Source organism: Dipodomys merriami, unplaced genomic scaffold (assembly GCF_024711535.1).
Source record: "Dipodomys merriami isolate MVZ:Mamm:240054 unplaced genomic scaffold, mDipMer1.0.p SCAF_606, whole genome shotgun sequence".
NCBI classification, from domain to species: domain Eukaryota; kingdom Metazoa; phylum Chordata; class Mammalia; order Rodentia; family Heteromyidae; genus Dipodomys; species Dipodomys merriami.
The window spans coordinates 363496-435584 of record NW_027206187.1 but is presented as its reverse complement, the minus strand read 5'-3'; the positions used below and the strand labels follow the sequence as shown (position 1 = coordinate 435584).

Here is a 72089-nt window from a genome sequence, read left to right as displayed (position 1 = left end):
AATACTCAGGAAACTGATGCAGGAGAATAAGGATTTGAGTTAAGCCTGATCTACACTGTAGGCCTTCTTCTCCAAAGGAAAAAAAATTGTATAAATATTAATCTACTGTGAAACATACAATATGTTAAATTTATATAATGGAACAAATGGATCACTGTAAGGGAAATAAAATCTTGGCAGAAAAGTTAAATACATACGTGTGTGTGTGTGTGTGTGTGTGTGTGTGTGTGTGTATAAATTTAGAGAAGAAAATTTTCAAGTGGTGTTATATGCATCTGTCAGTCTACCTGTCACCCACCTACTTACTGACACATTGATTTCTACTTAGTGTTCACAAAGTGTTGTTTTCTTACATAAGTACAAAAAAAACTGCAAAACAAAATGTACAAAAATTGCAATATAATATGTACAAAAATTGCAGTATAATATGTACAAAATTAGTTTAATCCATACCATAATGATTTGGAGAAAATATGCATTAAGTTAATGGTGTGGAATACTGCTCAAGAATGGAAGTCTAAGAGAATGTAGATTTTGTGTGTGTGTGTGTGTGTGTGTGTGTGTGTGTGTGTGTGTGTGTGTGTGTTACATAAATAATGGAGTCTGAAGTATACCTATTACACTTGCTTAGTCTTTTTGCTCAAAGCTGCCACTCTACTAGTTGAACCACATCTCCACTTCTGGATTTTGGTTTCTTTGTTTTTTGTTATTTTTCTTTTTTGTGGGTCGTGGGGCTTGAACTCGGCTTGGGTGCTATTCCTCAGCTCTTCAGCTCAAGGTGAGCACTCTACCGCATGAGCCACAGTGCTACTTCCAGTTTTCTAGTCGTTTATTAGAGATAAGAGTCCCACAGATTTTCTTGCCCATGCTAGCTTTGAATCGTGATCCTTAGATCTCAGCCTCCTTAGTAGCTAAGATTACAGAAGTGAGCCACCGGCACCCACCTTGGATTTTGGTTTCTTCTTCTTTTTTTTTTTTACATACAATTGAATTTTATTAGACCTTACAGAGAGAAGTTTTGATACATGTTACATTGATGAAGCTTGAAGACATGCTAGTACCAGAAAGACAAAAACTATTTCGTATGAGGACTATGTAGTTGGAGAAATATCTCAGATTATTCTTCATAGGCTGCTTTAAACCAGGATCCTCCGTTTTTGGCCTCTACAGTAGCTAGGAGGTAAAACATGAGCCACTGGTGGACAGCAACTATGTTAACATTTTTGACGTTTGAATGAATTTTATTTTATTTTTTATTTTTTTATTTTTTTGCCTGTCATGGTGCCTGAACTCTGGGCCTGGGCACTGTCCCTCAGCTCTTCAGCTCAAGGCTAGTGTTCTACCACTTGAGCCACAGCACCACTTCCGGCTTTTTCTGCTTATGTGGTGCTGAGGAATCGAACCCAGGGCCTCATGAATGCAAGGCAAGCACTCTACCACTGAGCCACCTTCCCAGCCCCTGAATGAATTTTAAAGTAAGACATATGTTACTTTTGAAAATGGCAAGAAATAGTAATTAATTGTTAACAGAATTTAAAACAATCAAAGCTCAGAATGAGAAGTAGCTGAGAAGAGGATGGAATAAATCAAAATTACCTATGACACTTTTCAGACTGTGCACATAAATGATTGCATTGTTGGAGCCCAAGAACACCAGATAGCTGAGCGCCAGCTTGCTGTCATACTCATGATTCTAGCTACTGCTATTCACAAGATTGTGATGTTGCTGGGTGACACAGTTCAGTTTCAAGTTGGGAGCCTGAAATATTTCTGTTGATCTAGAAGAAGAAACACACCAGGACAAGAAATGTGATTAGCAGTGCCAAATGCAAAAAGTCATCCAGTCCAAGGAAGACAGAATAACTCTGTTTCTGAAAAGACTATTCTTTCATGAAGAATCTTGAGCTGAATATTGTGATCCATGTTTGTAATCTCTGAACTTCAGAGGCTGATTTAGAAGTTAGCTTGAGACCAGCCTGTTTTAGGCCAACAGAAGGACACATAGAAAACCCCTATTTTAATACAACAACAACAAAAGACCAAACGATTGGGAATGTGGTTAGGTTTAGAATGCTTGCCCAGCATGCATGAAGTACTTGATTTGATTCCTCAATATGACATAAGCAGAAAAACTGGAAATGGTGCTGTGGTTCAATTGGTAGAATGATAGCTTTGAGCAAAAGAAGCTCAGAGAAATTGTTCAGGCCCTGATTTCAAGCCCTAGGATTGGCAAAGTTAAAATAAACTGCAAAATGCTGTTTGTTTGAATAAATATGTTGAAGATTTCGTTATACTCACTAGAAAACTGTGCTGTTGGACATTCATAATGAACTTTGTTAGAGAAAAGTAAAATAAATTAAAAAATAATATCTGGCATTGGACAGGATGTAGTGAGATCTCCAATTGATTGCTGCCTATGGGCACTTGATACAACCAATGTTACAAATACACTTGCCAGATTGTGTTCTTTTAAAGGTACAATCATGGGTTTTTTTCTTTTTCAAAATGATTTTACTGCCGGGCGGTAGTGGCTCACACCTATAATCCTAGATACAAAGAGGCTGAGAACTGAGGGTCTGTGAGACTCTTTTCTCCAACTAAAGGTTCAGAAATGGGAAGTGTCACTGTTGCTCAAGTGGTAGAGCACTAGTCTTGAGCTGAAGAGGGACAGTGCCCAGGCCCACAGTTCAAGCCCCAAAACTGACAAAAACTACTACTACTACTACTACTACTACTACTACTACTACTACTACTACTATTACTACTACATATTATTTTATGGTTACTATTAAGGTGTTATATATAAAGGTCATAATTTTTTTTTAATAAAAGAAAAACAAATCCATCTTCATTGCCAAGAGTCAAGATTTGGTCATCTGCTTTCCAGCTGATCTCTGGGTGTAGAAGCAATCTGTAATACAAAGGAAACCAAACCAATTTTGACTATAAATACTTTTTTTCTCTGCATATCATACAAAAAACAATGCTGACAACATGAAATAAAAAATCCCAAAGTTTAAAAAATTCTTCTAGACAAGTTAAAGAATTACTGAGAACCAGTATTTTAATAATAATTTCAGAGAGTTTGAACTCAGGGCTTGGGTTCTATCTCTAAGATTTATTATACAAGGCTAGTGCTGGCACATTGAGCCAGAGCGCCACTTCTAATTTTCTCATGGTTAATTGAAGAGAAGATTCTCACTGACTTTCCTGTCAAGCCTGGCTTTGAACTAGGATCTGGAGATCTCAGCCCTCTGAAAAGCTAGAATTATGGGCATGAGCTATTGGCACCTGGCTAGACTAATTGCTTAACTCAAAGAGAGTCCGGTTAAAATTAAAAGTTAATCATGTTTAACTTTGTAAAATAAAGTTAACTGAAATGCCTTGTACTAGAAATAAGGAATCAAATGTGCCCACTGTGTAGGTGGATTACAAAGTTCTTACCAAATGCTACATATTTTCTTGTTTTCTATTCTTCCAAAATTGTTTTCTTTCCAGAATCATGCCTTATCTTTCCTTGCTGGTTTCTTTAGCATATTTTATACATGCTCACAACTTCTTCAACTATCATTTACTTATGTGAAGAGCTTGCAAATATCATTGCTCAATCCAAACTCCTTATATGCACCTCTCATCCAGGTACTCAACTGCCATAAGTACTTGTGAAACAGTAATTCTGTCTTTCCATTAATGGATATTAATATGTCAGTAAAATTTAGGCAAATAAAGGAATAATATTAATAAATATAATTGATGGTTGTAATACTAATGCTACATATTACTACAATGCTGATTATTTTCTGAGCAATTTAATATAAAGCTCAAGGAAAACAACGACTTTTAGTGCTGATATTGGGGTTTAAACTCAGGTTCTTACCTTCTCACTTACGCGTTTTCCCTCAATGGCAGTGTTTTACCCTTGAACCACAGGTTCCTTTCCAAATTTATTTGAGGGATTAGAGATAAGGAACTCATTGTCTTTCCTCCCTGGCTGGATTAAAACCTGAATTCTCAGATATCAGCTCTTGAGTATCTAGAATTACCAGTGTGTGATAACAATGTCTAGTTTCAAGGAGAGGGCAAGGTACTGATTTAAAGCTCCAGGAACAGCACAAAAACAAAAACAAAAGTTATGACATGTAAATATACTGATAAACTAGAAACCCAAACGAACCAAATGTGGGTATCTAGATGGGCGAAGGACTTAGTAGCATTATTATCACTATTATCTTTTCTGGCATTTTAAATAACCTGAAATTATGGGTTAAAGGCATAGCTTAGTTGGTAGAGTACTAGCTAAAGAGCAACAGCATCAAACACGAAGTACAAGTCCCAGTCTCAGACTTTAAATAAATCTGAAATGTTTTTTTCTTAAATGAAAAATGACACCTAAATGTACGGTTCAAAGAAGAAAACGTTCAGGAAGACAAAATTTTACATCACAGTGATTACTGTACAGAAAGTAGATCAGATCATGTGTAACTTTATACTACATGCAGTGTGCTACATTCAGGGCTTAAAAATTGTACACATTTACACTCCTCAAAAATCACAACTTATCAGGACACTGGGAATTCACATCTAGCCTAGTGCTTTGCTACTTGAGCCATAAACTCCATTTCCAGCATTTTGGGGTGCTTAATTGGAGATAAGAGTCTCACAGATTTTCCTCTGCTGGCTAGCTTTGAAACAAAATCCTCAGCTCTTTGCTTACTGAGTAGCTAGAATTTCAAGCTTGAACTGATACTCTTTTATTCCTCTATTCTCTTCTATACTCCTCTATGGATATTTAAGAATCACTTTATTAAGTGGTTTAAAAACCCTACTTTTGAACACAGCTGAGAAAATCAATGAAAATAAGACCTGTGTCTGAATAGATCGATAAATGGATATATATTTTAAAAATTGATCAAAATACATAATAAAGCAGAGAAGAAACCAGTGGCCAATAACTAGAACAAATGAGTATTTTATCAGAAATCCTACAGTTGTAAAATTAAAAACTGCAGTAAAAAACAACTTCAGATTATTTATTCCAAGGTGAAACCTATCAAACCTACTTAAGGAAGAAAGAGACAAACAAATGGAATTGACAAATATTTTGTTAATTTACATTTAAATGCATTCCAATCAAGAAAACTCTAGGCACAGATGAATTTATTATTGACTTTTCCTAAAACTTTGAAGAGATCATTTGGATTCTACAAAAATACTTCCTTAAAATTGAAGAAATATTAGCTGCCCTCTTGAAAGGTTCTTTAAAAAATACCTGGCTGAATTTTGTCTGGAATTACATCCATGTACTGAGCAATTAAGAATTGTTTCAGGACATTGAGTCTTCTAACCATTAAGTACTTGATTCTTCATTTACTTAGTCCTTATTTTTTGTACAAATATTGAAAGTTTTTATAAAATTCGTTTAGAGGTACTTTTCTCAAAGCAGAATGACATATTGTAAGCATCTCAGGAAATAGAGCAGTGAGTATGAAAGCCATGAACAATTTAGCATGTCTTTAAACAAGTTTGTAATACATAGAACATAAGTAAGAAAGAAAATTTTAGGTGATAGACAAACTATGGGAGGCCAAGAGGTGGGTGAGTGCCTCCATAGGAAGGCAAAAGCTTGGTTTGAACCCTGAGGGAGAACTGTCTTATACTGTTCTGTCCTGTCGAGGTACTTGTCATGTATCAGGTGCCTGCCCAGGGAGGCTTGCACAGCACCATGAATGTGGTCAGCTTGCCACCATCCATGGTCAGCAGCAAAAACCAGATGAAGTGGAGGAGGGATTGGACAGAGGGCAGCCGTGCTTGATGGATGGTGCTTCCTTGCACACATGATGAAGACCACAACCTGATTTTGTTTTTCCAATAGAGAAAGTGCAGCACTGCCTGTGCCAAGAGCATGTCCACTTGCCTTATAAGGTGTGGGCCGTGGAGTCCTCCACCAGCATGTTGGCACAGCCCACCGCTGTCTCTGGAGTTTAAGAAGTAATATCAAGATTCTCAGTAGTTCTCTCATTCCACAGGGCCAGTGCCCAAAATGGATGGAGCCAGGGGTGGCCTTGTTTCCAGGAAACCCAACTGGAACATTTCAGGGCTCTGAATTCCATCAAACTTAAAATCCTAGCCAGACACTACATCCACTTATGCCTTCTTCGGGGACTCCAACACCATCATACTCAGTGCCTCTGTGCTGTTTTGCTGGCCATGAAGGAAGAACAGCAGTATGCTACTGAGCACATGAGCTCCTGGGCCTCAGAGGGCTTGCTCTGGGATATGTACCTGAAGAAGACGGTCCAGTACTTCTGGTGTGCCCCATACTGGCTGCATTTTTCCATGCAGCTTTCCTTGCAGGTGATTGTGGGCTTCATTTTAGGAACCTGCCTGCTCCACCATCGCTGCTGCCAATGTGGCCCAAATACTATAACCTTTAGAAAGACTAGGTCAAAGCCTGAGAATATTAATACCAGGAATTGGTACATCAAAGAGGAGGGTAGGGAAAGGATAGACAAATGAAAGGAGGAATGGCAGAATGTAGTCGAGCTTATTGAGAGAGAGTGAGGATACAGAAGATACTGTATGAAAGGCAATGTACTCTTCTGACTCATGCAATTGAAATCCCTCTACAAAACCTCTTTATAATCATTATAAACTCAATTTTCTTAAAAGGAATTCATTGCATATACTACAAAACTAAGAAAAATAAGGGAACTGGTGTGTCAGAGGGGGGTGTGAATGCTGTAGGGGTGGGATGGATCAATATGAACTGTATTCATAAACTGCTTTGTTACATGGCACCTCCTTTGTACAATTACTTGAAGATAATTGACAAATAAAAATAATAAAGGAAAGAAGTAAGATAAGGTGAGTACAGGAGAATGAAATGGTTGCTATATACTTCTGATATAGAACAGGGCTTCCTATTAGCTTGGACCCTGTAGAAGAAATCTACTGTTATTTGTAATATTTCAGAATAAGATGAGATTCATAAAGCATGGTTCATTATATTTTGTCAAAAATAATTTAAAAAGTTTTTAATAAACCCAACAAAAGTAAATTCCTATATTATCTACATGAATAAATTTAATTTATGATCATGGTTTGACAGAAAACTCTATGGAAATGTTTTATTTATTTATTTTTGGTCGGATATGGGGCTTGAACTCTGAGCCTGGGCACTACCCATCAGCTCTTCAGCTCAAGGCAAGCACTCTACCACTTGAGCCACAATGCCATTGCGTCTCATGGACTTGTCTTCCTGTGCTGGTTTTGAAACCAGATCCTCAGATCTCAGCAAATTGAGTGTCTAGTATTCCAGGGGAGGGCTACCGATGCCTGGCTAAAAATTTTAATTCCAATTAACCAGCAGAAAGCCAGAACTTGAAGCTTTGCTTAAAAGGTGGAATGCAGGCAGAAAGTGAAAAGCAAATACTAGCAGAGAGGCAGGCAGAGAATGAGAGAGAAAGAGAGGGAGGGAGACAAAAATAAAGGAGGGTAAGAGTAAGGGAGGGAGAGGGAAAAATGTAAAAACAGGGTGGAACAAAACAATGAGAAGAGACAGGCAAAAGAGGGTAATGAATGTGAATAATATTAAAATATGTAGTATGAGAATATGAAAATATAATGGAGCCCATTATTTTATGAAATAATAAGACAACATGTCTAATAAAAATTTAAGTTTGAAAGCAAATGTAAGTTTTATTTAGATAGTGATGAGGATGGAGATTAGCTGCTGGGGAAGGTATTACTTACATTCTATTCAAAGGCCCCAACCACAATCCCTGAAGAATCTCCTATCCTAGCCAGGCCAATGAAGTGGCCACTGCCAGTTTTTGAAGCAGAAAAAGAAGTGCTATTCTGAGAACCAGAGGATTATATTGGTCTGACATCTGTGGCTCAAGCTTGTGATCCTAATTACTCAGGAGACTGAGATGTGAAGATCCAAGTCAGGACAAGCAGCAAAATCCCTGAGACACTAATCTCAAGTTAAACACCACAAATAGGAAATGGAGCTGTGCTTCAAGTACAAAGGCTCCACAACAGCACTCAGGCTCTGAATTCACCCTCAGGTGCAGAATACACACACACACACACACACACACACAGCTAACTATATATTAGAAAATAGTCATATATCAACATTTAATGCTCACAAATGTTAACTTCCACTGAATTTCACATTCTCTTAAAAGGGACTATCTTCTTGGCAGAATGTCCTTCATTTTTAAAAAGAATTTATTGCCAAGGAGTTCCGGAAAGATGGTGGAGGAGAAGGTGGAGGCAAAACAAGCTCTCGCATAGAAAGCAGTTTTAGTGTTCCAGTGAACAGTCCTAAGCCAGAGAATCACACCAAGTGTGCCATCACAGTACAGAGAGTTAGGCCAGAGAGGGAAAATCCAGGCAAGCAGACAGATCTGAGCACTTGCCAGCAGTCACTGCTGCGGCTGCAGCAGCAACAGCCATAGCCACCATTCCTGCAACACAGAGAGTTCAGGACAAAGGAGCCAGACACGGCATGCGGGCAGATTCTACTCAACACCAGCAAGAACCGACAAGGAGCAGACATCTTCATCTTGCAGGTCGTAGACCAGAGGCAACCCAGGAACCAAGACTGGGCATGAGTAGAAGCCTGATATCCTCACTCTTTCTCAGGGAGCAGAGGAGGGAAGGCCACCCCTTCCCCCCCCCCCCACTACCAGAGATCTCCATCTTTGATGCTGACAAACACCCAGCTGAGCTGCCAGCTCCAACTAAGGCCTTGGAAGAAAACTAGAGACATTTAGCAGGTCACAGAAACAAACCTGACCTGCCAGACTCAGCTACACCCAGGGAAAAGTCACCCAGCTCAGGACCATCAGCCCCAGGAGTGGCTTTCTTCACTGGGTAAACAGAGCCAGAGGCTGCCCCTCCCTTTAGCAGCCCTGACAATCAATTGAAATTCAGTAAACATAAACTCTGAGAATGACTCCAGGCTAGGCTCTGTGAGTTTATCACAAGCTAGCCCACCAGGGAAAAGCTATTGTTCTCTGAAAGGCCTCAACTCTACCCAGAATCTAGCCTCATCACAGCATCTCCAAACTTGAGGAAACAGACATCTCCCTCTTTTGTTACTTAAAGCAGATCTCCCCCCCCCCATTGAACTAACCTGGGAAGAGGATCACAAAATCCTGGGTAAAGTAGAAAATTTTTCTGCCTGCTCAAACAAACTGACTTAAGAAACCAACCAACCCACAGGAAAATCAACCACAAGCAGACCAGAGACTCCAACAAGAGGCTGGTTACAGACACAAGGGAGATACATGATCTTCCCACCCCTCCCAAAAAAAATCAAAGAACTTTTTTTTGTACATTTAATGAAAAGATATTTTTTTAAAAATTTTTACCTTTTGAAAAATGTTTCCTATTAACTTTTTTTCTTCCTCTTATAATTTTTTTAGGGGTATATGTGTGTGTGTGTGTGCCTTTTTCTTTCTTATTTTTTCTTTTAAAAAAAATTATTTTGGGGGACTGGGAAGGTGGCTCAATAGTAGAGCGCTTGCCTTTCATGCCCGAGGCCCTGGGTTCGATTCCTCAGCACCACATAAACAAAAAGGAAAGAGCCAGAAGTGGCGCTATGTCTCAAGTGGTAGAGCACTATCCTGCAGCTGAAGAGCTGAGGGACAGCGTTCAGGCCCCATGACTGAATACACCCCCAAAAATATTTTTTTGTTTAGCTCTACTGAACTTTTGATTTTGTTTTCTTTCTTTCTCATTCTTTGCACATTTTCTTCTCTTTGGTTCTTCTTTGTGTGACATAATTGCTGTTCTGCACATCCTCAAATGTACACATAATCGATTATTAGACCTTATCCCCCATTGTGTGCACACTTAATCCAGATATTTATTACTCAATTCAAAACCTCTTAGACTTAATTTCTTTAATAGCAGTACTACCTCTTTATACCTATATAATATTTTAAATATTTTTAAGTTTTTAATGTCTCCTTTATATCCCCTTCTCTCATTATATCTACTTTCTTCTCTGAGTATTACATTTTCAATTTGCATACTTTTTTTTTCGGTCGTGGGGCTTGAACTCTGGGTCTGGGCGCTGTCCCTCAGCTCTTCTCAAGGCGAGCACTCTACCACTTGAGCTACAGTGCCACTTCCGGTTTTCTGGTGGTTTACTGGAGATAGGAGTCCCAGGGTCTCTCTTGCCCGGGCTGGCTTTGAACTGTGATGCTTAGATCTGCCTCTGGAGTAGCTAGCATTACAGGCATGAGCCACCACTGCCCGGCTGTTTTTTTTGCATAATATTGCACAATTTTGCATAATTTTTGCACAATTTTGGATTATTTTGCATGTTTTTGCATAATTTTGCAAAATTTTTGCACAATTTTTTGCACAATTTTGCATAATTTTTGCACAATTTTGCATAAATTTTAAGCATTGCACTTTCTATTTTTTTATTTTTGCTTTTCTATTTTTTCTTGTCTTTTTTCTCTTTCTCGTTCTACTTTTTTCTCTCTCTCTACTATCATCCTAACCAACCTATTTCCCGCTTTGAGATTAAAACTTAGTTACATTAACTCTCCCTGTGTGTTCCCAAATCCCTCTATTCCTATTTTTACCCACATCTCTCCCTAAATCTAATAATTTCTAGTTTGCCAAATTCGTCTTTGCGGTTCATAGCCCATTAATATATAGTTGTTTGATATTGAAAATATATATCTGTTGAATTAGATTGTATCTGCAGACTTTTGACTGCAACTACAGACTTTGGTTGATACTTGCCTTAAGATAGTGTTCTAGCACAAAACCGGTGTTATTTTCATCCCAAAAAGGCAGAGTAAGCAGGAAAAACACAAGAAAAATGGCAAGTCAAGGAATCTCAACTCCCACTCATGATAATCAGAGGACAGAACAGATAATGAATAATCCAGAGGAGAGTTCCCAAATCGCTCTACAAACACTGCTGGCAAACATGGTAAATGAAAAGATTGAAAACCTAAAAAAGGACTCTGTATGAGCATGATAGGGAGAGAGAGAAGGCAAACAAACGGTCAATGCAGTAAAAGATTGAAAACCTCCAAAGGAATTTGTATGAGTGTGAGAGGGAGTGAGAGGAGGCAATCCAAAAGTTTATACAGGAATAATATAAGCATGAAGAAGCAACTCAGAACCTGATACAGGATTTGCGTGAGCAGCTCGAGAATACTCAAAGAGAAAGGCAGGAATGGCGTGACCAGGATGAGAACACTCAAAGAGAACTACAGAAATGGCATGAATGGGAGGAAGCTAAGCAAAGAGTAATACAGGAATTGAGAGGACAGGATGAGAACACACAAAGATCACTAAAGGCCTTCATGGGATCCATTAACAAAGAGCTGAAGGAAGTCAGGGAGACCACAAAGGGAATGCTGAATGGAATCCAACAGAAGGAATTGGAGCCCAGGTAACCATAACCAATCAACTAAGTGATTTGAGAATAAACACTGAACATCAAATTAAGGAAATAAAGAAGTTCATACAAGATCTAAAACAAAGCTTCAACAAAGAATTTGAAGCCATCAAAGCAGACCAATTAGAAAAAAAAGAAATTAAAAAAAAAAAACAAAGTAGAAAGTCTTGACAGCAGGTTAGAACATGCAGAGGATCGAATCTTGAGGATTGAAGACAGCCTAGATATTATAGAGAAAGAACATACAACCATCCAAGACAAGTCCAAGAAATATGATAGATCTATTCAACACTTGGAAGACACCATCAGAGAGCCTAAACTAAGGATAATAGGTGTAGAGGAGCACCTAGAAACAGAAGTTAATGGTCTAGGAAATTTGTTTAACAGGATCCTAGCAGAGAACTTCCCAAACATGCAAAAATATAGGCCTATTCAAATACAAGAAGCTTTTACAACTTCAAATAGACCAGACCAGAATAGGACATCCCATGGTCACATTATAATCCACACAGAATCAACTCAGATCAAGAAAAAGATCCTTAAAGCTGTCAAGGAGAAAAGATCAATCACGTATAAGGTGAAACCAATTAGAATCACCTCAGATTGCTCAGCAGAGACAAAACAAGAAGAGCCTGGAATGATGTATGCCATGCCCTAAAGACAAACAACTATCAACCAAGAATACTATATCCAGCTAAACTCTCCTTCATAACTGAAGGCCAAATAAAAACTTTCCATAGAAAAGAAAAATTGAAACAATATATCTCCACCAATCCAGCCCTACAAAAGATTTTTAAAGATGTCCTACACATAGAAAACCAACAAGACCACAATAAATGCCAGGAAACCATACCCAAATTGAGAATCCAAGAACCATAGGAAGAACACAGTAGCTGCAGCCCCAAGAAGGTGGATTAAATGGCAGGAATACCCAAATAGTTCTCAGTCTTATCTCTCAATATTAACGGGCTTAACTCTCCAATTAAGCGTCCTAGAATGTCTAGTTGGATTAAAAAGCTAGATCCTTCTATATGCTGCCTTCAGGAGTCACAACTTGCCCATAAAATTAAAAATATTTTCAATGTTAAAGGCTGAAACAAAATCTACCAAGGGGATGGTCCCCATAAACTAGCAGGAGTTGCAATACTAATATCAGATAAAATAGACTTCAAATTAAAATTCATGAGAAGAGACAAAGAAGGTTGCTACATACTAATTAATGGACCCCTCATTCAGGAGGATATTACAATTCTAAATATCTATTCGCTAAACAATGGAGAACTCAGATTTATCCAAGAAATAGTAATTTCCCGCAAATCCCACATAGATCCAAAGACATTAATTGTTGGGGATATTAACATACCAATTTCCCCACCAGATATTTCAACTCGCAAAAACTCAACAGAGAAAACGCAGATCTAAACAATTGCATAGATCAATTAGATTTAACAGAATTCTACCAAATATTTCACCCAGCAGCATCAGAATACATGTTTTTCTCAACAGCACATGGAACATATTCTAAAGTAGACCCCATTTTAGGTCACAAAGCAAACTTCTCCAAATTCAGAAACATTGAACTTTTATCCTGCATTCTCTCAGACCACAAGGGAATAAAATTAGAAGTCAACACCAAAAGCCACCAAAGAAATTCCGGTAACACATGGAGTGTGAACAACACACTGCTGAATCACGAGTGGGTCATGGAAGAGATTAGAAAGGAAATTCAAATGTTCATTATATTCAACAAAAATGAACACACAAATTACCAGCTCCCCTGGAACACAGCAAAGACAGTACTCAGGGGCAAGTTTATAGCTCTGAGTTCCTACATCAACAAATTGAAGAGATCTGAAACCAACAATTTAATGAGACATCTGAACCTCCTTGAAAAAGAGCAGCAAGATAAACCCCAATCCAGTAGATGGAAAGAAATACTTAAAATTAAATCAGAATTAAATGAATTAGAATCCAAAAAAAAAAAAAAACTATAGAAAGAATCAACAAAACAAAGAATTGGTTTTTCGAAAAAATCAACAAAATTGACAGACCCTTAGCAAATCTTATCAGAAAAAGAAGAGAACACACCCAAATAAATAAACTCAGAGATGAGAATGGAATCATCATCACAGAAACAACCAAGATTCTGAACATTATAAGAAATAATTCTCAAAACCTTATGCTAATAATTTTGAGAAGTTGGCATAAATGGACTGTTTCCTAACAAATATTGACATGCCAAAACTAAACCAAGATGAGTTAAACCATCTTAACAAGCCCATGTAAAGCATTGAAATAGAAACAGCAATAAGAGACCTCCCATCTAAGAACAGCCCAGGATCAGATGGTTTTACAGCAGAATTCTACAAGGCCTTCAAAGCAGAGCTCATACCAATACTCCTCCAACTCTTCAATGAAATTAAAAGAGAAAGTTCACTGAACACATTCTATGAAGCCATCATAACCCTCATTCCAACACCAGGCAGGGACCCATCAAAGAAATAGAACAACAGATGCATTTCTTTGATGAACATTGATGCAAATTTATTCATCCAAAAAAAATCAAACACTACTGTGATGACTCAGGGTCTATGTTGTGGGGGCAGAGTGATGCAGGCTCCAGCCTCACGACTGTGTTTGGTATAAGGAAAGCTCTTGGCATGAAGGGCAAGAGAGGGAAAATCTTCTCTCTCCCTGTCTCAAAACACATGTCACAGACTCCTGGGAGCTGAGGATGTAGCTCTTCTGCTTGCTTAAGCAAGGATGAACAGCTGGTCAAGCATTCGCCTGAGATTGGCGTAGTGGTTTGAGCTTGCTCTAAGATATTTTAGATAATAATATACCAAGACATTGTCTCATAGGTCAAGTAAAAATATATCTGTTGAAATTTTTTGTTTGAATGTCTTCTGATCAAATCTTGGCAAAGATCATGCTTGCTTGTCTTTAAATACCCACTAACAATCAAGCACAGCCTGCAGGGGCAATTGCTGTTTGCACTCTGCATCCCTAATCAGAATCTTGTACTAATTTGGCATAGAAGATTTTTTAAGTGCTACAATCAATTAATTTCATTTTTAGAAAAAAATGGCAGAAAGGAATGTACCTGAAGATATAGTTTAAGTTTTCTCTTTTGATTAATTAAGAACTTTATGTTTAATTTCAACTAAGTTATTGTGAGAAATACCAAGATATGAGATCCAGTTTCTGCCAATAATTAGATTAAATTAAAAGGAAAGTCCTCTGTTTGCAGTAACAATTGCAATATGACATATAAAAATGCGGTCAACAAACAAATTTGTGTTGTGGTGTAGTTAGCTATATTTATGTAGTGTTATAGAATTGTAATAAATTTCTTCAAGCACAAGGAAAAGTTTAATACATGTTAATGTTTTATACACAGCAAAGAAAATACCAGTTTTTAGTCAACAAATGTCCTCATTTTTCAATTTGTGTGTGTGTGTGTGTGTGTGTGTGTGTGTGTGTGTGTGTGTGTGTGTGTGTGTGTGTGTGTGTGCTAATACTTGGGCTTCAACATGGTGTATTGTGCCATACCACAATTTCGGTGTTTTTTTTTTTTGTTGTTTTTTTTTATTGCTGCTTGAGATCCTTTTGAATCTAGATCCTCAGATCTCAGATTCTTATGTAGCTGCCATCACAGGTGTGAGCCACCAGCATTCTGAATGATGCTTTTGTCATGTTGTGTTTGCTTAGCATGAATGAAGCATGAAAGGGTTCATTTACTCAGTACCACATAAAGAGACAAACCTGGAAATGCTGTTGTGGCTCAAGTGGGATGGTGATAGCCTTGAGCAAAACAGAAGCTCAAAGACAGTGCCCAGGCCCTTAGTTCATACCCCAGGACTGCCAAAAATAAAAAGAGAGAATTTGTCAATAATGGATGAGGGAGGGATCCAGAGTCCAAATTCATCACTGAATTTTTCCTCCTCTATTTCAAAATTAAGACATCATTCTCAGAGTAACAATGGGGCAAAAAGATGATCCAGAAAGAACATATCTTATGAAGTAATACTAGAATTTCTTAGTGTAACAGTCTTGTAGAGATAATCCATTAAGTATAATTGTGTCTTGCAGTACAACAAGAGCTCATTTAATAGCACAAGTGATATCTGGAGATTTTGTGTGGGTGCTGTTCCTGAAACTTGATCATTGCCTAATTGCTATTCCTATTTTTTCCCTCAAGGCTAGTACCATATTACTTAAGCCACAGCTCCACTTGTGGTTTTTTTGGTGTTTAAATGAAGATAAGAGTGTCATTGACTTTTCCTGGTTCACCTGGCTTCAAAATATGATCCTCAAATCTCAGCATTCTGAAGAGGTAGGATTACAGCTGTGACTCACTAACACCCAGAGAAGCAATTTTTGGAGTGAAAGGAATTAAGAATACAGATCATCCAGGAAGATTCACCCGAAGTACTAAATATATCATCATGACCAATTTCGAGCATACACACACATGCATCTCGGTGTTCTGCATCATCTTTCCCAAAAGAATAGTGCCTTCTAAGTGGCAAATTGTGGTGTCACAGGTCTGTAATCCCAGCTACTGAGAGGCAGAGGTATAGGAGGATTGGGTTCTGAGGTTAGCTTGAGTGAAGTTAGCACAAGACCCTATATGAAAAGCAAACTGTAAAAGATAAAAGGGTTGGAGCCCTGCAGGGCTCAAGTGGTAAAATATCGACCTAGTAAGTGAAAGGCCCTCAGTTCTATGGAAAGAAAAACTATAGCATCTCAGTCCATTTTGTCATGTTTTAACAAAAACATTGAAGCTGTATAATTCATAAGGAATAAGAGGTCTATTTCACTCACAATAGTGGTGGCTGGAAACTCTAAATAGCATGGTAGTTCATAGGACAAGGCCCCTAGTTGTATCACACCATGTAGGATCTCAGAAATCCTTCTTCATTTCTCCTTCCCTGTGATGGGCCTAGGGTCTGAAATCAGAGGTTGGGTGCTGTCCCTGAGCTTGTTCAACTCAAGGCTAGCACTCTATCACTTGAAACACAGTTCCACTTCCTGTCTTTTCTGAGTAGTTTGTTGGAGATGAGTGTCAGAAAGTTTCCTGCTTGGGGCTTGCTTCACATCTCAGCCTAATGAAGCAGCTAGTATTATAGATGTGAGCTACCCATGTCTAGCTTACATGCCACAGTTTTGAAAACAAAATTCAATTAGGCACTGCTGGCTAAGGCCTATAATCCTAGTGACATAGAAGGCTGAGATCTGGAGAATGGTGGTTCAAAGCCAGCCCAGGCAGAAATGTTTACAACTTCATCTTCTACAAAGCACCGCAGGGCTTGAGCTGAGATTAAGGTCGTAGAGTGCCAGCTAAGCAAGCAAGTTGAGACCCTGATTTCAAACCAATTATGTGCAAATACAAAACAAAATAAAGCAACCCTCCAGCCTATAAAAATTAAAATAGTGGGCTGAGAATGTAGTTCAGTGGTAAAGTTCTTGGCTTGCAGGCATGAGGCCCTGTGTTTGATTGCTCAGCACCACATAAGCAGAAAAGGCCAGAAGTAGAACTGTGACTCAAGTGGTAGAGCATTAGCGTTGAGCTAAAGAGCTCAGGGATAAGTCCCATGCCCAGTGTTCAGGCCCCATGACTGAAAAAAAACATTAAAATAGTACAGTAGTCCAATAGTTAAATAATGGTCATTAAGTAATGGCTTGAAAATAAAAAAAAAAATAAAAACAAATACTCTCCATAAATCAAAACCTTCTACAAAATAATTTAAATGTCCTTTATTTTTTATTTTTTGGGTCCGGTCATGGGGCCTGAACTCTGGGTGTGGGTGCGGTCTCTCAGCTCTTCAGCTCAAGGCTAGCGCTTTACCACTTAAGCCACAACACCACTTCCGGCTTTTTTCTTTTTGATTATGTGGTACTGAGGAATCGAACCCAGGGCCTCAGGCATGCAAGGCAAGTTCTATACCATTGAGCCACCTTCCCAGCCCCTTAAATGTCCTTTTAGACATGTTTTCTTTTTTTCCAGCATGTCATGGGATTTGAATTCTGGGTCTGGGAACTGTCTATGAGCACATCAGCTCAACACTAATACTCTGCCACTTGAACCACAGAACCACTTCCAGTTTTCTGGCAGTTATTTGGATAAGATGGTCTCACTGCATTATAGGCATGCATAAGGTAGGCTTTTCTTGTTTGCTTTAAGTTCAGAGAGCCATGTTTTTATTATGTAATTCAATACATTTTTTCCTACAACAAAATCACAAGAAAAAGTCATCTAATAGAGGCATTCTTGGTTAAAGGCATCCTAGATGGTAATCTCCAAACTCTGATGACATATTTCACTCTTGGTTTTGACATCCTTTTGCCTTCTTCTCCAATCATTTTTTAAAATTGAATTCATGGCTTGAGATCTGTCTTTGCTTTCTTTTATCCCCCCTCAAAGTTAGTGCTTTAACACATGAGTCACAGCTCCTCTTCTAGATGTTTGGTGGTTAATTGGAGACAATTGATCCATTATCCTCAGATCTCACCATCTGAGTAGCTAGGTTTACCTAATGAAGTTATAGACAAAGCCATCACAGTGTCAATACCCTTGAAGATATAACATACATCCTATGAACAAGGACATTCTCAACATCACCACAGCACAACCACTAAACTCAGAGATTTTAAAAAGCAATATATTACTACTGTCAACATTTCCCTCAAACTACATTATCACATACTGCATCTGACTATTAAGTCTCACTGGTTGCCTAGAACTGCCTACAGCATTTTCTGCTTTCCACAGCAACCACAAATAAAGTATAAAGTGTATCCTTGACCCCCTAAAAGATCTCTTGTCTTTCTGTAGTAAAATTCCACTCCACTGAGTCTCAGGCTATATAATTGATCAGCCATCACTACAGTTAATTTCACCTTTTCTTGACTTTCATGTAAACAGAATTATACATTAATATGTCATTATTGTGACTGGCTTCTTCTAATCAGCTTTTATTGAGATATAATTTTATTGTCATTAATATTTAGGTTTGATGTGGCATGCTCAACTATAGATTTTTTTCCCTTTATCTAATTTCTGGTTCAATGCACTCAAACAAGCACCATACTAGAGCAACTGCACACACACTTGCACACACACACACAAACGATATATGTATAACACATACTAATATATAGTATGTTAGTATATAATATATTATATATAATGTATTATACAATATATCCTATAATGTATATATAGTATATACTATATGCAATACATATGTATATTATATATGCATTATATAATATACTATATTATATATACTATAGTATATATGAAACATTATGTACACTATTATATATTGTACATTATATAACAGTGCATATTATATAATTATGTATTACATATAATATATTACATGTAATATAATATACAACTTATACAATATAATATATAATGAGTAATATATAATATAATAGGTATTACATAATATATATATAAAATTTATATTATGTATTATATATGGTTCATAGCATAGAAAACATATTGTATATGGTGTATATAATATATTACGCTTTATATTATATAAAATATATTGTATATTATAAATCATATGTTATATAGTATACAAGTATGCATTTTATATGTAGTATACACTCTATAGTACATATATAGTATACACAATATGATATATTTCACATAATACATAATATGATATATACACTATACACTATATTATATATCATATGTATCATATAATATACATAATAATACATATAATTTATAATATATACAACTATAAAATATAATATATATTACAATATGTAACATATATAATATACATACATATACAATAGTGTTAAAATGACTTGTACTGGTGGCTCACACCTGTAGTCATTGCTACCCAGGAGGCTTAGATCTAAAGATTGTGGTTCAAAGCCAGCTTTGGGAGGGAAGTCCATGAGATTCTTATTTCCAATTAACCACTAAAAAATTGGAAGTGAAGCTGTGGCTCAAAGAGGTACAGTGCTTGCATTACAAAATGTGTTTAGGAGCCGTAAAAGGCCCAGAGTTCAAGTCCAACAGCCAAAGGGAGGACTAACATCTCACAGTCTTTCCTGCCTGGGCTAGTTTCAAATTGTAATCTTTTGTTCTCAGACTCCTGAGTAATTAGTTTTACTAGATTGAGCCTCCAATTCTGGATTCTGGTTGTTTTTTTATATTCTAATTATCTCCTGTTATTTATGGCTGTATTCAGTTTAGCTAACAGTGTTTTGCAGTCAGAAATGAGTTTTTTTTTACCTTTTTTTCCAAGTCCAAATAGTATCAGAACCATCAGTAGCAGCAGTCATTTCCAGCTAGCTTTTGTATTCTTAGTTCTGTTGGCTCTTTGATGATGTCTTTCCTTTCCAGTTAAACAAAGTGTCTCTGATCCTTTCATTTCCCAAAATATTCCTGGACCTTTTCAGTGAAGAATGATACATAGCAATCAACCTCTGGGTGATAGGCAGTGTTTTCATACAGCCCTGCCTCACTTTCTGGGGTCCTGCATGAACATTTCTTGAATTGCTCTGCTCAACTCAATTACTAATGACAAGAGAAAGAGTATCAGCACACATTTTAGTGGCTCCACGCTTTAGTGCACTCGAGCAGGCCTGGAATGATCTTGCCTGGACATCAGCCATTTGTACATGCACAAGTACATGTACAAATGTACTTGTACATGTACTTAGGAATATTCCTAAGTAGCCCACTTATCTTGATAGTATATATTTTAATGTCCTTAACAATAGCTATATATTTTGTTGTTTTCTATTCTTCAAAAGTTTTTATTTTCCAGAATCACCTGTGGCTAATATTTTATTATTCCCCAAGACTGTGTGGACCTTTGCTTGCTGGATTCTTTAGCCTACTTCATACATGCCAAGCTTATTCAACTATCATTTATGTATATGAAAAACTTGCAAATACCTATTTCCAATCAAAACTCCTTGTATACACTTCTGATCCTTAAAATCTTGTTAAACAGGAATTATCTCCTTATATTAAGATATTAGTATATAAGTAAATTTAGGAAAATAAAGGAATATCATCAATAAATATAACTTACTATTGCTATAGTAATGTTAACCATTAATTAATACAGTGTTGATCCTTTTAATTTATTACAGCGCTGAAGGGAATGGAAATTAACTTTTTGTGTGCCACTTGAACTCAGGAATTTGCTTCTCATTCTACCTTTGCCCTCAAGGCTGGTGCTCTACTACTTGTCACAGCTCCACTTTCCCATTCATTTAGGGGAATAATTAGAAATATGTGTCTCACAGACTTTCCTCCCTGGGCTGGATTAGAAATTTGACGCTCAATCTCAGTCTCTGAGGCAGCCAGTATTATAGGCATGAATCATTAATGCCTAGGTTTTATGAGAGTGAAAGGTACTGATTTGAAGCCCAGTACACAAAAACAAAAACAAAAAGATGGCATTAAGTACACTGAGAGAATATTAAATCAAACAAAATTATATGTGGGTTTCTGGGTGAAGGAAATCTGAGAATTATTATCACTATTATCTTTTCTGAATTTTTAAAATCAGAAATTAGGGTTGAAGGCATGGCTCAGTTGGTAGAACTAGATAGTGAGCAAAAGGCAGTCAGATACTGAATTGAAGTCCGAGTGTTGGACCTTAAATAAACAAAAAAAAAAGAAAATAAAGAATAAATTGTTTCTTAAGTGTAAAATGCCTCCAGGAGACTCCTGTAGGAGTTTATGGTTTAATGTGATGACTGCTGTTGAGGAAAAACTGAAAATGCTTAGGCAGACTGAAAATTTTAGATTTACGTGATGACCATATACATAGCAGATCTTAGCATCTGTAATTCGATACTACATGAAGTGGACTGCATTAATGACGTAAAAACTGTTGTACACATTAATACTCCTCATAAAAATATCTTGCTTCACATTCTTTCTCTGGATAGTTGATTCATTTTTCCACCAAATGCTACTAAGTATATACAGTCTTTCAACAACTCCAAAAAATTTTATTTTATCACTTAAATTTAGAATATTGTTATATTTTTTTTCTATTTTAGAGAATTAAAATAACTTTTATTTTGTTCTTTTAGTATTTATTTTGTTGAGACATATTTTCACAAAAAACGATGGGAAAACCCTTAGCAGATCACATGATCTAAATACAGGTAACATAGTTGGGCACAAGTGGGTCATTCCTATAATACTAAAGAGGCTAGGATCTGAGAATTGTGGCTGACCTTAGCTCTAACTAACCTTAGCTCTACCTAATAACCAACAAAGATGAAAGTAGAGCTATGGCAAGTGGTAGAGCACTAGCCTAAAGTAAAAACAAAGGAAAACAAACAAAAAGAGGACTGGCACACACAAGAAAATCTAAGTGACAGAAATAGAGAGTTTCTGGGCATCACATCAACTTCCTAATGGGATGTGCACATGGGAATTTAAAATATTTTTGTTTTTAAAATAGATTAAAATTTTAATCACAATGAAGCATTTTCATACGGTCAAACAAGTACTAAATCGGGGAATGAGTATAGCTCACTTTATGTTGTCATGGGCAGAAATACTTTGCGTTTGGGTTTGAAAACCCTATTACAGTTTCTTTTTGCCATGGCATCATTTTGGTTCAAGGTAAAATACTTGGCCTAAGGAACATTTATGGTTAAGATATGAAATCTCTTCATAAATCCCTGCAATTGAGGACTGATTCCTATTGTGTGTAAATTCTTCATGCATGTCACTCAATGATAAAGTCCCATAAGATTGCACCTTCATTCACTCATACACTTTCAACAAAACATAAGCTGTCTACCTAGAATGTTGGATACCTTTAGTGTGGAATGTAGCTTGCAAGGGAACAGAGGAAGTGTAGGGGAGACTTCAGACCACAGCAACTCACTTTGGCTGAATTGGTGTCCTTGATGAGAATGTTGATGTCAAAGGCTTCACCACTAAGCTTTTCAAAGGAGATGCTGTAGGACAATCCCTTCCCCTACATAGACATATGAAGTGAAGCAAGTTCTGTCTCCTCCTATTCCTATGGCAGAAAGAAAGCTCATCAGTTTTCAATAACTAAAGGATTTGTTTTCAGAGTATGACTATCAGACTAGAAGAATCAAAAAACATTCTGAAGTATTCCAATACACTGGAATAAACTATTCTTTCCATCCTATACACAGTTATAGGGAGATTAAAAGAGATATACTTAATTGTATGATAATTTATAAGAAACAACAAAATTACTTTAAACATTTTTCTGGGACATCAAAGCTCTAATCTGAAAAGAGAATGTTCCTAAGGCAAAAAAAGAATTCTAACTCGTAGCACACCCACACTCCTCAATTTATTTTTTGGTCATTCAGATTTATCAGCAGATACATGAGAGGGTCTAGGATATTAAACAGCTTCAGCATTAAGACAAATAAATCATAGCTAATATATTAGATCATAACCTAATCATCACTGCTTTTGGAAAGCCTTTATTTCTCGAGATTCCTATACTTTCCTTCAATGTATCTGTCTAGCATTCTCTTCTATTTTCTGGTCCTGGTGTCTGAGCTTTTATTCAACGTTAGTGCTCCACCACATGAATCACAGTGTCACTTCCAGATTTTTCTGTGATTAATTGGATTGCAGGTGTGAGCCATCGGTGCTCAGGCATTCTCAGAAGTAGGGCTGTGACTCTAAGTAGTAAAGCACTAGCTTTGAGCAAAAGAGCTCAGGGACAGGGTCCAGGGCCTGAGTTATAGCCATATATCCAGTCAGATAAGTTGATGTTAGGCGAAACCTCAAGATAAGGAATCAAATGGTTTTTCTTTCTTGCTATTATTTCTAACTTATTTATAAGATGATTTTTTTTGTTGCTTTGTAGGAAGGGAAAAATTTGTTTAAATAGGGATACAGGTGGACCCATTGCAACAATGGGATGTCATTTCAAAAACTAAATTTACAACTTTGGTGCAAGGTAGGGGGGAGTAGATGGGAAGGGATGGTAAGGGGAAACAAAGGAGGAAGGAATAATGCTTGATAAGAACTATACTCATTATCTTGGTCATGTAATTGTAACCCCTATGTACGGTATTTTCACAATAAAAAAGTGAAAAAGAAAAATAAGAGAACAAAGAGGGAGAATCTTTAAGATATGATCGTGAGGAGAACTTTGCCCTCATAGACAGATGACCTCATTATGAAAATGATCTTGTCCAAAGACATTAATTGTTGGGGATTTTAACACACCACTCTCCCCACTAGATAGATCAACTCGGCAAAAACTCAACAGAGAAACCGCAGATCTAAACAGCTGCATAGATCAACTAGACTTAACAGACATTTACCAAACATTTCACCCAGCAGCAACAGAATACACGTTCTTCTCAGCAGCACATGGAACGTTTTCTAAAATAGACCACATTTTAGGCCACAAAGCAAACTTGTCTAAATTCAGAAACATTGAAGTTATACCTTGCATTCTCTCTGACCACAAGGGAATAAAATTAGAACTCAACACCAAAAGCCACCAAAGAAAGTCCGGTATCACATGGAGGCTGAACAACACACTGCTGAATCATGAGTGGGTCATGGAAGAGATTAGAAAGGAAATTCAAATGTTCATGCTATTCAACAAAAATGAACACACAAATACCAGCTCCTCTGGGAAACAGCAAAGGCATTACTCAGAGGCAAGTTTATAGCTCTGAGCTCATACATCAACAAATTGGAGAGATCGGAAACTAACAATTTAATGACACATCTAAGCAGCAAGATAAACCCCAATCCAGTAGACGGAAAGAAATAATCAAAATTAAATCAGAATTAAATGAATTAGAATCCAAAAAAACTATAGAAAGAATCAACAAAACAAAGAGTTGGTTCTTCGAAAAACTTAACAAAATTGACAGACCCTTAGCAAACCTTATCAGAAAAAGGAGAGAACACACCCAAATTAATAAACTCAGAGATGAGAATGGAAACATCACCACGGAAACAACCAAGATTCAGAACATTATAAGGGAACACTTCTCAAAACTTTATGCTAATAAGTTTGAGAACTTGACAGAAATGGACCTTTTCCTAGCAAATATTGACATGCCAAAACTAAACCAAGATGAGTTAAACCAGTTTAACAGGCCCATATCAAGCATTGAAATAGAAACAGCAATAAAAGACCTCCCAGCTAAGAAAAGTCCAGGACCAGATGGTTTTACAGCGGAATTTTACAAGGCCTTCAAAGTAGAGCTCACACCAATACTCCTCCAACTCTTCAATGAAATTGAAAGAGACAGCTCACTACCGAACACATTCTATGAAGCCATCATAACCCTCATCCCAAAACCAGGCAGGGACTCATCAAAGAAAGAGAACTATAGACCCATTTCTTTGATGAACATTGATGCAAAACTTCTCAACAAAATTTTGGCCAATCGACTTCAACAATTCATCCAAAAAATCATACACCATGATCAAACAGGATTCATTTCAGGGATGCAAAGCTGGTTCAATATACGCAAATCAATTAATATTATTCATCGCATCAACAGGAGCAAGAATAAGAACCACATGGTTATCTCAATAGATGCAGAAAAAGCATTTGACAAGATCCAACACCCCTTTATGATGAAGGTTCTGGAAAAATTAGGAATCCATGGAACATTCCTCAATACAATAAAGGCTGTATATGACAAACCTACAGCCAGCATTATACTCAATGGTGAAAAACTAAAGCCATTTCCTCTTAACTCAGGAACAAGACAAGGATGCCCACTCTCTCCACTTCTCTTCAATCTAGTATTAGAATGCCTAGCTACAGCAATAAGACAAGATGCAGACATAAAGGGGATCCAAATAGGGAAAGAAGAAATAAAACTCTCCCTCTTTGCAGATGACATGATCTTGTATTTAAAGAATCCCATAGACTCCACTCCCAAATTACTCAAGCTGATTCAAAACTTTGGCAATTAGCAGGTTATAAAATTAACCCCCAAAAATCAATGGCTTTTGTATATGCCAACAATGAGAAAAGTGTGGCTGAAATTAGGAAAGCAACTCCATTTGTAATAGCCCCACAAAAAATAAAATACCTAGGAATGAACTTACCCAAAGAAGTGAAGGACCTCTATGATGAAAACTTTAAAATCTTGAAAAAGGAAATCAACACAGAACTTAAAAAATGGCAAAACCTCCCATGCTGCTGGATTGGCAAGATTAGCATCATGAAAATGGCAATACTTCCCAAGGCTATTTAAAATTCAACTCGATACCTATCAAAATTCCACCCTCATTCTTCAAGGAAATAGAGGAGGCAATCCAAAAATTCATATGGAACAATAAAAGACCCCGAATAGCAAAAACGCTCCTCAACGGAAAGAACACTGCTGGAGGAATATCAATACCAAATTTCAAACTCTACTATAAAGCCATAGTAATCAAAACAGCTTGGTATTGGCATAAGAACAGACCTCAGGACCAATGGAATAGAATTGAAAACCCAGAAATGAACCTACAGACCTATAGCCATCTAATCTTCGATAAGGAAGCTAAAACAATAGAATGGAAGAAAGCCAGCCTCTTCAGTAAATGGTGCTGGCAAAATTGGTTAACAACATGTAGAAAACTAAAGCTAGATCCTTATATATCACCCTGCACCAGAATCAACTCCAAATGGATCAAAGACCTTGAACTCAAAGCAGACACTCTGAAAACATTACAGGATGGAATAGGAGAAACCCTAGGTCTCCTTGGCTCAGGTCGTAATTTTCTGAATAGAGACCCGGAAGCACAACAAATCAAAGAAAGGTTGGACAAATGGGATTGCATAAGATTGCAGAGCTTCTGCAGGGCAAATGACATAGCTGGCAAGATCAATAGAAAGCCCACCGATTGGGAGAAGATCGTTACTAGCCATACAACGGACAAGGGTCTCATATCTAAAATATACTTGGAACTCAAAAAATTAAACCACCCAACAACAAATCCTCAAAGAAACATCTGCCCAATAAATAAGTGGGCGAAAGACTTAAAGAGAAGCTTCTCTGAAGAAGAAAGAAGGATGGCCAATAGACACATGAAGAAATGTTCAACATCCCTAGCCATAAAAGAAATGCAAATCAAAACAACATTGAGATATCACCTCACTCCAGTTAGAACAGCAAAAATCAAGAACTCTAACAACAACAGATTCTGGAGGGTATGTGGACAGAAAGGAAACTTACTTCATTGTTGGTGGGAATGTAAACTTGTTCAACCACTTTGGAAAGCAGTATGGAGGTTCCTCAAAAGACTTCACATAGATCTCCCCTATGATCCAGCAATCCCACTTTTGGGCATTTACCCAAATGTTTACAAACAAGACCACACTAAAGCTACCAGCACAACTATGTTTATTGCAGCATTATTTACCATAGCTAAGATCTGGAACCAACCCAGATGCCCCTCAGTAGATGAATGGATCAAGAAAATGTGGTATATATACACAATGGAATTCTATACCTCCATCAGAAAGAATGACATTTCCCCATTTGTTAGGAAATGGAAAGGTTTGGAAAAAACTATATTAAGTGAAGTAAGCCAGGCCCAAAGAAGCATAGGTCCCATGGTTTCCCTTATTTGCAATATCTAGTATAGGTATGAGTCAAGCGGAAAAGGTCAGATAATGTGATGTTAGGAAAATGAACCCTTAAATATGTATTTTAATGTTTTCGTTTCTTTCATGCATGTGTTTCTAACGCATTTATAAGATTATTTCTTTGTTGCTTTGTATGTCCCTCCCCCACAGTGTAACCCCCGCTTTCACTATATTTGATGTCAGTATAACATGTGGAGGAGATGGGGACAAACAAGTCGTTTAAGGATTCAGGTGGACCTGTTGCAACAATGAGAAGTACAAAATGTCATGTCAAAACCAGCTTTACAATGTCGGTGTGGGGGGGAACGGGGGTATAATAGGGTGGGGGGAGGGGGGTAAAATTGGGTGGGGGGAGGGGGGAGGCGGGGAAGGGAAGTGAAGGGTAAACAAAGGAGGAGGCTGCAATGCTTGGTAAGAAATGTATGCATTGGGAGGTTCCGGGAAGATGGCGGAGGAGGAGCTGGAATCTGAACAAGCTCTCGCATAGAAAGGAGTTTTAGAGTTCCAGTGAACAGTCCTAAGCCAGAGAATCACACCAAGTGTGTCATCACAGGACAGAGAGTTAGACAAGAGAGGGGAAGCCAAGGAAACGCAGCAGCTGCCGCTCCGGCGGCGGGGCCGCGGCGGCGGCGACCACCGCCGCGGAGACATACCTGAGACACAGAGAGTCGGGGAGGAAGGAGCCAGATGCAGCGGAAGAGCGGATTCTACTCAACACCAACAAGAACCGACAAGGAGCGAACATCTTCATCCTGCTGTTTGCAGACCAGAGACAACCCAGGATCCAAGACTCGGCGTGAGTACAAGCCCGACATCCTCACTCCTCAGGGAGCAGAGGAGGGAAGGCCACCCCTCCCCCCCCCAGCACCGGTGATCTCCATCTTGGATACCGACAAAGTTCGGAGGAGCTGCTAGGTCCAGCTCAGGCCTTGGAATAAAATGAGTCATTTAGCAGGTCACAAGAACTTAACGGCGAAGTGACCTGCCAGACTCAGCTCCATCCAGGGAAAAGCCACCCAGCTCAGGCGCCAGCCATCGGAGTGCCTTACTTCACTGGGTAACCAGAGCCAGAGGCTGCCCCTCCCTCTAGCAGCCTCGACAATCAATTGAAAATCAGAAACCCTGAGAATGGCTCCAGGCTGGGCGCTGTGAGCTTTATCACAAAATAGCCCCAGGGAGAAGCTACTGTTTATTGAAAGGCCTCAACTCTACCCAGAACCTAGCCTCATCACCACATCCCCCTCTTTTGTGACTCTCAAAGCAGACCACCCTCCCAGAAAACTAACCTGGGAGGGGAATCTCAAAATCTTGGGTAAAGCAGAGCATTTTTCTGCCTCTTCCAACCAACCGACTTAAGAAACCAATCAAGCCACAGGACATCAAGCTGACAAGAGACTCCAACAAGAGACTGGTTGCAGACAAAAGGGAGATACAGGATTCTTCCCACTCCTCCCCCCCCCCAAAAAAAAAAATCAAAAGACTTTTTTTTCTTTTTTTTTTTTTTCTTTTTTTCTTCTTCTTCTTCTTTTCTTTTTTTTGCTTGTTTTTTGTTTTTTGTTACCATATATATATATATATATATATATAAATTTTTTTCCCTTCTAAAACTTTTATTAATCTTTAATTTTTGCCTCTTCTGAAAACATAATTGTTTTCCAGTAACATTTTTTTTCTCATCTTATAATTTTTATTTTAGGAATACGTGAATAAGAGTTTTCCTTTCTTTTCTTGTCTTCTTTCTCTTTTTCTTTCTTTCTTAATTATCTTTTTGTTTTTTATCTAGCTCTACTGTACTTCTGATCTTTTCTTCTCCCGTTCCCATCCTTAAAGCTTTTCACATCTCCTCTATGTCCCTCCCCTTCTCTGAACATATTCACATTCCACTCTAAATAGACGGTCTTTTAACCTCTATAATAACATTAATTTTTACGTTTCTATTCTTTTTCTGGTCTCTCTTTATTCCCATTTCCGTCTCTTCTTTCACTCTCTCTCTCTACTTGCATCCTACCCAACTCATTTCCTGCACTGTGATTAGGACATAGTTAACTCTCCCTGTGCCTCCCCACACAAAACTACTCCTATTTTTTACCCACATCTCTCCCTAATCCTAATAATTTCTGGTTTTCCAAATTCTTTTCTGCGGTTCGAAGTCCTTTAACATATAGTCGTTTGATGTTGAATAGATGTATCTGTTGAACTAGATTGTATCTGTAGACTATTGACTGTACAAATGCAAACTTTGGTTGATGGTTGCCTTAAGATAGTGTTCTAGCACAAAACTGGTGCAATCTTTATCTCAAATGGGCCGAGTAAGCCGGAAAAACACAAGAAAAATGGCAAATTCGGGTATCTCAATTCCCAACCTTGATAATCAGGGATTAGAACAGATAAAGAATAATCCAGAGGAGAGTTCCCAAATAGCTCTACAAACACTAATAGCAAACATGATAAATGAGAAGTTTGACAATGTACAAAGGACTCTGTATGAGCGTGATAGGGAGAGAGAGGAGGCATCCCAGAAGTTTATACAGGAATATCATAAGCGTGAGGAAGCTTCTCAAAAACTGATACAGGATTTGCGTGAACAACTTGAGAATACTCAAAGAGAAAGGGAGGAATGGCGTGAGCAGGCAGAGAACACTCAAAGAGAACTGCAGGAATCCCACAGAAGGGAGAAAACTAATCAAAGAGTAATTCACGAATTAAAAGACCAGGTAGAGAATACACAAAGATCACTAAAGACATTCATGGAATCCATTAACAAAGAGCTGAAGGAAGTCAGGGAGACCACAAAGGGAATGCTGAATGGAACCCAACAGAAGGAATGGGAGTCCAAAGAAACCATAACCAATCAACTAAGTGATTTGAGAACAAACACTGAACACCAAATTAAGGAAGTAAAGAAAATCATACAAGACCTAAAACAGAGCTTCAACAAAGAACTTGAAACCATCAAAGCTGACCAATTAGAAGGAAAAGAGATAAAAAACAAAGTAGAGAGTCTCGACAGCAGGTTAGACCATGCAGAAGATCGAATCTCAGGGATTGAAGACAGCCTAGATATTATAGAGAAAGAACATACAACCATCCAAGACAAGTCCAAGAAATATGATAGGTCTATCCAACACCTGGAAGACACCATCAGAAGGCCCAATCTAAGGATAATGGGTGTAGAGGAGCACCTAGAAACAGAAGTTAATGGTCTAGGAAATTTGTTTAACAGGATTCTAGCAGAGAACTTCCCAAACATACAAAAAGATAGGCCTATTCAGATACAAGAAGCTTTTAGAACCCCAAATAGACCAGACCAGAATAGGACATCCCACCGTCACATTATAATCCACACAGGATCAACCCAGGCCAAGGAAAAGATCCTTAAAGCAGTCAAGGAGAAAAGGTTAATCACCTATAAAGGGAAACCAATTAGAGTTACCTCAGATTTCTCAGCAGAGACAATCAAAGCAAGAAGAGCCTGGAATGACGTATGCCATGCCCTAAAAACAAACAACTATCAACCAAGAATACTGTACCCAGCTAAACTCTCCTTCATAACTGAAGGCCAAATAAAAACCTTCCATAGCAAAGAAAAATTGAAACAATACATCTCCACCAAACCAGCCCTGCAAAAGATTCTTAAAGATGTCCTACACATAGAAAACCAACAAGAACGCAACAAAGCCAAGAAACTGCACCCAAACTGAGAATCCAAGAACCTTAGGAAGAACCCAGTTTTCACAGCCCCCAAGAAGGTGGATAACATGGCAGGAACCCCCAAATACCTCTCAGTCCTATCTCTTAACGTTAACGGACTGAACTCTCCAATTAAGCGACATAGACTCTCTAGTTGGATTAAAAAACAAGACCCCTCTATCTGCTGCCTGCAGGAGTCACATCTTGCCCGTAAAAACAAACATATTTTCAAAGTTAAAGGCTGGAACAAAATCTACCAAGCAAACGGCCCTCATAAACAGGTGGGAGTTGCAATCCTAATATCAGATAAAATAGACTTCAAACAAAAATTCGTGAGAAGAGATAAAGAAGGTCGTTACATACTAATTAAAGGATCTCTCCTTCAGGAGGATATTACAATTCTAAATATCTATTCGCCAAACAATGGAGCACCCAAATTTATCAAAGAAACACTACTTTCCCTCAAATCCCATATAGATCCAAAGACATTAATTGTTGGGGATTTTAACACACCACTCTCCCCACTAGATAGATCAACTCGGCAAAAACTCAACAGAGAAACCGCAGATCTAAACAGCTGCATAGATCAACTAGACTTAACAGACATTTACCGAACATTTCACCCAGCAGCAACAGAATACACGTTCTTCTCAGCAGCACATGGAACGTTTTCTAAAATAGACCACATTTTAGGCCACAAAGCAAACTTGTCTAAATTCAAAAACATTGAAGTTATACCTTGCATTCTCTCTGACCACAAGGGAATAAAATTAGATCTCAACACCAAAAGCCACCAAAGAAAGTCCGGTATCACATGGAGGCTGAACAACACACTGCTGAATCATGAGTGGGTCATGGAAGAGATTAGAAAGGAAATTCAAATGTTCATGCTATTCAACAAAAATGAACACACAAATTACCAGCTCCTCTGGGAAACAGCAAAGGCAGTACTCAGAGGCAAGTTTATAGCTCTGAGCTCCTACATCAACAAATTGGAGAGATCGGAAACTAACAATTTAATGACACATCTAAACCTCCTTGAAAAAGAGCAGCAAGATAAACCCCAATCCAGTAGACAGAAAGAAATAATTAAAATTAAATCAGAATTAAATGAATTAGAATCCAAAAAAACTATAGAAAGAATCAACAAAACAAAGAGTTGGTTCTTCAAAAAACTTAACAAAATTGACAGACCCTTAGCAAACCTTATCAGAAAAAGGAGAGAACACACCCAAATTAATAAACTCAGCGATGAGAATGGAAACATCACCACGGAAACAACCAAGATTCAGAACATTATTAGGGGATACTTCTCAAAACTTTATGCTAATGTTTGAGAACTTGACAGAAATGGACCTTTTCCTAGCAAATATTGACATGCCAAAACTAAACCAAGATGAGTTAAACCAGCTTAACAGGCCCATATCAAGCATTGAAATAGAAACAGCAATAAGAGACCTCCCAGCTAAGAAAAGTCCAGGACCAGATGGTTTTACAGCGGAATTTTACAAGGCCTTCAAAGCAGAGCTCACACCAATACTCCTCCAACTCTTCAATGAAATTGAAAGAGAAAGCTCACTACCGAACACATTCTATGAAGCCATCATAACCCTCATCCCAAAACCAGGCAGGGACTCATCAAAGAAAGAGAACTATAGACCCATTTCTTTGATGAACATTGATGCAAAACTTCTCAACAAAATTTTGGCCAATCGACTTCAACAATTCATCCAAAAAATCATACACCATGATCAAACAGGATTCATTTCAGGGATGCAAAGCTGGTTCAATATACGCAAATCAATTAATATTATTCATCACATCAACAGGAGCAAGAATAAGAACCACATGGTTATCTCAATAGATGCAGAAAAAGCATTTGACAAGATCCAACACCCCTTTATGATGAAGGTTCTGGAAAAATTAGGAATCCATGGAACATTCCTCAATACAATAAAGGCTGTATATGACAAACCTACAGCCAGCATTATACTCAATGGTGAAAAACTAAAGCCATTTCCTCTTAACTCAGGAACAAGACAAGGATGCCCACTCTCTCCACTTCTCTTCAATCTAGTATTAGAATGCCTAGCTACAGCAATAAGACAAGATGCAGACATAAAGGGGATCCAAATAGGGAAAGAAGAAATAAAACTCTCCCTCTTTGCAGATGACATGATCTTGTATTTAAAGAATCCCATAGACTCCACTCCCAAATTACTCAAGCTGATTCAAAACTTTGGCAAAGTAGCAGGTTATAAAATTAACCCCCAAAAATCAATGGCTTTTGTATATGCCAACAATGAGAAAAGTGTGGCTGAAATTAGGAAAGCAACTCCATTTGTAATAGCCCCACAAAAAATAAAATACCTAGGAATGAACTTAACCAAAGAAGTGAAGGACCTCTATGATGAAAACTTTAAAATCTTGAAAAAGGAAATCAACACAGAACTTAAAAAATGGCAAAACCTCCCATGCTGCTGGATTGGCAAGATTAGCATCGTGAAAATGGCAATACTTCCCAAGGCTATCTACAAATTCAACGCGATACCTATCAAAATTCCACCCTCATTCTTCAAGGAAATAGAGGAGGCAATCCAAAAATTCATATGGAACAATAAAAGACCCCGAATAGCAAAAACGCTCCTCAACGGAAAGAACACTGCTGGAGAAATATCAATACCAAATTTCAAACACTACTATAAAGCCATAGTAATCAAAACAGCTTGCTACTCGCAAAAGAACACACCTCAGGACCAATGGAATAGAATTGAAAACCCAGAAATAAACCTACAGACCTATAGCCATCTAATCTTCGATAAGGAAGCTAAAACAATAGAATGGAAGAAAGACAGCCTCTTCAGTAAATGGTGCTGGCAAAATTGGTTAACTACATGTAGAAAACTAAAGCTAGGTCCTTATATGCCACGCCAACCCCAGTAGAGTCTGCTTAGCATGGGAAACCATCTATCAGACCATGATAGGGGCCTCGAGACCTATCTCTGAGTTTTGGGACTTCACCGAAGTCTACCTCAGAGAATGGGGCTTTACAGAAACCTATCTCCATGTTTTGGGACTTCACCGAAGTCTACCTCAGAGAATAGGGCTTCTAAGAGGCCTACTCCTGGGAAAAGGCTGGCAAAAACCCCTGGAAAAGATGTGTTTCTGCCTATCTTTTCCTCATAAGAGTGCCTATTAATCTTTTACTGTTTCTACTGCTCATTGTACTTACTCATTGTCAACGTTCCCTTATTCAAAGCTCTTTAAGAGTGTTGACGACTCCAATATCTGATGAGTGTCTTAAAAATATGACTAACTCACCAGAGTTAAGTGCTACCCTGAAACCCCTCTTATGGAGGCTAGTAGACAAGTTATAAGTAAGTATAAAAGTATTGGGGGTTTCACAAAGTCACTCCAGCAGAAGGAATTGTAAGAAATTTACAAAAAGTTGTAGGTGCGGCTAGAACAGAAAGAATGTATGGCAATTGCTGAGATAACTACTTAGGAGAAAGAACTTCCTCATTTACTAAGAGACTTGCTAAATCTAAGTCTCCTTGGTGCTTACTATTAAAGAAGGAACAGGAAAGATCTTAATGGGACAGTTAAGGCCTCTATAGAAAAAAGTAGTGGTTAATTGGTGACAATCATCGAAACCCATTGTATTTCTTAAAAATAGAGGTAAAGCTGGAAACAAGTGCCTATCAGGCGACCAGTTGGTGACCACCCAAGGACGAAGCCCTGCAGCAAGGTTGTGTAACCTTTTGCCCTTTCAGGCGACCAGCTGGTGACCGCCCAAGAATGAAGCCCTGCAGCAAGATTATGTAACCTTTTGCCCTTTCTTATGGAGACTTTTGCTATAAAAGTTTGTTATCCTCTGCATTAAATTGCACTCAGCACTCAGCACTCAGCATCCACTCCTAATGTGTGTGAGTTGTCTGTTTGCCATCTCCCCGTCCTATTCCAGGTTCCTCCCCTAGGTATCCTCCGTCGTCCCGACAGAACCCGGTCCGCGGCACTTATATATCACCCTGTACCAGAATCAACTCCAAATGGATCAAAGACATTGAACTCAAAGCAGACACTCTGAAAACATTACAGGATGGAATAGGAGAAACCCTAGGTCTCCTTGGCTCAGGCCGAAATTTTCTGAATAGAGACCCAGAAGGACAACAAATCAAAGAAAGGTTGGACAAATGGGATTGCATAAGATTGCAGAGCTTCTGCAGGGCAAATGACATAGCTGGCAAGATCAATAGAAAGCCCACCGATTGGGAGAAGATCTTTACTAGCCATACAATGGACAAGGGTCTCATATCTAAAATATACTTGGAACTCAAAAAATTAAACCACCCAACAACAAGTCCTCAAAGAAACAACTGCCCAATAAATAAGTGAGCGAAAGACTTAAAGAGAAGCTTCTCTGAAGAAGAAACAAGGATGGCCAATAGACACATGAAGAAATGTTCAACATCCCTAGCCATAAAAGAAATGCAAATCAAAACAACATTGAGATATCACCTCACTCCAGTTAGAACAGCAAAAATCAAGAACTCTAACAACAACAGATGCTGGAGGGGATGTGGACAGAAAGGAACCTTACTTCATTGTTGGTGGGAATGTAAACTTGTTCAACCACTTTGGAAAGCAGTATGGAGGTTCCTCAGAAGACTTCACATAGATCTCCCCTATGATCCAGCAATCCCACTTTTGGGTATTTACCCAAATGTTTACAAACAAGACCACACTAAAGCTACCAGCACAACTATGTTTATTGCAGCATTATTTACCATAGCTAAGATCTGGAACCAACCCAGATGCCCCTCAGTAGATGAATGGATCAAGAAAATGTGGTATATATACACAATGGAATTCTATGCCTCCATCAGAAAGAATGACATTTCCCCATTTGTTAGGAAATGGAAAGGCTTGGAAAAAATTATATTAAGTGAAGTAAGCCAGGCCCAAAGAACATAGGTCCCCTGGTTTCCCTTATTTGCAATATCTAGTATAGGTATGAGTCAAGCGGAAAAGGTCAGATAATGTGATGTTAGGAAAATGAACCCTTAAATATGTATTTTAATGTTTTCGTTTCTTTCATGCATGTGTTTCTAACGCATTTATAAGATTATTTCTTTGTTGCTTTGTATGTCCCTCCCCCACAGTGTAACCCCCGCTTTCACTATATTTGATGTCAGTATAACATGTGGAGGAGATGGGGACAAAAAGTCGTTTAAGGATTCAGGTGGACCTGTTGCAACAATGAGAAGTACAAAATGTCATGTCAAAACCAGCTTTACAATGTCGGTGTGGGGGGGGGGAGGGGGGTATAATTGGGTGGGGGGAGGGGGGTAAAATTGGGTGGGGGGAGGGGGGAGGCGGGGAAGGGAAGTGAAGGGTAAACAAAGGAGGAGGCTGCAATGCTTGGTAAGAAATGTATGCATTATCCTGCCCATGTAATTGTAGCCCCCCTGTACAGTATGTTCTCAAATAAAATAAAATACAATTAAAAAAAAAAAAAGAAATGTATGCATTATCCTGCCCATGTAATTGTAGCCCCTCTGTACAGTATGTTCTCAAATAAAATAAAATATTATTTAAAAAAAAAAAAAGAAAATGATCTTGTTTCAAAACAAATACTGTCTTACCTTCTCATTCTCTCATTCATGCTTTTTTGCCTTTCTACCATCCTTCATGGGGAGACACAGCAAAAAGACCTCAGTTACATATGTAAACACCATGCTCTAGTGCTCTGTTTGACATTTCTTTGCGATAAGAATAACAAAGACAAGGTTGATTTTGAATAGAAGAGAAAAAGAACAGAATGTATTAATCAAAGATCAGGACACTGAACAAGATACCTATGTACAATGAAAAATATCTGCTCTATCATTGCTTTAGAGGTCAGGGGAGCTTATAGATAAATAGTTTCTCCTAGATACTCTAATTTATCACTTGCTACTACTGCTTTCATGGATCTCTGGGTACACAGCACACCACGAGTGCAGTCACTGACTTAGAACTTTTCTAACACCTTCTACTTTTAATTCATTAGGATTAAAGTGAAAGAAAATCCCCACATATTTGTTAAAAATGGTGCATATCGTTACCTAATGAGATGGGAGGCAGTGGTGGACCCCAGAATAATGTGTACACAGTCTTCTTATGATATACCCTGGAAACCTGTGGAAGTGGAAGATGGTGCAGAACAAAGAGGGAGATTTAAATGATAAAAAGAAATAGTGGAAAATAGACAATATTTTACAAAATAAGTTTATTACAAACTCAGTTATTCATAGAAAAAAGTCACTTAAGAACCTTCTTCAGTTCATTGCAAAAAAGCACTTAATATATGAGGTAAGACAAAATATACAAAAACTAGCACTAAATATACATTACCTAGAAAACATTGTCAGTTCTCATTCATCTGGCCAGTGTGGGATTTCTTTTATTTATTTATTTATTTATTTATTTATTTATTTATTTATTTATTTATTTTTGTCAGTCGAGGGACTAAGACTCTGTCTGACTTGAGCTCTTCAGATCAAGGCTAGTGCTCTACTACTTGAGCCACAGTACCATTTCTAGTTTTCTTAGTGGTTTATTGGAGATAAAAGTCCCATGAATTTTCCTTCCTGTGCTAGCTTTTAACTGCGATCCTCGGATATCATACTCCTGAGGAGCTAGGATTACAGACGTGAGCCACTACCTACTGGTTTAAGATTATTTTTTTTATCTGTCCCTGGAAGCAGCCATTTCAAAATTGTCTAACACTGCTGTAGCATTCCTGAAGTATAAATATTATGACAAGTAGAAATCGAAGAAGCTAATTGTACCTGTCAAGACAGTCAGTGACAATTATTTCAAGTTATTGCTTGGACATATATCATCACTATTCAAATGTGTTCTTAATTTGACAAGATTTGAGTACAGATTTTCCAAGCTGACTTTTCTAGTGATGTGTGTCAGTAAGGCATGCTTTAGACAAAATCACTATACTGTATGGATTAAAATACAAAGTATCTTGTAAGTTTGGTTTTAGAACTCTAAATCATTGACTGAACTAGCTCTGTCATTATTTTTATGATTCATAGGAATCATTCTAGACAATGAATCACATTTTCTCCAGATAAGACACAGAATAAAGTATAAGATTTGGGTACCGAAAAACAAAGTAATATAATTTTCCCAATTACTTAACATTATTAGTGTTAGTCCTGAAAATTCACCTCATAAAATGTTAGTAATAGAACTACTTAGCAATTTTGTGATGATACAGAGATATTTAAACCTATATAGTTTTAAGTTGTTTACCACTCTGGGAAGTTTCCCATACTTGTTCTTTTTTAAATTAAAAGAAGATACTTGAAAACTTAAAAAAAAAAAAGTAAGGTGGATGCCAATGTCTCATCCTGTAATCATAAGCTGATAAGATCATGGTTGGAATCCAGCCGAAGAGGGAAAGCCAATGAGACCTTATCTCTAAATAACCACCAAAAAGACAGAACCGGACCTGTGGTTGAAGTGGCAGAGCACTAGCCTTGAGCACAAAAGGTCAGAGATAGTGTCCAGGGCCAAAGTTCAAGCCCTGAAAAAGTACCCCCTCACCAAACACAAAATCATACCCAGGGCTGGGATTCAGCTTAGCAGCTTACCATGCATGAGTTTTGCTCCCTAAAACAAGGAAAGGGAGGGATTGGGTGAGGGAAGAGAGAGGGAGGGAGAAAAGGAGAGGGAGACATAAATGCATATAGAAAAGTGGGTACCTCTGCATAATAAATGATATTCACTAGGGTACATGGTCAGGCAAACATTTTCTGTAAAGGAAGAGTGTAACTACCTCCATGCCTTGGGAGCTACATTATATGCCGTAAGTATTCCATTCTTCTATGGCAGTGTCACAGGTGACACAGATAGAATGAATTCATTAAAACTTTACTAACATTCACTGAAACTTGAATTCTATTTTTATTTGAAATATGGCTAGTGTAACTGTGTGTCTGAATTTTTAATTTTATGTAATTTTGCTTACTGTAGGTATTGTCACTTACAGCTTTGTGGCTGGCTACTCAGCTGAGTAGAACAAGTTTGGCCTCTGATGAAGTCTTAGAGCACCTCTAGTGTAATCCAGGAATACAATCCACGTAAGTCACTCAGCTTTTTGGTAGCCACAGTAAGAAACAGTAAAATAAGAAAATAAATAAAAACTAAAATTAAAAACACCAAAGGAGCTTTAATCAAAATTCAGCAAAATTTATCTAGTATTCAAAGCTTAATCCTCAGATTTCAGCATTCTGAGTAGCTAGTATTACAAATGTGAACTACTCTCATGTGTTTGTTAGTTTTTAAAATACCAAGTCAGCATTGTTACTTACCTGGCAGGGGAGATACCATGATCATGAAGATGGTTTTCCCAGGGAAATATTTACCTATCACATTCCAGATGAGCTGACTCCTGTGATTTCCTCAAATGTGAGAAATTCGACTGCATAATTTGTGGTAGTGGAGGACTGTGTTAGTGTTCTACCCTGGATAACTAACTAGATAGATAGATAGATAGATAGATAGATAGATAGATAGATAGATAGATAGATAGATAGATAGATCGATCGATCGATCGATAGATAGATAGATAGATAGATAGATAGATAGATAGATAGATAGATAGATAGATAGATAGATAGATAGATAGATAGATAGATAGATAGATAGATAGATAGATAGATAGATAGATAGCATTGTATTTTATATTGACCTCATCTCCTTTCCTGCACTCAGCAGTCACTTGGTCCTAAGGACTACTGTAAAGGATGAGGTACTTCTAGGCCTATGTTGTAGTTGCTAGGAACTACAAGGAGTAGATAAATCAGCTAGAACTCACCATGAGAAAATAAATGAGGGAGTTGGGTGCAGGTGGCTTACACATGTAAACCTAACTACTCAAGAGGCTGAGATCTGAGGATTGCAGTTCAAAGCCAGCCCAGGTAGGAAAGCTCATGAGATTCTTATCCTAAATTAACCACCAGAAAACCAGAAGTGTGCTCTGGCTCAAGTAGTAGAGCACTTCATTTGTCCTGAAGAGGTCAGGGACAGCACCTAGAGTTCAAGTCCCATGACTTACAAAAAATAAAAAGAAAGAAAACAAATGGGTGACCAGAGCCAATGGCTCATACCTGTAATTCTAGCTAGTCAGAAGGCTGAGATCTGAGGATCAAGGTTCAACACGAGCCTGGGCAGGAAAATCCATGAGATTCTTATTTCCAATTAACTACTGAAAACCATAAGTGACAATGTAACTCAAAGAGGTAGAGCACTAGCCTTGAGCACAAAAGACCAGGGACAGGATCCAGGTCCTGAGTTCAAGCCCACAACCCACAAAAAAAAAAAAAACAGAAGAAGAAAGAAGAAAAAGGAATGAGAAGACACCTTAATGAAATAGCTAGGCAAGTTCAATATACAGAATAACTCCTCCCTTCCTTTTTTTCTTCCTTCTATTCCTTCACATCCTTTCGCCTTCTATCCTAGAATTTAAACTCAGAGTCCCATGATTTTAGGTAGATACTCTACCTGATGAGCCATACACCTGCTGTTTTTTTTTGCTTTAGTCATTTTTTTCTTTTTTTTAGGGGGGGATGGGGAGGTCCGGTTATGGGGCCTGAACTCTGGGTCTGGGTGCCGTCCCTTCGTTCTTCAGCTCAAGTCTAGCGCTCTACCACTTGAGCCTCAGCGCCACTTCCAGCTCTTTTCTTTTTGCTTATGTGGTGCTGAGGAATCGAACCCAGGGACTCAGGCATACAAGGCAAGAGATCTACCACTGAGCCACTTTCCCAGCCCTCATTTTTCTTGTTTGTTATGCGACTTTAATTCTGTGCCTGGGTGTTGTCCCTGAGTTGTTCTGCTCAAGTCGAGGGCTCTACTGTTTGAGCCACAGTACCACTTCTCATTTTCTAGTGGTTTATTGGAGATAAGAGTCTCATTGTGCTGCCTGGGATGGCTTTGATCTGTGATCTTCAGATCTCACCTCCTGCATAGCTAAGATTACAGGCATGAGCCACCTGTGCCCGGCTCGGCTTTAGTCATTTTTGCGGTAGGGTTTTAAGTCTATGACCAGGCCAGCATGGACCACAATCCTTCTTTATACCTTTTCTGAGTAGATGAAATAAGAAATAAAATACATTGGGTTCAAATATTCATTGAGATCCAATATTTTGAATGTTTCCAGGTCTAAAATCAAATCATAATCCTCTCTGTATCAGCCAAGACCCAGCAGATAGCATTACAAGTATGAGCTCCCAACCCTGGCTCAAATTTCTGATGACTAAAACATCTGAAGAAAAATTTTTATTGTGAAAATACTGTACAGAGGGGTTACAATTACATGGGCAAGATAGTTAGTACATTTCTTATCGAGCATTGTAGCCTCCTACTTTGTTTACCCTTCCCATCACTTCCCATCCTCCCCCCTCCCTTAAATAATCCTCCCCCCCAGTTGTAAAGTTAGTTTTTAACATGACAAATTGTACTTCTCATTGTTGAAACAGGTCCACCTGTATCCTTATTTAAACGACTTGTTTTTCCCCTGTCCTCTACAAATTATACCGACATCAAATACAGTGAAAGCATGGGTTATACCGTGGGGGAGGGACATACAAAGAAACAAAGAAATAATCTTATAATTGCGTTAGAAACAAATGCATGAAAGAAAAAAAAAACATTTAAAATAGATATCTTCGGGTTCATTTTCCTAGCATCACCTTATCTGACCTTTTCTGCTTGACTCATACATATACTAGATATTGCAAATAAGGGAAATCATGGGACCTATATTTCTTTGGGCTTGGCTTACTTCACTTAATATAATTTTTTCCACGTCTTTCCATTTCCTCACAAATGGGGCAATGTCATTCTTTCTGATGGAGGCATAGAATTCCATTGTGTATATATACCACATTTTCTTGAACCATTCATCTACTGAGGGGCATCTGGGTTGGTTCCAGATCTTAGCTATGGTAAATAATGCTGCAATAATCATAGTTGTGATGGTAGCTTTAGTGTGGTATTGTTTATAGACATTTGGGTAAATGCCCAAAAGTGGGTCTGCTGGGTCATATGGGAGCTCTATGTGGAGTCTTTTGAGGAACCTCCATACTGCTTTCCAAAGTGGTTGAACAAGTTTATACTCCCACCAACAATGAAGAAAGGTTCCCTTCTGTCCACAACCCTCCAGCATCTGTTTTTATTAGAGTTCTTGATTTTTTTCCATTATAACTGGGGAGAGATGGTATCTCAAAGTTGTTTGGATTTGCATTTATTTTTATGGCTAGGGAGGTTGAGCATTTCTACATGTGTCTATTGGCCATCCTCCTTTCTTCTTCAGAGAAGTTTCTCTTTAAGTCATTAGCCCACTTATCTATTCTGCAATTGTTTCTTTGAGGATTTGTTGTTGGGGGATTTAATTTTTTGAGTTCCAAGTATATTTTAGATATGAGACCCTTGTCCGTTGTATGGCTAGTGAAGATCTCCCAATCCTTTGGCTTTCTATTGATCTTGCTAGCTATGTCCTATGCCATGCAGGAGCTCTGCAACTTCATGCAATCCCATTTATCCAACCTTTTTTGATTTGTTGTGTTTCCGGGTCTCTATTAAGAAAATTTCGGGCCTGAGCCAAGGAGACAAAGGGTTTCTCCTATTCCATCCTCTAATGTTTTCAGATTGTCTGCTTGGACTTCGAGGTCTTTGACCATTTGCAGTTGATTCTAATGCAGGATTATATATAAGGATATAGCTTTAGTTTTCTACATGTAGTTAACCAATTTTGCCAGCACCATTTACTGAAGAGGCTGTCTTTCTTCCATTCTATTTTTTTAGCTCCCTTATCAAAGATTAGATGGCTATAGGACTGTAGGTTTATTTCTGGGTTTTCAATTCTATTCCATTGGTCCTGAGGTGTGTTCTTTTGCGAGTAGCAAGCTGTTTTGATTACTATGGCTTTATAGTAGTGTTTGAAATTTGGTATTGATATTTCTCCAGCAGTGTTCTTTCCGTTGAGGAGCGTTTTTGCTATTCAGGGTCTTTTATTGTTCCATATGAATTTTTGGATTGCCTCTTCTATTTCCTTGAAGAATGAGGTATTTTAAATAGGTACTGCATTAAATTTGTAGATAGCCTTGGGAAGTATTGTCATTTTTATGATGTTAATCTTTCCAATCCAGGAGCATGGGAGGTTTCCCCATTTTCTATGTTCTGTTTTGATTTCCTTTTTCAAGCTTTAAAAGTATTCCTCATAGAGGTCCTACACTTCTTTGGTTAATTCCTAGGTATTTTATATTTTGTGGGTGTATTATAAATGGTGTTGCTTTCCTAATTGGAGCCACAATTTTCTTATTGTTGGCATACAGAAAAGCCATTGATTTTTGAGGTTTAATTTAAATTTTTTTAATATTATTTTATTTTATTTGAGAACATACTGTAAAGAGGGACTACAATTACATGGGCAAGATAATGCATACATTTATTACCAAGCATTGCAGCCTCCTCCTTTGTTTACCCTTCACCTCCCTTCCCAGTCTCCCCCATCCCCCCACCCAATTATACCCCCCTCCCCCCCCACCGACATTGTAAAGCTGGTTTTGACATGACATTTTGTACTTCTCATTGTTGCAACAGGTCCACCTGAATCCTTAAACGACCTGTTTGCCCCCATCTCCTCCACATGTTACACTGACATCAAATATAGTGAAAGCGGGGGTTACACTGTGGGGGAGGGACATACAAAGCAACAAAGAAATAATCTTATAAATGCGTTAGAAACATATGCATGAAAGAAACGAAAACATTAAAATACATATTTAAGGGTTCATTTTCCTAACATCACATTATCTGACCTTTTCTGCTTGACTCATACCTATACTAGATATTGCAAATAAGGGAAACCATGGGACCTATGCTTCTTTGGGCCTGGCTTACTTCACTTAATATAATTTTTTCCAAGCCTTTCCATTTCCTAACAAATGGGGCAATGTCATTCTTTCTGATGGAGGCATAGAATTCCATTGTGTATATATACCACACTTTCTTGATCCATTCATCTACTGAGGGGAATCTGGGTTGGTTCCATATCTTAGCTATGGTAAATAATGCTGCAATAAACATAGTTGTGCTGGTAGCTTTAGTGTGGTCTTGTTTGTAAACATTTGGGTAAATGCCCAAAAGTGGGATTGCTGGATCATAGGGGAGATATATGTGAAGTCTTCTGAGGAACCTCCATACTGCTTTCCAAAGTGGTTGAACAAGTTTACATTCCCACCAACAATGAAGTAAGTTTCCTTTCTGTCCACATCCCCTCCAGCATCTGTTGTTGTTAGAGTTCTTGATTTTTGCTGTTCTAACTGGAGTGAGGTGATATCTCAATGTTGTTTTGATTTGCATTTCTTAATTTTATACCCTGCTTCTTTGCTAAAGTTTTGAATCAGCTTGAGTAATTTGGGAGTTGAGTCTATGAAAATCTTTAAGTACAAGATCATGTCATCTGCAAAGAGGAGAGTTTTATTTCTTCTTTCCCTATTTGGATCCCCTGTATGTGTGCGTCTTGTCTTATTGCTGTAGCTAGGCATTCTAATACTAGGTTGAAGAGAAGTGGAGAGAGTGGACATCCTTGACTTGTTCTTAAGTTAAGAGGAAATGGCTTGAGTTTTTCAACATTAAGTACAATGCTGGCTGTAAGATTATCATATACAGCCTTTATTGTATTGAGGAATGTTCCCATGGATTCCTAATTTTTCCAAAACCTTCATCATAAAGGGGTGTTGAATCTTGTCGAATGCTTTTTCTGCATCTACTGAGATAACCATGTGGTTCGTATCCTTGCTCCTGTTGATGTGATGAATATTAATTGATTTGTGTATATTGAACCAGCTCTCCATCCCTGAAATGAATCCTGTTTGATGTGGTGTATGATTTTTTTTGGATGAATTGTTGAAGTCTATTGGCCAAAATTTTGTTGAGAAGTTTTGCATAAATGTTCATCAAAGAAATGAGTCTATAATTCTTTTTGATGAGTCCCTGCCTGGTTTTGGGATGAAGGTTATGATGGCTTCATAGAATGTGTTCAGTAGTGAATTTTCTCTTTCAATTTCCTTGAAGATTTGGAGGAGTATTGGTGTGAGCTCTGCTTTGAAGGCCTTGTAGAATTCCTCTGTAAAACCATCTGGTCGTGGACTTTTCTTAGCTGGGAGGTCTCTTATTGCTGTTTCTATTTCAATGCTTGATATGGGCCTGTTAAGATGGTTTAACTCATCTTAGTTTAGTTTTGGCATGTCAATATTGGCTCGGAAAAGGTCCATTTCTGTCAAGTTCTCAAACTTATTAGCATAAAATTTTGAGAAGTATTCCCTTAAAATGTTCTGAATCTTGGTAGTTTCTGTGGTGATGTTTCCATTCTCCTCTCTTAGTTTATTCTCTTCTTTTTCTGATAAGATTGGCTAAGGGTCTGTAAATTCTGTTGATTTTTTGAAGAACCAACTCTTTGGTTTGTTGATTCTTCCTATAGATTTTTGCATTCTAATTCATTTAATTCTGATTAAATTTTCATTATTTCTTTCCATCTACTGGATTGGGGTTTATCTTGCTGTTCTTTTTCACGGAGTCTTAGATGTGTCATTAAATTGTTGCTTTCAGATCTCTCCAATTTGTTGATGTAGGAACTCAGAGCTATAAACTTGCCTCTGAGTACTGCTTTTGCTGTGTCCCAGAGGACCTGGTAATTTGTGTGTTCATTTTTGTTGAATATCATGAACTTTTGAATTTCCTTTCTAATCTCTTCCATGACCCACTCATGATTCAGCAGTGTGTTGTTAAGCCTCCATGTGATACCGGACTTTCTTTGGTGGCTTTTGGTGTTGACTTCTAATTTTATTCTCTTGTGGTCAGAGAGAATACAAAGTATAACTTCAATGTTTCTGTATTTGGACAAGTTTGATTTTTGGCTTAAAATGTGGTCTATTTTAGAAAATGTTCAATGTGCTGCTGAAAAAGAACGTGTATTCTGATGCTGCTTGGTGAAATATTCGATAGATGTCTGTTAAATCTAGCTGATCTATGCAGCTGTTTAGATCTGCGATTCTTCTGTTGAGTTTTTGCTGAGTTGATCTATCTAGTGGGGAGAGTGGTGTGTTAAAATCCCCAACAATTAATGTCTTTGGATCTGTTTGGGATTTTAGGGAAAGTAGTGTTTCTTGGATAAATTTGGGTGATCCTTTGTTTGGCGAATAGATATTTAGAATTGTAATATACTCCTGGAGGAGAGAGCTCTTAATTAGTATGTAGCGACCTTATTTATCTCTTGTCACAAATTTTAATTTGAAGTCTATTTTATCTGATATTAGCATTGCAACTCCCGCCTGTTTATGAGGGCCGTTTGCTTGGTAGATTATGAGGGCCGTTTGCTTGGTAGATTTTGTTTGATCCTTTAACATCAAAAATGTGTTTGTTTTTTCGGGCAAAATGTGCCTCTTGAAGGAGCCAGATAGAACGATCTTCTTTTTTAATCCAACTAGACAGTCTATGTCGCTTAATTGGAGAGTTAAGTCAGTTAATGTTAAGAGATAGGACTGAGACGTATTTGGGAGTTCCTGCCATGTTATCCTCTTTCTTGGGGGCTGCAAAACTTGGTTCTTCCTATGGTTCATGGATTCTCAGTTTGGGTGCAGTTTCTTGCCCTTTATTGTGGTCTTGTTGGTTTTCTATGTGTAGGACATCTTAAAGAATCTTTTGTAGGGCTGGTTTAGTGATGTATTGTTTCATTTTTTCTTTTCTATGGAAGGTTTTTATTTGGCCTTCAGTTATGAAGGAGAGTTTAGCTGGGTACAATATTCTTGGTTGATAGTTGTTTTTAGGGCATGGCATACATCATTCCAGGCTCTTCTTGCTTTGATTGTCTCTGCTGAGAAATCTGAGGCGAGTCTAATTTGTTTCCCTTTATAGGTGATGAATCTTTTCTCTTTGACAGCTTTAAGGATCTTTTCCTTGGTCTGAATTGATCCTGTGTGGATTATAATGTGATGGTGGAATGTCCTATTCTGGTCTGGTCTATTTGGAGTTCTAAAAGCTTCTTGTATTTGAATAGGCCTATCTTTTTGCCTGTTTGGTAAGTTCGCTGCTAGGATCCTGTAAACAAATTTCCTAGACCATTAACTTCTCTTTCTAGGTGCTCCTCTACACCCATTATCCTTAGATTAGGCCTGCTGATGGTGTCTTCCAAGTGTTGGAAGACATATTTCTTTTATTTGTCTTGAATGGTTGTATATTCTTTCTCTATAATGTCTAAGCTGTCTTCAATCCCTGAGGTTTGATCTTCTGCATGGTCTAACCTGCTGTCAAGACTTTCTACTTAGTTTTTTATTTCTTTTCCTTCTAGTTGCTCAGCTTTGATAGCTTCAAATTCTTTGTTGAAGCTTTGTTTTAGATTTTGTATTAACTTCTTTACTTCCTTAATTTGGCGTTCAGTGTATATTCTCAAATCATTTAGTTTATTGGTTATATTTACTTGGACTTCCAGTCCTTCTGTTGGTTTCCATTCAGCATTCCCTTTGTGGTCTCCCTGACTTCCTTCAGCCCTTTGTTAATGGATTCCATGAATCCCTTTAGTGATCTTTGTGTATTCTCAACCTGCTCTCTGAATTTCTGTATTACTCTTTGATTAGCTTCCTCCCGTTCGTGTGATTCCTGTAGTTCTCTTTGAGTGTTCTTAGCCTGCTTATGCCATTTCTGCCTTTCTCTTTGAGTATTCTCAAGCTGCTCATGCAAATCCTGTATCAGTTTTTGAGTAGCTTCCTCAAGCTTATGATATTCCTGTATAAACTTTTGGATTGCCTCTTCTCTCTCCTTATTATGCTCATACAAAGCCCTTTGTATGTTTTCAATCTTTTTATTTATCATGTTTGCCAGCAGTGTTTGTAGATGTATCTGGGAACACTCCTCTGGATTATTCATTATCTGTTCTGTCTCCTGGTTATCATGAGTGGGAGTTGAGATACCCGGACTTGCCATTTTTCTTGTGTTTTTCCGGCTTACTCTGCCCGTTTAGGATGAAATTAACACCAATTTTGTGCTAGAACACTATCTTAAGGCTAGCTTCAATCAAAGTCTCTATTTTCACACTCAATAGTCTTCAGAAACAATCTAGTTCAACAGATATATCTATTCAACATCAAACTAATTAATGGGCTATGGACCGTAAAGAAGAATTTGGTAATCCAGAAATTATTAGGTTGAGGAAGAGATGTGGGTAAAAAATAGGAATAGAGTGATGTGGGAAGGCACAAGGAGTGTTAACTAAGTCCTAATATCAAAGCAGGAAATAGGTTGGATAGGATGTAAGTAGAGACAAAAAAAAAAAAAAAGAAGAAGAAGAAGAAAGAGAAAGGGAACAAAAAGAGACCAGAAAAAAAAAGAAAGGTAAAAATTACTAATATTATACAGAAATGAAAACAAGTTATACAGAGAAGATGAATATATTGAGAGAAGAGGAGGGATATAAAGGAGATGTGAAAAACTTAAAAATAAAAATACTTAAAATATTATATAAGTATAAAGAGGTAGTACTGCTATTAAGGAATTTAAGTCTAAGAAGTTTTGAATTGAGTAATAAATTTGTGGATTAAGTGTGTTCACAATGGGGGATAAGGTCTAATAATAGACTACGGGTTTATCTGAGGATTTGCAGAACAGCAAGTAACTCACATAAAGAATGCAAGAGAAGAACCGGTGAAAAGGATAAGCGAGAAATAAAATAGATCAGAAGTTCAGTAGAGCTAACGAAAAAAACAAAACAAAACAAAACAAAAACAGAAACAAGATAAAAGGAAGAAAAATGCACACACTTATACCCCTAAAATAAAATTCTAAGAGGAGAAAAAAATTACTAGAAAACAATTTTTTTCAAAAAAGGTAAAAATTAAAGATTAAAAAATTTTTTTAGAAAAAATTTTTTTATAAAAGCTATAACAACAAAAAAAAAGTTCTTTGATTTTTTTGGGAGGGGTGGGAAAAATACTGTCTCTCCCTTGTGTCCAGAATCAGCCTCTTCTTTGAGTCTCAAGTCTGCTTGTGTTCCTGTGGCTTTGTTGGTTACTTAAGTCAGTTTCTTTGAATAGGCCGAAAAATGCTCTGTGATCCTCCTCCCAGGTTAGTTAAATGGGAGGAGATGGCTTTTTCCTCGAGTTTGGAGATGCTGTGATGAGGCCTTTCAGCAAACAGTAGCTTTTCCCGGGGGCTGGTTTGTGAGAAACTCACAGAGCCCAGCCTGGAACCACTCTCAGGGTTTCTATTTACTTGATTTCAGTTGATTGTCGAGGCTGCTAAAGGGAGGGGCAGTCTCTGGCTCTTATTCCCCAGTGAAGAAAGCCACTCCTAGGGCTGTTGCTCGAACTGGGTGACTTTTCCCTGGGTGGAGCTGAGTCTGGCAGGTCTCTTTTGACATGCTAGATGACTCTAGATTTATTCCAGGGCCTGAGTTGGAGCTAGCAGCTCCGCCGAGCTTTGTCGGTATCCAATATGGAGATCTCCGGTACTGGGGGGCGGGGGGTGACCTTCCCTCCTCTGCTCCCTGAGAAATAGTGAGAACATTAGGCTTCTGCTCACGCTGTCTTGGTTCCTGGGTCGTCTCTGGTCTGCGAACTGCAGGATGAAGATGTTCGCTCCTTGTCCGTTCTTGCTGGTGTTGAGTAGAATCTGCTCCCCCCTGCATCTGTCTCCTTCGTCCGGACTCTCTGTGATTCAGGTATGGCCGCTGCAGTTGCCACCTGCACTGCTGCAGCCGCGGCGGCTGCTGGCAAGTGCTCAGGGCTGTCTCCTTGCCTGTATTTTCTCTCTCTGGCCTAACTCTCTGTCCTGTGAAGGCACACTTGGTTTGATTCTCTGGCTTAGGACTGTTCACTGGAACTCTATAACTGCTTTCTATGCAAGAGCTTGTTTAGCCTCCAGCTTCTCATCCGCCATCTTCCCAGAACTCCCTGAACAAAGTTTTAATAATTTCAAATGTTGAACTTGGGGAGAAAGGGTGCTCTTACCTGCTTAGTTTCAAATTGCAACAAAATCCTAAGTTTTAACTTTTGATTTCCTAGAGTACATTAAATAAAAAGATAAACTTTAAAATGCAATTAACTAAAGAAAAAAGCTAAACAGAATACATCCTTACTATTGTAACTTTGGACTTAATACCTTGTCAATCATTGTTTGCATCATAGTTGTTTGTCTGGGCAGTATATTCCATACACAGATCATGCCACCTCCAAGGTTGAGGGCTAAGCATCCTATATCCACAGGAGTGAAATCCAGACTGTAGGCAAACACACCAAAGGAAGGTAGGTTCCAGCAGCATTGTAGATGGCAATGTCCAAACATATGACTTGAAGTTTTAGGGCAGCTTAAGTAGAGCTTTTTCCTGAGGAATAATACTCTATTTAGGCATACCTCTGCTTCTGGGTTTATCACTGCTTAATTGGAGACAAATCTCATGGACTTTCCTGCTTGGGCTGGCCTGAAATCATGTTCCTCAGTTCACAGCCTCCTAAGCTGCAAGGATTATAGGCATGAGCTACCAATGTCTAAATTAATTATTCCTTTAATAAAAATCAAAATGGCTACAGTATGGTTTAGCAGAGAGCTTGAATCCTTTTCTGAGCATTAGAAATTTTCTGACTAGAAGAAGAATAACAAACTGACATGTGGGAAACAATCTACCATATTAAACCATTTTTCAGAAGAGTATCTGGCTCATCAGTTTGGCTCTTGTCCTGCTATTCTAATAGGTACTTTTCTGCCTGGGCTGGTTTCGAAACACAATCCTTACATCTCAGCCTCCTGAGTAAGATTATAGGCATGAGTCACCTATACCTGGCACAATCCACATTTCTGTACAAGCAAATATGCTCAGTGATATACTGTCCACCGCTTTATCCAAAAGCAGATAAGAAACCAAAATTGAATTTGAAATTCAGTTGAATATGATTCTTAACAACTGAGTTGTAAATTATTTGATCTTTGCACGTCTCTTAGTAGATATAGACACATGTGTCGGGTCTTTGTCCATACCAGGAAAGACGGGTGGGCTGCGGGGAAAGGTAAGTGTGGCTGCAAGCCCGTTCCCCAGTCTCCCTTAGCCCAGGAGACAATCAGACGCAGTGGGGAGTCAAGTCAAGCAGGAACTCATTTATTAACATGGAGCATGCCCTTTTTAAAGAAAAAGACTGTGTGGTAGGGGAGGAAATGGAACCAACCAATCACTGTAAAGGCCGTACCTTATATGCACCTAAGCTTCCATGAGTTGTTTACGCACTAAACATAAACAATTCCGGCTCAGCCCACTCAACTTCCTCTCAGGTCCATCGTTGCTGCCTGTGTTCCCACACACATGTCATGATTTTTCTATTTCTAATGGTCCATGAGAGAGAGCTGGGCATGGTATAGTAAGACTGTAATTCTATCACTTGTGAGGCTGAAGCAGAAGCAAAGTAAGCTCAAGGCCATATTGGCTATGTAGTGAGATGCCATTTCAGAAGGGCAGAAAGTAAATGGTTCCTGACTATATAAGCTTCGGCAATTAATTTCCCATCTTCTGTGTCTACAAAGAGAAGCCTAAGACTCTCCAAGGTCAAACAGAAAACATGAGCCAATGACTAACACAAAAACAACTGGATACCAGCTGTGTCAACTCATTCTTGGGCCAATAGAGTGTCACCCAAAGGCACTCTTGAACAGTTGGGTCTATGTCCCCTCCTCTTCTCTTCAGAAAGGGTTATTTCAAAATCATCATTCCTAGAAATTAAAAGACATCAATGATATTAGGATTTCCATTCCAGCATATTTACAAGTCAGTGAACACTTAATACATTGGTAACTATAAAATTAAATGACTAGCAAGTGGAACATGGTACCTGAAGACACTAATAGTTCATAGTATATGGTCTGTGATTTAGAGCTTATTAAATTTGCTACCATAGCTGCAGCAGGTGCAGTAACAGTTGGGGGAGGGCAGCAGCAACCTTGGCTCCAGCCTCTTGACCTCCAGAGTGCATCATGGAACCTAGCAGCCCTTCACAAAGGCTGGGAGAGAAGGGAGCTGCCATGGAATGCTAGGATCATGCCTCTGGTGTGGCATGCGACCATCACCTCATTTCTGCTTCCTGGCTAGGTAAGTAGAGGCCGCATGCCTGTGTCACCTCATTCCTGCTTCCAGTCTGGGGGAAGTAGAGGGAGCCCATGTGCCCTTGTCACCTCACTCATGCTTCTGGTCTGGGTGGGTGGGAGCCGTGTGCCGGCACTACCTCACTCCCACTTCCGGTCTTGGTTAGTGTGGGGTGCATGCCCATTTCATCTCACTCCTGCTTCCACTCTAGGTGAGCGGGGGCCACATGCATGTGTCACTTCACTCCTGCTTCTGGTCTGTGTGAGTTGGGGAATAGGGGACATGGTGCCTGTGTCATCTCACCACTGCCTCCCGTCTGGGTGGGTAGGGGCCATGTCCTTGCATCACCTCACTACTGCTTCCTGGCTGGATATATCTGGCATTGGTGCCCTTGTTACCTCACTCTGGCTTCCGGTCTGGGTGAGTGGGGGCTGCCTGCCTGTGTCACCTCACTCCTGATTCCAGTCTAGGTGAGTAGGGGAATAGGGGCCATATGCCTGCACCACCTCACTCGTGCTTCTGGTTTGGGTTGGTCTGACTGGCTGTGAGCTAATTACTATATCCAGATGCTGTTTACCAGCATGGACTGCGGCCCACACCAGAGGTTAGACTTTTCCAGTTCTTATAACAAAGCATGACATTAAGGGATTAGGATGGCACCTTGCTAGGTTTGAGAACCATGTTATTAAATTGTGTGTGTGTGTGTGTGTGTGTGTGTGTGTGTGTGTGTGTGTGTGTGTGTGTGCATGTGCACTGGTCTTGGGCCTTGAACTCAGGGCCTGAGGTCTATCCCTGAGGTACTTGATCAAGGTAGAGCTCTACTTCTTGACCCACAACTTAACATATGGCATTTTTTGTGGTTAATTGGGACTAAAAGTCTCCCAGATTTTTCTGTCTGGGCTGACCTTGAACCATTACCTTCACATCTCAGACATTTCAGTAGCTAGGATTTACAGGTGTGAGCTACTGGTGCCTCTGTATTTGCTTGATTGCCATCCAGAAAGAACTGTGATTGGCAAGTTGGAGGAAAACGAATTGAACTCTTCCAATGAGCAGTGGTGAAAATACTCAAGTTCTAGCCCAGCATTGGTGGATCAGGCCTCTAATTCTACCAATTCAGGAAAGTGAAATCTGAGAATTGCAGTTAGAAATCAGTGTGTGAAGGACAGAGTCCTTGAGACTCTTTATCGCCAACAAACTACCACAAACCCAGAAGTGGCACTGTAGTTAAGTGGTAAAGCACTAACCTTGAGTGAAAATGCACAGGGACAGCACTCAGGCCATGAGTCCAAATCCAATGATCACAAAAAACAAACAAAACATGAAAATAAATTTGGGTTCTTCAGTAGAAGTTTATCATTATAAATATCACTTTCTCATTATATTTCGCTCTGTCATAGATGTATGAATCTTAGGGGAATAAGAAACTTGGCTAAAATATATAGGAAGCATTGGTTTTGTGTGTGTTGTGTTTGCCAGTCCTGAGGCTTGAACCTAGGATATTAATCTCTTGATTGGTTTCCTTCGATCAAGGCCGGTACTCTGCCACTTCGTCCACAGCTCTACTCCCAGATTTTTTTAATTGTTAATTGGAGATAACAGTTTTGATTATTTTGAATCATGCTGTAAAACCTGTGTGTGCAAATATCTCTACTGTAATGCTGATTTACATTTCTTCATGTGTATATGTAGGATTTCTTGTGTGGAACTTCCACACTGATTTCTGTGGGGCTGCACTGATTCACTTAATTGCCATCATTGTGTAGGGTATATATCCCCACCTCCTTGCAAGTATTTCTGTTTTCTTTTTAATAGGCATTCTGATTAGGCAGACATGAACTTCAACATAGATTTGATTTGCATTTCGTTGATTAGTAAAGGTGTTGAATATTTTCATTTATTCCTTACACACCTATATCAATTTTGGGGAACTATCTGGTCAATTCACTTGCCTATTTATTGATAAGATTATTTGTTCTTAGGGTGTTTAATTTTTTGTCTATTCGTTCTAGATATTAGGATTTCTTCAGTTAGGCAGGAGTTTAGGCTTATTTTACTTAATCTTAGCAAAAGATACCTTGTGAGCTTTCAATTATTTAAATGATGATTGATTTAAAAATGAGAAGGATGTGGCTCACAGAGCAGAGTGCCTGTCAACAAGTACAAGTTCTGAACTCAGACTACAGTGTCTACAAAAAAAGAGAAAGATTCTATTATTTTAGAACAATAAAAGCTAATAAGCTACATTTTCTCAAAATATATAATTCTAAATATTTCACTATTCTTCGGGGAAAAACTATTGCAAATTTTAGCACAAACTAACAATTTTAGGTTCTATCTTTTCCTTGGTAATCATTCAAGACAGCAAAACTGAAGAAAATACAAGTTTGGCTAGGTGCTGGTGGATCCTGTCTGTATTCCTATCTACTCTGGAGGCTGAGAACTGAAGATTGCAGTTCAAAGCCAGCCTGGGCAGGAAACTCCACGAACCACCAGAAAACTGGAAGTAGTGCTGTGGCTCAAGTGGTAGAGTGCTTTCCTTGAGCTGAATAGCTAAGGGACTGCCCCTAGGCCCATAGTTCTATCCCCACGACCGACAAAAAAACAACAACAACAAAACAACTTTGTATAAAGAGTAAGAATCTCCAAGTTTTGATTCAAGTTTTTTAATTCTCGTGGCAAATGTTTTCATTGGGTAGAAAGTGGACTGATTATATCTGTCATTGTGATGAACTTGCTATTATGTGGTTACTTTTCTCCAACATCTAACATTGTTGAAGATAAAAAATTCATCAAGGACAAGACATACCATTTGGAAAAACTGGTGAGTTGAAATGACTATTACTTTCTAGGTAGGCGAAGAAGCTGTGATTTTCCTTCCCTCTCCAGGATTTGAACAATGAAAAAAAAAGTCTTGATTTTTCCAAAAAGTGAGGAATACAGCTCATATTCAAATAATTAGAAGATAATGAAATGAATGTTTAGGACATATAATATGCTTAATTTTGAACCTTCCTCTCAAGAAACTTCCAAGCACACATTGGTTATAGATATTGATATCAAAGAGCCCACTGCAGGTGCTTCATACCTATAATTGGCTACTCAGAAAGATGAGATCTGGGATTAAGATTGGTGCCAGCCTGGAAAAGCAATAATTGCATGGATGATGTACCCTGCTGTTAGATCATATGTCTCTCCCTCCCATCCTCAGTGTGAAGCTGTCTCCCCAGATAACCATCCTTCTGATTCATTGATATTATCATTGGGATTTCTGGTTTTCTCCTTCAGCAAGAAATTTGCATGGAGAAGGCCATTCACAGCTGTATTCACATGTTTCTCCAGTTGCCTAAAACAATGCCTGGTCCTTAGTGCTTAGTAGCCTTGTGTAAAGATGAGTCTTAGTGCTTAGCCTTGTGTAGAGATGTGCCTGCTCTCCTCATGTAATCTCAGAATTCAGTCAGGAAAGCTCATCAAGCTGAGCTCTTGTAGTTAACAGTCATTTCTTCTAATTATATTTTTCCTCCTTGTGTATCTAAGTCCACATAAGGGTGAGATTAGTGGCTGACACCTATCCATTGTGATAGAAAAAGAGGCTGTGACATCATAGAAGTTTATTGTGAAGCTGCAGGAAGACCCCACCACCAAAGCACCCAAAATGGTAGACTCTTACATCCAGAAATACATTTAACAATCCATCATTCATTCTCTGCAGGGTTCAGACTCAGTGTTTCCCTTTCCTGATTAAATTAAAGAAATATTCAAGACTTGCCTTTTTTGATTTGTCATTGAATTATTGAAATGTCCCTCCAAACAGAAAAAATAAAAATGCCATTTAGTGGAATGTAAATATAAGGCATGAAAAAAAAACAAACAAACAAATGTTCCTAGGGAAAACATCAAAAGTGGCAGCTGATACAAAAAGTTGGTTCTTAAAACCAGGACTGGTGTCTCACACCAGTAATACTAGTATAATATAAGCTAATGAAAGGTTTCTTTTTGTGCCAGTCCAAGGGCTTGAATTTGAGTCCTGTGCTCTGAGTTTTTTGCTCAAGTCTAGCAATTTACTACTTCAGTCATATCTTCACTTCTAGTACATTGGTAGTGTAGTGGAGATAATTTCCTAGATTTTTCTGCCTGTGCTGGCTTCAAACTGTGATCCTTGATGTCAGCCTCCTGAGTAGGATAACAGGCATGAGCCACCAGGACCTAGCTAAAAGTTACTTTTGTGAAATACAAAAATTTAGTTATGTAAGATATAAAAAGCAACAAAACAAGTGAAACATTAGAACAAAACAAACAAATTATATAGAAGACATAAAAAAGACAAACACCAAAGTCCTGAGTTAAAGCCTAAGAAACACCACAAAAGAAATAAAGAAGTGTAGAAGAAGAGAAGGAATAGCCAGTGACCGTTTTAAATTAATCAATCACTGGTGGCTTACACATGTATTAACTACATAGGGGACTAAAGTCAGAAAATACCATTTAAAGACAAGTCCAAGCAGGAAAACCCATTGGCCATTTTTCTGTGTGTGCCAGTCATGGAGTTGAATTTGTTCTACTTTACTCAAGGCTGGAGTTCTATCAGTCTCAGCTTATTGGTGGGATCACTACCAGCTAACTGTAGATAAAGAGTATCATGGAATTTCCTTTGCAGGCTGGCTTCGAAACTGTGATCCTCAGATTTCAGCTTCCTGAGGTGGTCTTAGCTTTGCATGAGACTCTTATCTCCAAGGAACCACCAAAAAAATAAAGAAAAGAAAAAACAGCTGGAGGTTGAGCTGTGGCTCCAACAGCAGAAATGAGACTGATTCTGGGACAGCACCCACATATTGAGATAAAGCTCCAGGACCAGTATAAACAAGATAAAATAAATAAATGAAATAAAGGTGGAAGAAGAAAAGGGAGAGCCAATTTCAGAGGATAAAATCAATACTGAAGTAGCTTACACTTGTTATTATAGTTACTCAAGGTTCATACATATGAGACTCACAGTATTCAAGGCCAGCCAATGCAGGTGAGTCCATGGACTCATCTCTAATTAGCCAACTATAGTTTTTAATAAAACCACAAATTGTGCTTTGGCTCACGTATTAGAGTGCTAGTATTAAAAATGTACTGGGACGGGGCTGGGAAGTTGGCTCAGTGGTAGAGTGCTGCCTTGCATGTATGAGGCCCTGGGTTTAATTCCTCAGCAACAAATAAGCAGAAAAAGCCAGAAGTGGCACTGTGGAACAACTGGTAGGGCTCTAGCCTCAAGCTTAAGAGCTGAGGGACAGTGCCCAAGCCCAGAGTTCAGGCCCCACTACTGGCAAAAAAAGTACTGGGACAATACCCAGGCTCTGATTTATAGCCCCAAGCCCAGCATACACATGGAAATAAAAAATAGAAATTAAAAAATGTATTGGAAAATCCAATTAAATTTTCAAAATGAGCCATGAGTTTTTGTTTCATGTGTGTAATCTAGATATTAAGATAGATGAAATCTGAGGGTTATGGTGTCTCATCATCAAATTACCAGCAAAACAAACAACAAGAAAACAGAAATGAAGCTGGGATTGGAGTTGTAAAGCACCAGCCTTGAGTGAGAAAGCTATAAACCAGTGTCCTGAGTGCCTCAGAGATCCGTCCTCCGGATCACAAAAAATGATAAGAAAAATAGAACCTGGGGCTGGTGACTCATGCCTGTAATTCTAGAACCTCAGGAGGCAGAAATATGGGGATCCAGTGTAAAGACAAAACTTAGCAGGAAATCCCAGAAGACAGTTCTTTATGGAGGGTCCTGGGGCTGGAACTGTACTACTCCCAGATTTTTTTTTTTTTTTTTTTTTTTTTTTTTTTTTTTTTTTTTTTTACTCCCAGATTTTTTGGCAGTTAAGTGGAGGTAAGGATCTTAGACTTTCCTGCTCAGGGTGGCTTTGAATCATGATGGTCAGAATTCAGCCTCCTGAAACAGTCCAGGCCTTGCATGAGTTCTAGCTCCAGGACCATCACACACAAAACAATGAAATGAATAAATGTAAAGAAGGGTAGAAGAAGAGAAGAACCAATAACCAAGGCTTCAATGAGCCAATCAGCCAATCATCGGTGGCTCATAACGGTAATTCTAGTTACTCAGGAGCCTAAAATCTGAGGATAATATTTAAAGACCAGACCAATTAGGAAAGTCCATAAGACGTGTGTGTGTGTGTGTGTGTGTGTGTGTGTGTGTGTGTGTGTGTGTGTGTGTGTGTGTGTGTGTGTGTGTGTATCTGTGTGCAAGTCCTATAGCTTGAACTTGTACTGTTTTTCTCAAGGCTCTACTATTCTCAGTTTTTTAGTGGTTATAATTGGAGATATCAATGACTTTCCTGCCTAGGCTAGTACAAACTATGATCCTCAGATTTCAGCCTCATGAATCTGGACTGGATCTACTCATTTCTAATTAACCACCAAAACAGAAAAAATAAAACCTGGAATTGAGTTATGGTCAACTGACAGAACTGGGAAATAATATCTGGTACAGCACTCAGACCCTGAGTTCAAGGCACGGGACAAAGAGAAGAAATAAAAGAAAGGATGATAGAAGTACAAAACCTCTATCAGTGATAGAGGTTGAAATGAATCAAAGATTGGTTGCTCACACATGTTATACGAGGTACTCAGGAGGATGAAATCTAAGGATCACAGTTCATGACCAGCCAAGTCAGGAGAGTCCAAGAGACTCATCTATCTAATTTGCCACCAAAAATAAGCTACAAGTTGTACTTTGGCTCATGCAGTTGAGTGGTAGTCTTAAACAGAAAACCTGGAACAACACCTAAGACCTAATTTGAAATCCTAGACACACATTTCAAAAAACCAAACAAACCCAAACTAAAAATGAAGGGAAAAGAGAAAGCCAGTTTCAAAATGATCATGGGTTTTGGTTCATATGTGTATTCCTAGCTATTCAAGGTTCAAAGCTAGACTTGGCAAGAAAGTACATGACACTCTTTTTTTTAATATTATTTTGTTTTATTTGAGAACATACTGTACAGAGGGGCTACAATTACATGAGCAGGATCTTATACCCAACTACCCAGTGTAGATATCATTGTAGCTGTAAAACACTGTATTTGTTTAAAAATCTAAAAAACAAACTTGTTTGCTGACCGAGAGGTCAATTCCTGGTACTAAAAATGTGTAGGAGAAGAGAAGAAAGCCAATTATAAATTGAAGCATAAGCCTAGTGCTTGTTCATCATGGCTGTAGTCCTACTCAGGAGGCAGAAATCTCAGGATCAACTTTCAAGGCCAGGTCAAGAAGCAAAGTGCAGGAGACTTTGTGTGTATGTGTGTATATGTGTGTATGTTTGTGTGTGTGTGTGTGTGTGTGTGTGTGTGTGTGTGTGTGTTTGTATCTGTGATGTTGTGTTTGTGTACCATACTTTGCTAGTGCTCTAGCATTCCCAGATTTTGGGTGGTGAATTGGAGATAAGAGTGTCATCGATTTCCTGCCCAGGCTGGTTTTGAAACATGGTCCTCAGATTTCAGCCACCTGATCCAGCTGGAATTTGATCTATGGCTTAAGTGGCAGAACTGGGCAAATATTTTCTGGGACTCCACCTAAACCCTGAGCTCAAGCCCCAGAACATGCACAGAAGAGATAAAGAAGAATAGAAGTAACCAAGGAAGAGTGAGTGACAAAGTCTTAAATTGTTGGCTCATACATGTTCTACTAGCTATTCAAGTGGCTGAAATCTGAGGATGATGGTTGATGTCCAGCCCTGACAGGAGAGTCCTTGAAAATCTTGTCTGTAACTAATCACCCCCAGCAAAAAAGGGCCAAAAAGTAATAGTGTGTCTCATGTAATAAAGGATAGCCTTGAATAAAAACTTCTGGGACAAATATGAGCCCAAATTTGTAGACCCAGTAACAGCACACACATGCAAAAAAAGTAAACAACAGTTGATAGTGGCAAGCACATATTAAAGTTTTAAAATGACACAAGGGTTGTTGGTCCTGTGTATAATCCTAACTATACAAGAGGCTGACATCTGAGGATGTGGTATCAAGTCAACCTGGTCATAAACCTGCTTGAGATGCTTATCCAAGCTACCTAGCACAAAGCTCTGAGCTGAAGCTGAGGTGGTAAATTAGCAGCCTTTATTTAAAAAGCTAAGAAACAGTCCTCAGAGCATGAGGTCAAGCTGCAGGACGACTAAAATTTACAAATAAAAACCAATAAATAAAAAGGACAGTAGAAGAAGAGAGACTGAAATCTGAGGATTAGTGTTCAAAGCTAACACAAGCAAGAAAATCCATGAGACTTTGTGTGTGTGCATCTCTGTGCCATCCTGAGGCTTTTGTGTGCCATCCTTGAACTTGTGCTGGTTTGTTCAAGGATAGAGCTCTACCACTCCCAGCTATTCAGTGGTTAATTGGAGGTCATAGTCTCATGGACTTTCCTTTCCAGGCTAGCTTGATTTATGCTAGGCTTTGTCTCAGTCTCTTATCTCCAATTAATTGTCAAAAAGAAAAGAAAAAAACCTGGGAATTGAGTTATGGCTCAAGTGGCAGAATTGGGCAATCACTTTCTGGGACAGCAACCTGGCACTGAGTTCAAGACCCAGGACAATCACAGAAGAAAAAAAAAGGAGGGTAGGAGTGCAGAAGGAAGATCCAAAGACAGAGGTGTAAATAAATCAAGCATTGCTAGCTCACTGATGTTCTATCAGCTACACAGGAGGATGAAAGCTTAGGATCACAGTTGAAGGCTAGCCCAGGTAGGAGAATCCCTGAGACTCTTATGTCTCATTTGTCACCAAAATATGCCACTAGCTGTGCTCTGGCACATGTGGTAGAGTGTTAGTCTTAAACAGAAAGCTCTGGGACAGCACACAGACCCTAGTGCTGATGCCCTAGCACATAACTTACAAAAAAAGAAAAAAGCACAAATTATAAAAGATGGAAGAACAAGAAAATTACAGTTTCAAAATGAGCCATGTGTGATTGATTTATGTGTGTATTCCTAGCTACTCAGAAAGATGAAATATGAGGATCCCAGCTAAAAGCCAGCCTGGACAGGAAAGTGATTGAAATTCTTTTCTCCAACTACTCAGTAAAAGCTGGAAATGAAGGTGTTTTGTAGTTGTAAAGTACTGACATTTCGTGAAAAAACTGGGAAACAGTTCCCTGGTCCATAATTCAGCCCAAAGTCGAACAAAAACAAAACTGAAAGAAGAGAAGAAATGACCATTTGAGATATAAAAATAAGCCTGGGGCTGGTGGTTCTTGCTTATTATTATAGCTATTCAGGGAGCTGAAGTCTGAAGATACATTTTAAGACCAGCCCAAACAGGAAAGTCCATGGTCCTTTTCTTACTGTGTGTGCCAACCTGGGGCTTGAATTTGAGTAGTTAGTTGATGCAAATAGCCTCATGGACTTTCTTGTCCAGGACAGCTTCAACTTCAATCCTCAGATTTTAGCCTCCTGTGTCTTGCTGGGCTTTACATGAGACATCTCCAATTAACCACCAAAAGGAAGAAAAATAAAACCTGGTGATTGAGCTGTGGCTTCAATGGTAGAAATGAGAAAATAATTTCTGGGACAGCACCCAGATCTTGATATTAACTTCAGGATGAACATACACACAAACAATAAAATAAATAAATGTAGAGAGTTTAGGAGAAGAAAGGGCCAATTTCAGAGTTTAAAATGAGCCAAGCATAGGTGGCACACATCTGTGATGATAGCCACTCTGTAGGCTCAAATCTGAGGATCACAGTTGAAAGCCAGCCCAGGTAGGAGAATTCATTGACTCAAATCTAAGTAGCTATTTGAAACAAAACAAAAACTAATAGCCAAAAGTTATGCTGTGGTTCATGTCTTAGTGTGCTAGTCTTGAATAAAAACTTCTGGGACTGCAACTGGGCTGATTTTTAGACACAGGACCAGCATACATAAGAAAATAAAAATACAAATAAGAAGGTGTAAGAATGGCTGGGAATGTGGCTTATTGAAAAAGTGTTTGCCTACCATGTTTGAATCCCTGGGTTTGTATCCTCATTACCTCATAAATAAAAAAGGCTGGAAGTGGCACAGTGGCTCAAGTAGTAGAGTTCTCACCTTGAGTAACAGAAGTTCAGGGACAGTGCCCAAGGCCTGAATTCAAGCCCCAGGATTAGGAAAAAGAAGAATGGTGTGAGAAAATCCAATTAAATTTTCAAAATGATCCATGCATGAATGTTTGGTCGGTATGTGTAATCCTATTTACTCACAAGAATGAAATCTGAAGTTTGTTGTTCATAGCCAGCCTGGAGAGGGAAGTTCATAAGTCTCCAACTAACCAGCAAAAAACTTCAGAAATGAAGCTTTGGTTGTAGTTGTAAAGCACCAGCCTTGAATGAATAACTTATTGAAACAGTGCCCTGGCTCAGAGATCCTGCCTCAGGATCACAATAAGAAAATTAAATGCTTGGAAGGAGAGAACCTAGGACTGTTGGCTCCTGTCTGTAATTCTAGAAATTCAGGAGACTGAAATATTAGATCCTGTGTAAAGTCAAACCTAATCAAGAAATTCGAGGAGACTGTTTTGTTTGTGGTGGCCACACTGGGGATAGGTTTTTGTTGATTGAAGGGAGATAAGAGTTTCATGGACTTTCCTGCTCAGGCTGCTTTCAAACCATGATGGACAGATTTCAGCCTCCTGAATCAAGCTAGGGCTTGCATGAGCTCGAGCTCCAGCACCAACACACACACAAAGAATGAAATAAATGAAAAGTAGGGTAGAAGAAGAGAAGAAAGACCAAGTAACAGAGGTTTTGATGAGACAACCATTGGTGGCTCATATCTGTTATTCTATATAATCAAGCTGAAATTTGAGGATACTCTTTAAAGCTCAGCTCAGGTCTAGGTGTTCATAAGACGTGTGTGTGTGTGTGTGTGTGTGTGTGTGTGTGTGTGTGTGTGTGTGTGTGTGTGTGTGTGTGTGTGTGTGTGTGTGTGTGTGTGTGTTTGCCAGTCCTGGTGCTTGAACTTGCACTATTTTGCTCAATGATCTACAACTCTCAGATTTTAGTGGTTAGTTGGAGAAAACAGTGTCATGAACTCTCCTCAATTTTCATCCTCCTGAATCTGGCCTAGCTCTACATGATTCTTTTCTCTCCAATTAACCTCCCCCCCAAAGCCAAATATTATGATTGGTCCCATGTGTGCCCTGAGACAACATCTGAGCTTCAATTTCTACTCCCAGGACAAGTAAAAATGGAAAAAGAAAAAGAAAAAATGTGGAAGCAAGCACATATTAAAGTTTTAAAATGATCCAAATGTTGATGGTCATTTGTGTAAGCCTTACTACACAAGAGGCTGACAACTGAGCATTGCAGGGTCAAGTCAGCCTAGGAAGGAACGTGCTTGAGGTTCTTATCTCTAGCTACACGGCACAAAGTCTTGAGCTGTGGCTGAGGTGGTAAATCACCAGCCTTGAGTTTAAAAGCTAACATATAGGCCTTAGAATCAGAGGTCAAGGCACAGGACAAATAAAATTTTCAAAGGAGAGAGGATGAAGAGAGGCTGAAATCTGAGAAGCATGGGTCAAAGCTCGCCCATTCAAGAAAGTCATGAAGCTTTCTCTCTAGGTGCATCTGTGTGCTATCTTGTGACTTGAACTTATGTTGTATTGTTCAAGGATAGAGCTCTGCCACTCCCAGCTTTTCAATGATTAATTGGAGCTAAGAGTCTAATGGGCTTTCCTGCTCTGCCTGGCTTTCAACCATGATCCTCAGAATTCAGCCAACTGATTCATGCTAGGCTTTGCATTAAACTCATCTCCTATTAACTACCAAGAATTAAAAAAAAACCTGGAGTTGAGCTGTGACCCAAGATACAAACTGGTCAATGACTTTTTAGTACAGCACCTAGGCCTTTACTTCAAGCACGAAGACAAAACACGTATAGCCACAAGTTACACTTTGGCTCATGTGGTAAGCCACTAGTCTTGAAGAAAATCTCTGGCATTGTATCAGGCCCTGATTTGTAGTCCCAGGACTAGAACATATACAAAAATTAAAAAAAAATAAGGAAAAATTTAAAAATAAGAAGTGAAAAAAACCTATTAATAATTTTAAATGACCAATGGGTTTGTGCTTCATGTGTATAATCGGAGCACCTGAGGAAGCTGAAATCTGAGGATCATGATTTGAAGCCAGACTACTCAGAAAAGTACATTTGAAACTTATGTCCAATAAACCAAAATAAACTAGAAGTGGAGCTATGGTTGAAGTTGTAAAACATCATCCTTGAGTCAAAAAGCTAAGAAACAGAAGGACACTGCTGGTTCTAGTCTGTAATCCTGCTACTCATTGGGCTGAGATATGAAGATCACGGTTCAAGCCAGACTGATCAGGAAAGTTCATGAGACTGTAATCTCCAATTAAACAGCAGAAAATCTGAAGTGGCTCTGTGGGTGAACTGGTAGAGCATTTGCCTTAAGCTGAAGAGCACAAAGACAGCCCCCAGGCCTAGAATTCAACCCCTACCCTCCTTCAAAATAACTAAGAAACAGCAATGTGGCCCAATGATCAGGTCTACTGGACAAAATAAAAAAAAGTATTAAGGTTGAAGGCAAGAAAGAGATGGTTAAAAATATTAAAATAAGCCGGGTACCAGTGGCTCATGCCTGTAATCCTTACTACTAAGGAGGCTGATACTTGAGGATCAGAGTTCCAAGCCACCCTGGTCAGGAATGTCCCTGAAACTCTTATCTCTGATAAACCACCAGAAAACTGGAAGTGTTTCTATGACTCAAGTGGTAGAGTGCTTGCCTTGAGCTGAAGAGCACTGGGACAGCAACTAAGGCCAGAGTTTAAGCCCCAAGAATGACCAAAAAAATATAAGTCAGCAGTTGGTTGCTCATTCCTGTAAATCCTAAATTCCCAGGAGGCTGAAATCTAAGGGGTGCAGTTCAAAGCCGCCCAAGCAAGAAAGTCCATGAGACTTGTTTGTGTGATTACCCATACTAAGGCTTGAACTTGCCCTGTTTAACTCAAGGCTAGAGATCTACTACCCACCGCTTTTTGGTGATTAATTGGAGATAAGATCTCAGACTTTGCTGCTCAAACTGGCTTCAAACCAAGATCCTCAGATTTTAGTCTCCTTAGTTGTGCTGGGCTTTGCATGAGACTTTTCAAAAGAATGAATCTGGAAGTTGAGCTCTGGTTCAATTGGCAGAACTGAGAAAAATCTCTGAGACAGTTGCCACTCATTACATGCAGAAAAAAAAAAACGATAAAAGCTTTCAAAAATTAATAAGAGTAGTTGTAATATAGAAAAAATAAAAAAACATGTTTAATATGATATAAAGGAAAACCATGTGTTTTTTTTTTTGTTTTGTGAGGCAAACGAGAACATAGTACAAAGTCTCAAAATGACATACTGAGAGTAAGGGAAAAAGAAAAAAAATTAAAATCATGTAAATATTAAATACAAGCTGACATGACCAAAATATAATGTGATCAAAAACTTATCTCTCTCTTATCTCTCACTTTTAATTGCTTACAAATAATTGTCCCTCCAGTTTCAGCAGATATTACGATCATTTAGACATGACCTCTCTATGCAGCCTTGAATGTGTAAGGATCTTCCTGCTTTAGACTCGAGTTAGAACTGCAAGCATTGCTCTCATTTTAATATACGCAGTTTCCTTTAAAACCCAAATTAATATTCAAATAATGGATTTTCTGTAATGCATGACTAAACATCAGAGATCCACCAGAGATCCTCTGAGGAATACAATCAAAACAGTAGAAAAGGAAGGAAAATTTAGCATTTTTTGGATGTGCTGGGGGTTGAATGCAGGGCCTCATGCTTGCTAGGGAGGTATAAAATTCAGTGACATTAATTATATCCACACTGCTTTGTAACCATTACCTCTATTTGTGAGCTATCTTTTTGATACTGATGGAATCCACACAATTATTGAGTAATATCACCCCAATGACCTGCCCCAGAAAATTTAAACTTCCAGTTTCTCTTATGAAATAGTTTAGCCAATATGTTTCACATGAATAGTAGATTATTTTTGGTGTCCATCCGTGACAGACATATATTAAATTGCAGCCATCTTGTGGATAAGTCATAATCCATTTATGCATACCTCATATTTTATAAACGTGTTCATCTAATAGACACTCCAGGTATTTCCAACTTATGACTATTGTAAACGATGGCATATGAGCTATTAGTTTTTTTTTTCTTTTCAGTTCTTTTTATTATGCAATGAGCAGTGGAATTGCTGGGTAATGTGGTAATGCTATGTTTTGTTAGAAGAATGAGTCAAATTCTACCATAATTGTTATATCACTTTTCATCACCAGAGAAATGTACAAATGGTCAATAAAATGTACCATAGTATTTCAAATCTTCCACAGCTGTGCCCTAAAAGATCATTTTTCTTACTTTTTACTTGTTTTTATTTAGGTCATGCAGGCCTGGAACTATGAAGCATTGTTTAGAGCTGAAGTGAGAACAGTACAAAATTCCCCTCCCCCAGCCTCCAAAAACATTTAATCTGCTAGTCATTTTTTTCTAGAGATAAATTTTAGTGATTATTTGCATTTTTACTCTTTTTTTTCTTTTCTATTTTTTTTAAATTTTATTTTATTTTATTTGAGAACATACTGTACAGAGGGGTTACAATTACATTGGCAGGATAATGCATACATTTCTTACCAAGCATTGCAGCCTCCTCCTTTGTTTACCCTTCACCTCCCTTCCCAGCCTCCCCCCTCCCCCCCACCCAATCATACCCCCCTACCCCCCCACACCGACATTGTAAAGCTTGCTTTGACATGACATTTTGTACTTCTCCTTGTTACAACGGGTCCACCTGAATCCTTAAACGACTTGTTTGTCCCCATCTCCTCCACATGTTATACTGATATCAAATAAAGTGAAAGCGGGGGTTACACTGTGGGGGAGGGACATACAAAGCAACAAAGAAATAATCTTATAAATGCGTTAGAAACACATGCATGAAAGAAACGAAAACATTAAAATACATATTTAAGGGTTCGTTTTCCTAACATCACATTATCTGACCTTTTCTGCTTGACTCATACCTATACTAGATATTGCAAATAAGGGAAACCATGGGACCTATGTTTCTTTGGGCCTGGCTTACTTCACTTAATATAATTTTTTCCAAGCCTTCCCATTTCCTAACAAATGGGGAAATGTCATTCTTTCTGATGGAGGCATAGAATTCCATTGTGTATATATACCACATTTTCTTGATCCATTCATCTATTGAGGGGCTTCTGGGTTGGTTCCATATCTTAGCTATGGTAAATAATGCTGCAATAAACATAGTTGTGCTGGTAGCTTTAGTGTGGTCTTGTTTGTAAACATTTGGGTAAATGCTCAAAAGTGCGATTGCTGGATCATAGGGGAGATCTATGTGAAGTCTTTTGAGGAACCTCCATACTGCTTTCCAAAGTGGTTGAACAAGTTTACATTCCCACCAACAATGAAGTAAGATTCCTTTCTGTCCACATCCCCTCCAGCATCTGTTGTTGTTAGAGTTCTTGATTTTTGCTGTTCTAACTGCAGTGAGGTGATATCTCAATGTTGTTTTGATTTGCATTTTTTTATGGCTAGGGATGTTGAACATTTCTTCATGTGTCTATTGGCCATCCTTCTTTCTTCTTCAGAGAAACTTCTCTTTAAGTCTTTCACCCACTTATTTATTGGGCAGTTGTTTCTTTGATGATTTGTTGTTGGGTAGTTTAATTTTTTGAGTTCCAAGTATATTTTAGATATGAGACCCATGTCCGTTGTATGGCTAGTAAAGATCTTCTCCCAATTGGTGGGCTTTCTATTGATCTTACTAGCTATGTCATTTGCCCTGCAGAAGCTCTGCAACCTTATGCAATCCCATTTGTCCAACCTTTCTTTGATTTGATGTGTTTCCGGGTCTCTATTCAGAAAATTTCGGCCTGAGCCAAGGAGACCTAGGGTTTCTCCTATTCCATCCTGTAACGTTTTCAGAGTGTCTGCTTTGACTTCAAGGTCTTTGATCCATTTGGAGTTGATTCTGGTGCAGGGTGATATATAAGGATCTAGCTTTAGTGTTCTACATGTAGTTAACCAATTTTGCCAGCACCATTTACTGAAGAGGCTGTCTTTCTTCCATTCTATTGTTTTAGCTTCCTTATCGAAGATTAGATGGCTATAGGTCTGTAGGTTCATTTCTGGGTTTTCAATTCTATTCCATTGGTCCTGAGGTCTGTTCTTATGCCAATACCAAGCTGTTTTGATTACTATGGCTTTATAGTAGAGTTTGAAATTTGGTATTGATATTCCTCCAGCAGTGTTCTTTCCATTGAGAAGTGTTTTTGCTATTCGGGGTCTTTTATTATTCCATATGAATTTTTGGATTGCCTCTTCTATTTCCTTGAAGAATGAGGGTGGAATTTTGATAGGTATTGCGTTGAATTTGTAGATAGCCTTGGGAAGTATTGCCATTTTCAAGATGTTAATCTTGCCAATCCAGGAGCATAGGAGGTTTTGCCATTTTTTAAGTTCTGTGTTGATTTCCTTTTTCAAGATTTTATGTTTTCATCATAGAGGTCCTTCAATTCTTTAGTTAATTTAATTCCTAGGTATTTTATTTTTTGTTTGGCTATTACAAATGGAGTTGTTTTCTAATTTCAGCCACACTTTTCTTATTGTTGGCATACAAAAAAGCCATTGATTTTGGGGGGTTAATTTTATAACCTGCTATTTTGCCAAGTTTTGAATCAGCTTGAGTAATTTGGGAGTGGAGTCTATGGGATTCTTTAAATACAAGATCATGTCATCTGCAAAGAGGGAGAGTTTTATTTCTTCTTTCCCTATTTGGATCCCCTTTATGTCTGCATCTTGTCTTATTGCTCTAGCTAGGCATTCTAATACTAGATTAAAGAGAAATGGAGAGAGTGGGCATCCTTGTCTTGTTCCTGAGTTAAGAGGGAATGGCTTTACTTTTTCACCATTGAGTATAATGCTGGCTGTAGGTTTGTCATATACAACCTTTATTGTATTGAGGAATGTTCCATGGATTCCTAATTTTTCCAGAACCTTCATCATATACGGGTGTTGGATCTTGTCGAATGCTTTTTCTGCGTCTATTGAGATAACCATGTGGTTCTTGTTCTTGTTCCTGTTGATGTGATGAATAATATTAATTGATTTGCGTATATTGAACCAGCTTTGCATCCCTGAAATGAATCCTGTTTGATCGTGGTGTATGATTTTTTGGATGAATTGTTGAATCGATTGGCCAAAATTTTGTTGAGAAGTTTTGCATCAATGTTCATCATAGAAATGGGTCTATAGTTCTCATTCTTTGATGAGTCCCTGCATGGTTTTGGGATGAGGGTTATGATGGCTTCATAGAATGTGTTCAGTAGTGAGCTTTCTCTTTCTATTTCATTGAAGAGTTGGAGGAGAATTGGTGTGAGCTCTGCTTTGAAGGCCTTGTAAAATTCCGCTGTAAAACCATCTGGTCCTGGACTTTTCTTAGCTGAGAGGTCTCTTATTGCTGTTGCTATTTCAATGCTTGATATGGGCCTGTTAAGATAGTTTAACTCATCTTGGTTTAGTTTTGGCATGTCAATATTTGCTAGAAAGAGGTCCATTTCTGTCAAGTTGTCGAACTTATTAGCACAAAGTTTTGAGAAGTATTCCCATATAATGTTCTGAATCTTGGTTGTTTCCGTGGTGATGTTTCCATTCTCATCTCTGAGTTTATTAAATTGGTTGTGTTTTCTTCTTTTTCTGATAAGATTTGCTAAGGGTCTGTCAATATTGTTAAGTTTTTCAAAGACCCAACTCTTTGTTTTGTTGCTTCTTTCTATAGTTTTTTTGGATTCTAATTCATTTAATTCTGATTTAATTTTGATTATTTCTTTCCGTCTACTGGATTGGGGTTTATCTTGCTGCTCTTTTTCAAGGAGGTTTAGATGTGTCATTAAATTGTTAGTTTCCCATCTCTCCAATTTGTTGATGTATGAGCTCAGAGCTATAAACTTGCCTCTGAGTACTGCCTTTGCTGTTTCCCAGAGGAGCTGGTAATTTGTGTGTTCATTTTTGTTGAATAGCATGAACATTTGAATTTCCTTTCTAATCTCTTCCATGACCCACTCTTGATTCAGCAGTGTGTTGTTTATCCTCCATGTGATACCGGACTTTCTTTGGTGGCTTTTGGTGTTGAGTTCTAATTTTATTCCCTTGTGGTCAGAGAGAATGCAGGGTATAACTTCAATGTTTCTGAATTTAGACAAGTTTGCTTTGTGAATGTCATCTATTTTAGAAAACGTTCCATGTGCTGCTGAGAAGAACGTGTATTCTGATGCTGCTGGGTGAAATGTTCGGTAAATGTCTGTTAAGTCTAGTTGATCTATGCAGCTGTTTAGATCTGCGGTTTCTCTGTTAAGTTTTTGCCGAGTTGATCTATCTAGTCGGGAGAGTGGTATGTTAAAATCCCCCAAAATTAATGTCTTTGATAATGTTTCTTTGATAAATTTGGGTGCTCCATTGTTTGGCGAACAGATATTTAGAATTGTAATATCCTCCTGAAGGAGAGATCCTTTAATTAGTATGTAGCGACCTTCTTTATCTCTTCTCACGGTTTTTAATTTGAAGTCTATTTTATCTGATATTAGGATTGCAACTCCCGACTGTTTATGAGGGCCGTTTGCTTGGTAGATTTTATTCCAGCATTTAACATTGAAAATGTGTTTGTTTTTATGGGCAAGATGTGACTCCTGCAGGCAGCAGACAGAAGGGTCTTGTTTTTTAATCCAACTAGACAGTCTATGTCGCTTAGTTGGAGAGTTCAGTCCGTTAACGTTAAGAGATAGGACTGAGAAGTATTTGGGAGTTCCTGCCATGTTATCTACCTTCTTGGTGGCTGCGAAAACTGGGTTCTTCCTATGGTTCTTGGATTCTCAGTTTGGGTGCAGTTTGTTGGCCTTTATTGGGGTCTTGTTGGTTTTCTATGTGTAGGACATCTTTAAGAATCTTTTGTAGGCTGGTTTGGTGGAGATGTATTGTTTCAATTTTTCTTTGCTGTGGAAGGTTTTTATTTGGCCTTCAGTTATGAAGGAGAGTTTAGCTGGGTACAGTATTCTTGGTTGATAGTTGTTTGTTTTTAGGGCATGGCATACATCATTCCAGGCTCTTCTTGCTTTGATTGTCTCTGCTGAGAAATCTGAGGTGATTCTAATTGTTTTCCCTTTATAGGTGATTACCCTTTTCTCCCTGACAGCTTTAAGGATCTTTTCCTTGTTCTGAGTTGATCCTGTGTGGATTATAATGTGACGGTGGGATGTCCTATTCTGGTCTGGTCTCTTTGGGCTTCTAAAGGCTTCTTGTATCTGAATAGGCCTATCTTTTTGCATGTTTGGGAAGTTCTCTGCTAGGATCCTGTTAAACAAATTTCCTAGACAATTGACTTCTGTTTCTAGGTGCTCCTCTACACCCATTATCCTTAAGTTAGGCTTTCTGATGGTGTCTTCCAGGTGTTGGATAGATCTATCATATTTCTTGGACTTGTCTTGGATGGTTGTATGTTCTTTCTCTATAATATCTAGGCTGTCTTCAATCCCTGAGATTCGATCTTCTGCATGGTCTAACCTGCTGTCAAGACTCTCTACTTTGTTTTTTATCTCTTCTCCTTCTAATTGGTCAGCTTTGATGGCTTCAAGTTCTTTGTTGAAGCTCTGTTTTAGGTCTTGTATGAATCTCTTTACTTCCTTATTTTGGTGTTCAGTGTTTGTCCTCAAATCACTTAGTTGATTGGATGTGATTTCTTTGGACTCTCATTCCTTCTGTTGGGTTCCATTCAGCATTCCCTTTGTGGTCTCCCTGACTTCCTTCAGCTCTTTGTTAATAGATTCTATGGATACCTTTAGTGATCTTTGTGTGTTCTCTACCTGGTCTCTCAATTCCTGTATTACTCTTTGTTTAGCTTACTCACTTTCGTGGGATTCCTGCAGTTCTCTTTGAGTGTTCCCAGCCTGCTCAAGCCATTCCTCCCTTTCTCTTTGAGTATTCTCAAGTTGTTCACGCAAATCCTGTATCAGTTTTTGAGTAGCTTCCTCACGCTTATGATATTCCTTTATAAACTTCTGGGATGCCACCTCTCTC

At 38.4% G+C, this 72089-nt stretch overlaps 1 non-coding gene across 1 annotated transcript; it reads left to right on the top strand.

Moving 5' to 3' along the window:
- The first annotated feature begins 39120 nt into the window (after positions 1-39120).
- LOC138814750 (U1 spliceosomal RNA) lies at positions 39121-39284 on the top strand. Its single transcript, XR_011368071.1, has one exon. It is a non-coding gene; the product is annotated as a U1 spliceosomal RNA (small nuclear RNA).
- Positions 39285-72089: the final 32805 nt, after the last annotated feature.